The 72089-nt window shown below is 41.9% G+C and overlaps 1 protein-coding gene and 1 long non-coding RNA gene across 2 annotated transcripts in view; both read left to right on the forward strand.

Annotated features, from left to right (window-relative positions):
• The first annotated feature begins 33910 nt into the window (after window positions 1-33910).
• Window positions 33911-57325, forward strand: MAP1S (microtubule associated protein 1S). The gene is made up of 7 exons (XM_075206676.1): window positions 33911-34062; window positions 38855-38956; window positions 46667-46749; window positions 46833-46976; window positions 47063-50186; window positions 51708-51949; window positions 54080-57325. Exons 1-7 carry the CDS (start codon window positions 33948-33950, stop codon window positions 54233-54235), a joined length of 3966 nt encoding a protein of 1321 aa, XP_075062777.1. The 5' UTR covers window positions 33911-33947; the 3' UTR covers window positions 54236-57325.
• A 14612-nt stretch (window positions 57326-71937) lies between these two features.
• The window catches only part of LOC142107331 (uncharacterized), a 6848-nt gene continuing 6696 nt past the window's right edge, over window positions 71938-72089 (forward strand). Inside the window, exon 1 of the long non-coding RNA XR_012679943.1 lies at window positions 71938-72089. This exon is cut by the window's right edge and continues 60 nt beyond it. This is a non-coding gene — a long non-coding RNA (uncharacterized LOC142107331).

Raw genomic sequence — 72089 nt, forward strand, 5'->3', positions numbered from 1 at the left:
TGAAAGTGTGAGTCAGACAACATCTGAGGAACATCAGAATAGAATTGATAACCATCATTTATCTAGACATTTAAAGGAAGCCCACAATTGCAAATATACGGGTGCATCCTTCATTGGAAACAAAAAGATTAACAATAACTGGAGAGGAGGGAACCTAATACAGAAACTGAACAGGAAAGAGACTGAAGCGATATTTAACCTTAAAACATTAACACCACAAGGACTCAATATATGACCTTTCAATTTAATGAATATGTTGGCATCATGTAATATATCCCTTTGAAATACTATTGGTATTATCGGGCAAGAGTGCCCACTTTCCACCTATTGGTTAATATTCCCTTAGGAAGGCACATGTGGGACATGTGACCTACGATCTTACCCCTCTGGCTATGCCCAAACTCGATCAATCTTGGAAGCCAAGCAGGGTGGAGCCAGGTAAGTAACAGGAAAGGAGACTACCTGAGAACACTTGGTACAGTGGGAACATTGTCCCCTCATGCGCACCAGGAAAACCATATGTGGTGGACTGGTGGCAATTGACCCATGAAACATTGGGTAGCCTGTTTCCAATAGACATAGTGTACTCAAAAGTGTGGCATCAAATATACAATCTTTGGGGAATGTTGGTAGTGTCCATCACTTGCACACATACATATGTACTAAATAAGGGGAGGTATGAACCCAACTTGTTTAACCATATGAGCACTACTAGCATCATTAGGTTCAATATAAGAACAGAAGTAACAACTATACTAAAATCTAGGTAAACTATCTGGGTGGAGTAAGAGAAGGCATGATTGTGTGATAATCCATCTACACACCTAAATGGACATCGTGAAGCTCAATATGGCAGCATAAATATTATAAAATTATTTTTCGTATTCAGTAGGATTAGTTAAAAATTTAAAATCTGTTTATCTAAAGTATGTAAGCCTCATTTAAGTTTTTATCAATATGGAAAACTAACTCAATGTTCTAGAATTCCTGGAGGCAATATATAGAATATGGGACATTATTGAATGACAACCTGAACACTATATAACATCATGTGGTTTGTGCAATCAATGTTGATGGATGTATGTATAACGATGCAATCTATTAAAGGGTTTTATTAATTCAAACAGCCAAGTGGTTACACAGGACTACACAATGATTTCTAGCCAATCAGATGGGACGATTAAGTGGGAATATTATATATACCCACACAGGACCCATATGTCCACTTCATCCTTGAAAAAGTCCCTCTGGGATGAAACGCATTGGGAACCCGCCCCTGCTTTTCCATTTGCTGCACCCGAACACCAGAAGTGACGTGTGCATCCCACAATGGAACACAAGCGTCTCCTGACCGATCATCACGCTGATACTTGCCGTGTTGCCGGAAATTAGGGACTGTTGGCCGTATCTGGATTACACTATCTTTTAAGCTTTGGTCTAAGAACAATCACTGTACAACAGTAGAGGGTACAGAGAGGTTATTACTTAAATATAAAGAAAGCACCACCTAGTTCTCCCTCATAGTGATTAATGACAAAACATTAAAAAAATTAAAAACTTTTCTCCCCATAAAATACATTTATTAGGGTGTTATGAATGTCTACTGTACATAAAATAATTTTTTACAGTTGCTCTTGATTGCAAACAGATATTCTAGCATGCATACACAACTGTCATCACTAGTAATCGGCACTTACACCAGCAGACTTGTTTGGAGATCCTATGATTCACCCACATACAGAACAGGATATCCGGAAGTTTGTGGCGAGTGTTAGAGAGGACCTCAGAGTGTCCCTTGAGAACCACTCAACTAATGTACATATGATGTAAATATGTTATAGCCAAACAATTGCTTATAAATAAAATATGCAATTTTAGCTGAGGTGACTAAATCCCAGTGAATTTACAAATGAGTCAACAAAATAAAACCAAATCATCTGTGGCTAAAACAATTAAAATCATAATCTATCCAGTGAGATAATATGTCTGCCATGGGGTTAGAAAGGATTATTTCCCCCTTCTCAGATTAAAACGTTAAACACTAAACATGTATCTACTACTCCTCTGAGCTACTGACAGCTCTGCCTTCACTAACATAATCACAGGAGTGGACAGGACAGCACACACATCTCCTGCAGACTGTGGCTGCACAACAGGAGCTGGATCTAAGATGACCCATATTCCAGTTGGAACAAGCTGGTGCTGCACCAATGAAGTGTAGTCTCCCGTAAAGTCTAGTTTGTTCCACTGGAGGACATTGTAATAAAAACAAATACAAAAATGTAAATAAATAACTATGTAAATAATAAAAATACTCACGTCTAGCCCTATAACTTTTCCTTCACTGGAGAAAACAATATAAGTTAGATTTTAAAATAAATAGGAGAAACAGGGAACACATTTTAAAATATATTTTTTTAATTGCATACGTTGCATGAAAATAATCATGAATAGAATCATGAAACACTGTATTCTTTTTTAACAATTTTTATCTAATTTACACCTGATAATCCTAAAATAGGAATGACTATTTAAAAACGCAACTAACAACAAGTCATGTAGGTCATGAATAAAAGAATCATTTGCCATATCAAAATCTTGAGGACATAAATAAACTAATATTATTTATAATAATGTAAATGGCTAGCAGCTTAATCTATAAATATGTAACTGAGTGCAGCTAACATAATAGAATTTGATAGCCGATAAGAGCTGCTTGGCCTATCTAGTCTGATCAATTTTTAACCTATGGTAACTTCCAACCCTATTTGATCCGTATTTCTCTTTAAGGATATACTTATGTTTATCCCAAGCATGTTTAAATTGATCTACTGTATTCAGGGCCGGTGCAAGGTCTCCAGGCGCCCTAGGCAAGTTTTCAGCCAACCTCCCCCCCCACCCCACTACCACTAATACCCTCCTGCGAGGCTCCGCCGGCCTGCAATAAGAGACAGCCTGGCAGTTGTAAGGGCCACCTATCTTTAGTCCAGGGTCTGCGCAGATGATTCTGGGCTGCAGAGCAGCTCTTGGCCCACCATATAAAAAGAGATCAGTGGTTTTAAAAAAAATAAACAAAAACAAAACCAGACCGATGCACAAACCAAAAAAAACAAAGAACAAAGCCATATCAAGTGGCCCCATTAGACAACAGGCCTATCGGGAAAATTCCCAATGGCCAATTCACCCCAGCCCACAACCAATGAGTGATAAATTTGGTTCAAGGTGTAGTGTAAAATAAAAATAACAACTCTTACCTTCTCCTGGCTGGCAAGGCTGCAGTCCGGACCCACTGATGTCTGATGATGTATGCTCTCAACGCTGTCCAGGTTCCATTTCTGCCCATTGGCAAGTTGCTGCAGTAACAGCAGCACATTATTTAAAATTACTTGCTGATGTAATAATATATATTATAATTTAAGATATGACTTAAATATACAGGTGTAGCCTATACAAATTTCTTTCACTGTAAGGAATAAAAAAAGATATATATATATATATATATATATATATATATATATATATATATATATATATATATATATATATATATATATAAAAGAGCCCTTGCCTACACCTGTATTTTTGTACAACAGTATAAATGAATGAACTATGCGACTACAATAGAAATCATAGCTTATGAATATTAAAATCACCTAATTTTACTTTTTTAGAGACTACATAAATACAAAATAAACAGAGAAATCCAGTACCAACTAATTATTTTACATTTAATTTTTTTGCCACCCAACTACTCTCCTAATTTTATAAAAAAAAGTTTTAATGAATATTTGATTTATTTTACTTACCTATTGTTTTTCTCTTGGCTGGTCAGCGCAGCTGGATCTGCAGGGAACTCAAACTCTGGCTCTCCAAGTGTCAATGTTTACACAAAACCATTCCTCACAGTCACGGATCCTACCTTCTTCTCAAAGGCAGGCTGTATGGGAACTTCACAGAAAAGAGTGATGGGGGGGGGGGGGCGTAGTAGCACTGCAATAACTTTATTTACACTGACAACAGTGTGCAGCAGACAGATCCTCTGGGCGGCACCGCAACAGGCACATGACAAACTGACAGTTGTAGGCGGTGCCGCCGCACATCACAGTGACACTGTCGCTGAAGTACACAGTTGACGCCTGCAAACCCCTTCATTCATCCGGCGCCCGCCATGCACTGTACTCATCCAGCGGCTGCCGACAACTTCAAACAGCCGATGGCCGCGGCCCTCCGCACACCAGCCAGTCAGTGGCGCCCCCCCAGGTCCCGGCGCCCTAGGCATTTGCCCAAGGTTGCCTAATGGAAGGGCCTGACTGTATTAGCCTCTACCACCTCTGATCGGAGGCTATTCCACTTATCCACTACCTTTTCTGTGAAGTAGTTTTTCCTCATATTTCCTCTGAACCTACTTCCCTCCAGTTTCAGTGCATGTCCTTGTGTTCTAATACTTCTCTTCATTTGAAGAATGTTTCCCTCATGTACCTTGTTAAAACCCTTGATATATTTGAAAGTTTCTATCATGACCCCCATTTTCCTTTCTCTGCTCCAACTATAAATATTAACATATTTTAGTCTATCCAGGTGAATTTTGTGATGTGGGCCATTTTAGTTGCCCTTCTTTATACAGTCTCTAATGTATTTATATCCTTCTGAAGATATGATCTCCAGAACTGAACACAGTATTCTAGATGAGGCCGTACCAATGACCTATACAGTGGCATTATTACTTCTTTCTGTCACGGGCACTAGGAGTCTTTACCCAGGGATCACCAGGTGGTAGGCTTACCAGAGCAATGTAGATGGTAATAGGGTACTCTGGTAGCTGGGTGATCACGGACCAGGAAGCAGCAGATGATGAGATGCACAGGAAAGTCTATGACTAGCAGCACTGGTAATATGGAGGTAATAGTACACGAGGAACTGTAGGACAAGGACACGTGAAGGTAGTCAGTGGTCTGCGGTAGCAAGTTGTACCACTGCTATAGTGAGGAGGAATGTCCAACAGAAACGAGGAGGTGATGAGAGTCAGCGGTCTGCGGATAGCAAGTTGTACCGCTGTCTGAGTGAAGGAATGGAATCCAAGTGGAGATACTGGAAACAGGGATCAGTGGTCTGCTACAAGCAAGTTGTACCACTGAATATATATGTGAGGAGGTGCACGGGGAGAGACTGCAACACAGGATATACACAGGCACCTTATATACGATCCACAGTAACATGCACAATATATATATATAAATGACTGAACAGGTCTGCAAATATAGGAAGTCTCTTGAAGTAGTCCAGCACAAGTTAACACAGTCAATGATGGCAATAGACTCAGCGGATAGCAGACTCCAGAGGAGAACCAACACAGTCCAGCAAGATATGCAATACACAGCACAGTCAATGAGAAGTATGCATACCGTGGTTCAGAAGCAGGCAGTCAGATAGGAGTGCAGGGATACCTGAGCGGCAGGAGGCCGGCTGGATGAGAAGTCCCAGGATAGCTGAGGCAGCGGTCAGTAGGTGCAGCGCACAGATAAGTAGACCAACAGGGACACGAATCCACAGGAATCAGTAACACGTGGAACTGGACTCAAGGAGGGCCCAGGAGAGTGGAGATGATCCAGCAGAGGAGTAGTAGATGAGTTATAAATCCAATGCAGACAGGAGGGTAGACCTGCGGGACACGTGAAGGCGTGGAGAGCGGATCAGCAGTAGATGGATGATAGCGCGGTCAGCAGCAGCAGGGCTCTGCGGTACACGGAGGTAACCAGTAGCAACCAATAGTTGTCAGTAGCGATGGAACACGGGATAGCAGAGTAGACCAGGAGCTGTTGATCACGGAGAGTAGCAAATGGCAATGAGAGCAGCAGTCTCGAGGAAACACAGGAGAGCTGAGAAGAGACTGCAGTGCACAGGAGCAGCGGATAGGAATCAGCTAACTTGTCACGATGATGAACACAGGCGAGTTGTAGGCTGGAGGCTGTAGTGCACGGAAGCAGCGGGTAGACATCAGCTAACAATCCCGATGATGAACACAGGCGAGTTGTAGGCTGGAGGCTGTAGTGCACGGAAGCAGCGGATAGACAACAGCTAACAGTCACGATAATGAACACAGGCGAGTTGCAGGCTGAAGGCTTGTAGTGCACGGAGGCAGCGGATAGGAATCAGCTCACGGACTTGATGAGGAACAGGTGAGTGGATGTAAAGTAACGGTTGGAGTGCACAGAGGCAGCGGGTAGGAACCAGCAAACAGTCACAGTGAAATATAATAGCGATGATGTGGATTAGAGGACTGAAGTGCACGGAGGCAGCGGATAGGAATCAGCAAACAGTCACAATGATAAGTAATAGCGTTGAAGTGGTTTGGAAGACTGTAGTGCACGGAGGCAGCGGATAGGAATCAGCTAACAGTCACGATGATACAGTTGATGGTAGAAGTGGTATGGGAACCACAGTAGTAGAAGTGGTTTGGAAACCACAGAGGTAGAAGTGGTTTGGAAACCACAGGAATCAGCAGCGCTGAAAACACGAGGAATACAGGAACACCTTCAGAGACTCATAGGGAATGAGACTCCAAGATCAGGCAACGTGGTGTTGACCACAGGTGCTTAATATAGGGAGTGTTGCCTGATCTGCCAATTGAGTTAAAGAGACATACACTGAAGTATAGTAAAGGGCTGCGCATGCGCAGACCCTCAGGATGGAGGACGGCCACGGTTCCTAAATGTCCGGGAAGAGGCACTCACGGTCCGGTGAGTGACAGTACCCCCCCTTTTAAAGGTGGGCACAGAACGCCTGGAACCGGGCTTGTCCGGATTTTTGGAGTAGAACTTCTTCAAAAGAGCAGGAGCATTAAGATCTTCAGCTTTGATCCAAGAGCGCTCCTCAGGACCAAAGCCCTTCCAATGAACGAGGAAACGGAGGACTCCTCGCGAAATTTTTGCGTCTAGTACCTCAGTAATCTCAAAATCCTCCTCCTGATGAACTTGAACTGGCTGCGGAGCTGAGGGAGGATTTGAGAAACGGTTGATAATAAGAGGTTTGAGTAAAGACACATGGAAGGCATTAGAAATCCGAAGATTCTTAGGAAGAAGAAGTTTCACGCATACTGGATTGATTACTTGAATGATCCTATATGGACCAATAAAACGAGGGGCGAATTTCATAGATGGAACCTTCAAACGAATGTTTTTGGTAGATAACCAGACACGATCTCCAATTTTTAGTGGTGGAATAGCCCGCCTCTTCTTATCTGCGAAAGATTTATATTTGATAGATGTCTTCTTTAAACAGGTTTTGACCTGAGACCAGATATTTTTAAAGGTCTGACAAGCAGTCTCCACCGCAGGAACTTGGGTGGGCGGGAGGGCAGGAAATTCCGGAAAAGACGGATGGTGACCGTAGACCACAAAAAATGGAGTTTTGGATGATGACTCATGGTACATGTTGTTATGGGCGAATTCAGCCCAAGGAAGCAACTCTACCCAGTTGTCTTGATTGGCTGAAGAGAACATCCTTATAAAAGTCTCAAGATCTTGATTGACACGTTCAGTTTGTCCGTTAGATTGCGGATGGTAAGAAGATGAGAGTGCTAATCGTATGCCCAAGGTTTTACAAAGGGCTCGCCAGAATCTGGAAACGAATTGTACTCCTCTATCCGACACAATCTCAGAAGGACATCCATGGATACGAAAGATCTCTTTAATGAAATGTTCAGCCAGAGTAGACGAGGAAGGCAAACCAGATAGAGGAATGAAATGAGCCATCTTCGAAAATCTGTCCACCACCACCCAAATAGTGTTATGATTCTTACTAGGTGGTAAGTCAGTAACGAAATCCATACTAATATGGGTCCACGGTTTGGACGGAATGGGTAGTGGTCGCAGCAACCCAGCTGGAGTTCTGCGGGAGGATTTGAACTGGGAACATAGCTCACAGGAAGCAATGAACTCTTTGACGTCTCTCCTCATTGAGGGCCACCAGTAACTTCGAGAGAGAATCTCAAAGGTCTTGTGTTCACCGGCGTGTCCAGAAAAACGAGAGGCATGGAACCACGAAAGGATTTTCCTCCTTAGAGTAGGAGGCACGAGGGTCTTCCCAAATGGTAGCGTTTTGGTGGATGAAGCAGCCAGTGAGATACATTTGGGGTCTAGAATGGTATGGTTGGAAACCTCTTCTATATCAGAGGACGTCACAAAGGCTCTAGATAAAGCGTCAGCTTTTTTGTTCTTGGCAGCTGGTTTGAAGGTTATTATTAATTCAAAACGGGAAAAGAAAAGAGACCATCTTGCTTGACGAGGGTTCAAGCATTGGGCAGACTGGAGATATGACAAGTTCTTATGATCCGTGAAGATCGTCACCGGATGGCGAGCTCCCTCCAATAAGTATCTCCATTCCTCTAATGCAGCTTTGATAGCTAGTAACTCCTTGTCCCCGATAGTATAATTCTTCTCTGCGGGCAGGAGGCCCCGAGAATAGAAGGCACAAGGATGGAATTTTTGCTGTTCCGAGCGTTGAGAGAGAATAGCTCCTAAGCCCACATTAGAGGCATCTACTTCCAGGAAGAAGGGGAGTGTCACATCAGGCTGTCGAAGGATTGGAGCCGAAGAGAAGGACTCTTTTAGTGTTTGAAAGGCTTGAAGAGCCTCAGGTGACCATTGCTTAGGATTAGCCCCCTTCCTAGTCAGGGCCACAATAGGAGATGCAATGGAAGAAAAATCTTGAATAAAGCGTCTATAGTAATTGGCAAAACCTAAAAAACGCTGGATGGCACGAAGAGTAGTTGGCTGGGGCCAATGTAGTACAGCATTCACCTTGTCTGGATCCATCTTCAGGCCAACTCCGGAAACAATATACCCCAAGAATGGAATCTGGGGTAATTCGAATGAACATTTTTCTAATTTACAAAACAATGAATTTTTCCGTAGCCTGGAAAGGACTTCTGCCACATGTTGGTGGTGAGAAGGCAGGTCCTGTGAAAAGATCAAAATGTCGTCCAGGTAGACGACGACACATACATATAATAAGTCCCGGAAGATCTCATTGATGAAACCTTGAAAAACAGCGGGGGCATTACACAGCCCGAAAGGCATTACCAGATATTCGTAATGCCCGTCTCTGGTGTTAAACGCTGTCTTCCATTCGTCACCGGAACGGATTCTGATTAAATTGTAAGCACCACGAAGATCCAATTTAGTAAAGATACGGGCTCCCTTGATGCGATCGAATAGCTCAGTGATCAGCGGAATGGGATACCGATTCTTAATAGTAATGGCATTGAGTCCACGAAAATCTATACAAGGGCGTAAAGATCCATCCTTCTTTTTAACGAAGAAGAACCCAGCTCCAGCGGGAGAGGTGGAAGGTCGAATAAACCCACGCTGGAGGTTCTCCTGTATATACTCAGATGTAGCTTGAGTTTCAGGTAACGAGAGTGGATAGACCCGGCCCCTGGGGGGAGTCTTGCCAGGTAGAAGGTCGATCGGACAATCCCAAGAACGATGAGGAGGAAGACGTTCAGACTGAGCTTTATCAAAAACATCAGTAAATGAAGCATATTGAGGAGGGAGTCCCGGTGAGGTAGATGAGATGGAAGATTGCTGTACTTTGAGAGGAATGACTTGGGAAAGGCAACGATGGTGACATTCAGACCCCCAAGACGTGACTTGAGGGGTGCGCCAGTCAATCTGGGGAGAGTGACACTGAAGCCATGGAAGGCCTAAGACAATTGGACTTGTCGTAACAGGAAGGATTAAAAACGATATTTCTTCATGATGCAGGGCACCAATCTGAAGGGTTACTGGAGACGTACTCTGAGTGATGAGACCGTTGATGAGACGTGATCCATCTATAGCCGTCACAGTAATGGGTGTTTTTAAGGTAATCACAGGTAGAGACCATTGATTTACTAATGATTTGGAAATAAAATTTCCTGCTGCTCCGGAATCAATCAATGCCTGTGACTCAAAGGTTTTGGTAGCACAGGAAATTGTAACATCAAAGGCGCAGACTTTGGATTTCATGGAAGATGGAGAGGACTCCAGGGACCCTAACTTCACCTCTCCAGAACTAGTTAGGGCCTGGCATTTCCCGATCTCTTAGGGCAAGAGCTGAGCATATGAGTGGAATCAGCACAATAGATACAGAGTCTATTCTTTACTCTTCGTTTCCTCTCCTCTGAAGATAATTTGGAACGTCCTATCTCCATGGGAATCACAGAGGGTGAAACTGGACGAAATTGAGGGTTAGAACGAAGAGGTGCTTTAGCAGAAGTTGTTTTCTCAGCCTCTCTTTCACGAAATCTCATATCAACACGATGGCAAAGAGAGATCAGATCTTCAAGTGACGAAGGAAGCTCCTGGGTAGTCAGTGCATCTTTAATTTTATCGGAGAGCCCCTGCCAGAAGGCGGCAACTAGGGCTTCAGTGTTCCACTGAAGTTCAGAGGCTAAGATCCTAAATTGAATGACGTACTGTCCTACTGTATGAGATCCTTGTCGCAGACGGAGGATGCTGGAAGCAGCGGAGGTCACACGACCTGGTTCATCGAACACACTTCGGAATGTAGCAATGAATTTAGCACTATCTTGCAATATTGGGTCGTTTCTTTCCCACAGAGGGGAGGCCCAAGCCAGGGCTTGTCCAGAAAACAAAGAAATAAGATAGGCCACTCTGGAACGATGGGTAGAAAAATTTTGAGGTTGGAGCTCAAAATGGACTGAACATTGGTTAAGGAAACCCCTACAGGTTTTGGGGTCCCCATCGTACTTTGACGGAGTAGGCAGGTGAAGCGTAGAAGCTGTAGACACCTGGGATGGCACTGGGGAAACGGAGGAAAGCACAGGAGCCTCAGTAGTAGCTGTCACTGTCTGTCCAGATGTTCCTTGGGAGGTTAACGATTGATAACACGGAAGTAACAGCTGTTGGCGGGCATCCTGTTGCTCCACACGGCTGACCAGATGCTGCAGCATCTCTTTGGCTGTAGGTTCCGTATCTGGGTCTGTCATGGCCTGATCTTACTGTCACGGGCACTAGGAGTCTTTACCCAGGGATCACCAGGTGGTAGGCTTACCAGAGCAATGTAGATGGTAATAGGGTACTCTGGTAGCTGGGTGATCACGGACCATGAAGCAGCAGATGATGAGATGCACAGGAAAGTCTATGACTAGCAGCACTGGTAATATGGAGGTAATAGTACACGAGGAACTGTAGGACAAGGACACGTGAAGGTAGTCAGTGGTCTGCGGTAGCAAGTTGTACCACTGCTATAGTGAGGAGGAATGTCCAACAGAAACGAGGAGGTGATGAGAGTCAGCGGTCTGCGGATAGCAAGTTGTACCGCTGTCTGAGTGAAGGAATGGAATCCAAGTGGAGATACTGGAAACAGGGATCAGTGGTCTGCTACAAGCAAGTTGTACCACTGAATATATATGTGAGGAGGTGCACGGGGAGAGACTGCAACACAGGATATACACAGGCACCTTATATACGATCCACAGTAACATGCACAATATATATATATAAATGACTGAACAGGTCTGCAAATATAGGAAGTCTCTTGAAGTAGTCCAGCACAAGTTAACACAGTCAATGATGGCAATAGACTCAGCGGATAGCAGACTCCAGAGGAGAACCAACACAGTCCAGCAAGATATGCAATACACAGCACAGTCAATGAGAAGTATGCATACCGTGGTTCAGAAGCAGGCAGTCAGATAGGAGTGCAGGGATACCTGAGCGGCAGGAGGCCGGCTGGATGAGAAGTCCCAGGATAGCTGAGGCAGCGGTCAGTAGGTGCAGCGCACAGATAAGTAGACCAACAGGGACACGAATCCACAGGAATCAGTAACACGTGGAACTGGACTCAAGGAGGGCCCAGGAGAGTGGAGATGATCCAGCAGAGGAGTAGTAGATGAGATATAAATCCAATGCAGACAGGAGGGTAGACCTGCGGGACACGTGAAGGCGTGGAGAGCGGATCAGCAGTAGATGGATGATAGCGCGGTCAGCAGCAGCAGGGCTCTGCGGTACACGGAGGTAACCAGTAGCAACCAATAGTTGTCAGTAGCGATGGAACACGGGATAGCAGAGTAGACCAGGAGCTGTTGATCACGGAGAGTAGCAAATGGCAATGAGAGCAGCAGTCTCGAGGAAACACAGGAGAGCTGAGAAGAGACTGCAGTGCACAGGAGCAGCGGATAGGAATCAGCTAACTTGTCACGATGATGAACACAGGCGAGTTGTAGGCTGGAGGCTGTAGTGCACGGAAGCAGCGGGTAGACATCAGCTAACAATCCCGATGATGAACACAGGCGAGTTGTAGGCTGGAGGCTGTAGTGCACGGAAGCAGCGGATAGACAACAGCTAACAGTCACGATAATGAACACAGGCGAGTTGCAGGCTGAAGGCTTGTAGTGCACGGAGGCAGCGGATAGGAATCAGCTCACGGACTTGATGAGGAACAGGTGAGTGGATGTAAAGTAACGGTTGGAGTGCACAGAGGCAGCGGGTAGGAACCAGCAAACAGTCACAGTGAAATATAATAGCGATGATGTGGATTAGAGGACTGAAGTGCACGGAGGCAGCGGATAGGAATCAGCAAACAGTCACAATGATAAGTAATAGCGTTGAAGTGGTTTGGAAGACTGTAGTGCACGGAGGCAGCGGATAGGAATCAGCTAACAGTCACGATGATACAGTTGATGGTAGAAGTGGTATGGGAACCACAGTAGTAGAAGTGGTTTGGAAACCACAGAGGTAGAAGTGGTTTGGAAACCACAGGAATCAGCAGCGCTGAAAACACGAGGAATACAGGAACACCTTCAGAGACTCATAGGGAATGAGACTCCAAGATCAGGCAACGTGGTGTTGACCACAGGTGCTTAATATAGGGAGTGTTGCCTGATCTGCCAATTGAGTTAAAGAGACATACACTGAAGTATAGGAAAGGGCTGCGCATGCGCAGACCCTCAGGATGGAGGACGGCCACGGTTCCTAAATGTCCGGGAAGAGGCACTCACGGTCCGGTGAGTGACACTTTCTTTCTGCTACTGATACCTCTCCCTATTCAACCAAGCATCTGACTTGCCTTCCTCATTGCTTTGTTACATTACCTACCTGCCTTTACGCCACCTGAAATAGTGATTCCTAGATCTCTTTCGCCCTCAGTAGTTTCCATTATAGTGCCATTAATACTATGTTTAGTCTTTGGGTTTTTGATACCCAAGTGCATGATTTTGCATTCTTTTTATTTTAAACTGTAATTGCCACTCTCTTGACCATTAGTCTAGTTTACCTATTTCCTTCATTTGTTTTACCCTCCTTGTGTTGTCTACCCTGTTGCATATCTTTGTGTCATCTGCAAAAAGGCATACTTCCCTTCAATACCATTTGCAATGTCACCAATAAATATATTAAAAAGCACTGATCCAAGTACAAATCCCTGGGGTACTCCGCTGGTAACCTTTCCCATCTGTGAATTCACTCCATTTACTAAAACTCTGTTTTCTATCCTGCAACAAAGATCTTATCCATTCAACCACCTTAGAATCCAATCCCAAGTTTTCAAGTTTCAAGCCTTATTAAAATCTAGAAGCTACATCACCCTCCTTGTTCTATTACTTTAGTCACCCAGTCAAAAAAGTTAACAAGATTTGTTTGACATGATCTCCCCACAGTAAATCCATGCTATTTGGGATCCTGTAAATTGCAGAATTTGAGATATTTTACAACTCTTTCTTTCCATCAATTTACCTACTACTGATGTAAGGATCACCGGTTGTAGTAATTGTTTGCTTCTTCCTTGCTTCCACTTTTGCGCAGTGGGACTACATTTTCTCTTTCAGTTTTGAGAGTTCTGTTAGGATCTACTCCTCTGTAAATGTACTTGTATCTACCTCATTTTTTATGAATATACTTAAAACTTAGCTGTGGCCACGTCTCCCTCTTCTTGTAGTGAATACTGAGCGATTTCCATATTTGGTCTATCTTCTGTAAATATAACTGAATTAGTAGATGTAATCATAATTTGACTACCCTCAAACCACCTCCTCTACTATCCTGGCATATTCTCTGAAATTGTGTATTTTCAGTTATATTTTATGGATGGATATTCCTTTCATTTTGTATGATGGAACTTGACACCTCTTGAGCACAAAATTTCCCAGATGCATACAGTAACACACTACTTTGCCTTGCACCAAAATCATTTAAATGTGTACATTTAATGTCATTCCATTTCACCTAGCAACAATAGGTGTGTGTCAGGATCTGCCTGAAGCCCTCTGCATTGCATGCTACTTGCATTGGCAACTCCTGCCTTCTGAACCTTGGACTTGTTTAATTATGTTTATCTGGCAGTACCTCTGTTCACCCCAAGTTGCTGCTATTGTGCCTTTTCCTTTGTTATTACTAAGGGGTTAAACTGTGTCACTAATTATCTCCTGCACCTGGATGTTCCCTTCTTATACCCAGGGCCGGATTAAGGGAATGGAGGCCCCTGGGCTAAGGGCGCCTCCATTCCCCCGTGAGGCCCCCAATGTGAGCCACCCGCCGCCCCCCCCGTACCCCGTGAGGGCCCCCCCCAAGCGCTTACCTGTCACTGTAGTCCTCCGTTCCCGGCGCGCTGTAAGCTCCTTACTGAGATCTCGCAAGAGTTCACTCGCGAGATCTCCTCAGTAAGCAGAGTACTGAGCGCCGGGGACGGAGGACTACAGTGACAGTGCTCAGCAGCATTGATCGGGCTGGGGGCGCCCCCGCCCCCGGACCGATCAATAATGCTGCTGAGGACTTTGAAGGGCCCCCTGGATTCCTGAGGCCACTGGGCTATAGCCCAGTTAGACCTCGGGTTAATCCAGCCCTGCGTATACCTGCCTCGTTCCCTCTCCTGTGCTGGTCATTGTTATTTTGTTGCCCTTCTTATGGTTTTGTTCTCATGCTGCTCCTGTGCCCTCACATTTTGCTGCTACCACCACTTCTCCGGATTTCTCTCCACTTACCTTGCTACCTGTGTCTGCAGTATTCCTTGCAACCAGATTTCAGCCTTATCATAAATCCCTGTGCAGTTTCAACTATATTTGGTTTGAACTATTTACTTGTATTTTCTAAGCATGAAACACCTTATGCTTCATCACATCCCAGACTCCATAGCTGTTATTTACTTTGAAGCGTGACAGTGTGGTGGAATGTTTATTCGATTTGTAGATGGACTTTTTGACCAGCGATATATCAGGTGATATGGCATAATATTGCAGCACGTGGGCCCCCAAACCCACCCAGACGTCTGAAATCATTATCAGACCTTTTGATAAATGCAGTCTGAAGATGACCACTATCAGCCTGTATGTGTAGTTATCTTTCAACTGCACTAAGTGGAACCACAGAGGTCAAAAGTGATATGGCTGCTTTGCCCATGCTTTCAACAAATCGATTTTGTCCAATGTGACTACCTACGTGTTTGGCAAAATTAGACACTGTTGTTTTTGGTCACACTCACAATGATGCAAAATTTTACAGTCCGATATTTTTAGGATTTGTTTCTGGAATTGTCCCTATCTTTTATTATTGACAGAAAGGACTTTATACAGTTCCTTGTTCTCTTCAATTTGAAAGATCTATTCTTATGCACTAAGTGTTAATATTTATTGAGTAGGAGTATTTAAAATGCAAAAAGTATATTGTAATAAAGTTCAGGAAATATGACACAATGAGGCATATAGTGCTCCAAAGTCCTATTTCGCTACTATTTCGCACATGATGTGTCTCTGGAAATTATTTTAAAGTTGTACTACTACCTAGTGAAAGGTGGTAATACAAGATCCCACTCCCAACCTCTGTCTCCTCACACCTCATGATTAATTTAAAATATAACTGAGCTACGCTAAGCAGAATTTATGGAGTAAAACAGAAATATTGAAATAAATGAAAGAGGTAGCCCTAAAGTGGTTGTTGGATGGACTGTGTCTCTGTAATACATTACCTCCATGTGTATTTGCTGCCTGTCCAACAAATTTGCAAAAAGTCATCCACAACCTTTTTTTCGAAAGCAGTTGCAAAACCTACATTTGAGGCATACAGTAGGTTATGTGCGTATTGCAGAGATCGCCAGACTTTTAGATTCAGTGAGCTACTCTAAAGACATAATAACTTTCACAATATAGCATGGTACAGTACATAATATAATATTTATTAGGTCTACTAGGCAATAAAATGTCAACGAACATCAGATTAGACTTGGTGTACTCATGTGACCCTAGGCTGCAAATTAGAACAGCGATAACTTTTACCATTGCTCATCATTTGTTGTGAAACTATGACTCTCAGCAAGTTCTGCCAGCCAAGACAGGACTGGAGATTACCTAACACTACTTAAAATGTACTTAGAAAATTAATTCTTGTTCAAATTCTTATATTCAGTTTCATAAATATTTAGCAAAAACACTTACAACACCTTGCAAAACAGGGGAGAACATGTTCAGTAAGGGCATGTTCACGCATTTCACACAATTAAAATCCTGCATTTATTGTAAGAATGTTTTGAGCTGTACCTTTTACACCTGCCACAGGGCAGGTGTTAATCTCAGATGATAGGGATGACCAACATGACATAGTCTTTGACTAACAAAATTACACGTATGCATCTAAGTAGCTATGAAAGAACAACTGTTTATTTTCAAAACGCATTGTATGCTCTGTATGCATTGAAGAGTTAATTATTTAGTTATTTTAAATAAATAAATATATATATATATATATATATATATATATATATATATATATAATGTATTTGGATTTTATTTGTAATTATTACATTGTTAGCAGTTGTTTCTTTAATTTATGATAAATAAGAGTTACATGTATTCTGATATGTAATCATTGTAAATACGCATGTATGTATACTTCAGTTGTTTATACAATGTATTTTTTGATGTGAATATGGACGGAACTACGCGGTTGCTTTTTTTCTTACTCTTTTTAAATATGTAAATGATAGTCAATCTGCATCCGCACTTGAATCAGGATGTCACACGTCGGATCCGCGGACCTCACCTGCTCGCTCTTATTGTTCTCCCTACCGGCTCCATAGCATGGCAGCTTCCCCTGACACCTGCTATTCTGCATGCGCAGACACGGCTTTTATCAGCTCCTCCTCCCAAACATTGGGAGGCTAATTGACCCCACGGGATATTTAAGCACCTGTCCCACAGGTAAGGTGTCTGTTCTTTGAGTCAGCTCTGGTCCAGCGGTCAGACATGACTCCCTCTGCTCTCCTGGGTCCGCAGACTATTGCTCCTTGTGCCTGGCTACTCTGCCGCCATTCACAGTGGTCTCTTTTCTGCAGCAATCCACCGTGGTCTCTAGACTTGCCACAGACTATCGCTCCATGTATCCAGCTACTCTACAGCTATCCACCGTGGTCACTACACTTGCACAGGCTATCGCTCCTTGAGTCCAACAACTCTACAGCTATCCACAGTGGTTTCTATACCAACCGCAGACTATCGCTCTTTGTCTCCAGCCACTCTGCAGCTATCTAGAAGTGGTCACTACTCGTGCCACAGATCATCGCTTATAGTATCCAGCAACTATGCAGCTGTCCATACTGATTACCATTCGAGCTGTAGACTATCGCTCTGTATCCTGCTGCTCTGCAGCCACTTACAGTGGTACTCCTCCAGCCTTTTTGAACCTGCGGGCTCCCTCCAGTCTCTGCTGGATCACCTACATTCCCAGCCTCTGGGTTCTCTCTACTGGTCTTGCTTAGCATTCACTCAGAGGGCCGCGACCTGGGGGGCAGAGGCCGAAATGTCCATACCTCCTTGCGAGTGTCCCTCGCGAAAACCATCTGCCTCTTTAGACTCTGCATCCCTATGCTGGGAAGTGCTTAGCAAGGCAGACCTCGAGGGTCTGACCATCATAGAGATTGAGACACAGGCCCATGGTTGGTTGAAGTTAAATAATAAAACATATACAATAATGAAAGTAACTGTCACCAGCTTGGTTGCTTAGTATAGGGCTGGCCCTAAGATATAATGCCCATGCCAGCACCCATGTTTTGGTGAACAATGTGATCCGGCCGCCTCTTTGGTGTTTCACTGTCTCCTAGAGATGAGCACAGTTTAAATCTTGTACCTGTTGGATGATGTAGGAGCTTGCACCACGCAACTTCCCAGCTGTCAGTGCTAGTGTAAGTGTATCGGCGGCATGTCCGTCCCCACTCCAGACGTGCTGCACCTTACCTCTCAGGGAGAAGCCACTTCTCACGATTTGACCTCCGCTACTGTTCTTATGTCTTTGGCTGTCTGGCTCAGACTCTCTGACAAAATGTCTCTCTTCAGCATCCTGAGTTGCCTAGCAACCTTTTCCGACGGTCCTGTGCATGTGCAATCTTTCTAATTCAATTCCTGAGCTCCTGCTGATGTTATCAAAATGCACTTGACAGGTACTATGTAAGGGAACCATCTGCATGCAAACATTGTTAGGTAATTGTGTTACCTTTATCCAGCTGCTGTATATTTTGCTATTCTTCTGTGTACTGACTTGGATTTCTAGTCCTGCTGCGGTTTAAGTCTTTGGAACTTTGCTCACTTAATATCGTGATACTGTTGTCCAATGGCCACACAGAAAGAGTTAATCAGTGCTCAGAACAATACCTTTGAATTTTCACAAGTTTTCAACAAGACAATTGGACTGAGCTTCTTCCCATGGCAGAATTCACTTATAATAACGCAACTCATGAAAGCCCTTTCTTTGCTAACTATGGATATCATCCTCAACTGATACCGACGGTTGACTCTAGAGATGACATCCCCATGCTTAAAGATTTCCACAAAAAAATTACACTATGTAAAAGATTAACCATCTCCCAAACTAGCTGACCATTATGTTGGGCCTTTTACTAAACTAGCGAGACCCTCTCTCTCTATTGTCAACCTACAATTACCTATTGTAATGCATAGAGTTTATCCAGTCTTTCATATCTCGCAAAGTAAACCTGCAAAATCATCTGTCTCAAATGTCTGCTCCCACCGCCTGTGAAAGTTGTTGGACACAATGAATATATTGTAGAGAAATTATTGGATTCCAGCATTCTTCGTGGTCATTTACAGCTCCTTATCAAATGGAAAGGTTATAGCTTGGGAAAACGTACCTGGGAAACAGCTGAAAACATACACGTTTGCAAATTAGTACAAACTTTTTTTCTTCATCATCCCACCAAGCCTGGAGTTCCGGGAAGTCGCTTATGGTGGAGGAGAATACTGTCAGGGACAGCGGGGACTGCAGCAGCGGCATGTCTGTCTCCGCTCTGGACTTGCTGCACTTTACTTCTCAGTGCAAGCCACTTCTTAAGACTTGCCCTCCACTACTATTCTTCTGTCTTTGCCTGTCTGGCTCAGGCTCTCTGACGGAAGTCTCGCTTCAACATCCTACATTGCCTAGCAACCTGTTCCGACATTTCTGCGCATGTGTAGACTTTCCAATTCAATTCCTGAGCTCCTGTTGATGTCTTAAAGATGCACCTGACAGGTGCTATAAAAGGGACCAAACATTACTAGGTAATTCTGTTAGCTTTATCCAGCCACTGTATAGTTTGCTATTCTTCTGTGTACTGACTTGGCTGCTGAATTTCTGGACTTGCAGTGGTTTAACCCTTTGGAACTTTGCTTACTTACTATTGTAACACTGTGTGCCAACTTGGCTCTGGACTATTGGACTTGCTACTGTTTAACCCCTTGGAACTTGCTTATTTAATAATTGCCACACCGTGTGCTGACCTGGCCGGATCTCTGGACTGAGCTGTTGTGAACTGTGAAGCTTAATTCTATTTCTTGTCTTACTGTCTGCATTATCCAGCTTTATCAGAAACTTCACTTCTGGACGTCTTCCTCTCAGCACCTCTCTAGACCCACCTTCCTACCACATTTCAGGCTGACATCTGGCCCTCCTGCTGCACCACCTATCTACACCACAGATCTGCCTTGCTACCAGCCATTGGAGTCCAACCACTGGAAACAGGTAACTTTTCTTATTGTTACCGCGACATCTGCACCCTCAGCAATCAACAAAACAGCTGGCAGCAATCAATTGGTAAATTAACTGTTTGGCCATATCTGGTGTATTCTAATGAAATGTATTTTGCACCAAAATAATTTATGTTTAGTAAATAACCTTCATTGTTTTTTTATAGTAATTAAAACTGTATAAACTCTCCCCGATCATTGTAAAATGTAGATGTGCATAGAAAGTAGGCGTGGCCAAAATGAAAATAGGCAGTGTTAGCACACATTTAGTACTAGCAACATCATTTGTAGGCGAGGCCAATGCAACATGCAATAGTATGCAGAGTCGCAGCAATGACAGGTAGAATTTGTCACAATAGGCAGAGCTAACACACAAGTAGCCAAAGCATTGTACTAATAGGTGGAACAAACACAAGTAGACAGAGTCAGCACACCAGTGAGTGGAGTACACGCATCAGTTACGTGAATGGTAAGCTTAATCAAGAAGCAGGGAGTTCCCAAGTTTAGCATTAATGTCAAAGTAGTTGGGTCTGGAAAGTTCTTGCTATTGCATGAAGTCCTGCCACCATGAGATAGCTCATGATAACTGGGGTCTCATCATTAATAAGCCCTGAGGAAGTTGGTTGCGAACTTATATACACACAGCACAAAATTATCCTATTTAAACATCAGCTTGATGATGATCCTTACAATTATAGCATTCATGTAAAGAGCTTTAAATGTCATTATAAATGTAAAGTACTTTAGGATAATACTATCCGTATAAAGACTTTTTGTATCCACTTAGTGAGGAATATGGCAAATCATTAGTTTTTTTTTTTTTAGAAGGTAGCTGTCCAAGTTGATATGTGGAGAATTGTTCACACTAATTATTTGTGCACTGCCCAAATAAAATTACAATCTAAGAGGTGTGAGGAACACATAATATGTAAGGTAGAGGAATAACAATTGTATTTGCTATTGGAGACGGTGTGTGTGAATATTGTTAGGCTAGGTATACACTACAGTGTTTTCAGCTGATTATCGAGCCAATCAAACAATAAACAACTTTTTGGCCCGATATCGCATTAGTGTGTATGCTCTAACGATGGATCATATCATTTCATTTGATTTATAAACCGTACTAAAAATCTCATTCAATGATGGAACAATGTTGTTCCCATTCTGCAGTGTGTATGCACTGCAGTGTCCAAAGATTTCTATGGTGAGCAGAGTCACGATCTTTTCAGCCGATGGTTATAACAGATAAAGAGCACAGATCTGAAGGTAAATTGTGTAAAATGTATTTAGTGTGTACACATAAATCAGCATGCTGATTGGGACTTTTTTCTTAATCGTTGGTAAAGTCGTTAAGGATAGAAATTTTGCATAGTGTGTACCCAGCCTTAGGTAGCAGCCTTATCAGCCTTCACTAATAAAGCAGTCACTGGCGACTGGCATTTCTGAGCAGCTAGTAATTTAGTATGGTTGGAACAATGGAAGACAGCAGAAAGCACAACATTTTACAGACTGTCCTGCTCTCTCCTACCTGTTCTTGTCACTTTCACCACCTGTGGCTGCAGGTTTCTTTAGTTGTGGCTTGTCTGGATCCTGGAATGTTGGGGGCCCTATCTGGAAAAAAAATGGGTAAGTTTAGAAAATTCCAACCAGCCCCGGCGTTAAATCAATAGCACTCACGATTAATAATTAGACCTTCCTCCAGCCCCAACATTAAAATAATAGTATTCCCATTTAATAAATAAACCTATTTCCCTCACTCCAAACAGCCCCAGCAATAAATGAATAGTATTTACATTTCATAAATATACCTATTTTCCGCAACCATCACTGCCATTAAATAATTCATAGGCACATTTAATAAAGAGACCTCATTCTCCCCAAACTCACCCCTACATTCAATAGCCCCAAAACCACCCAAACTTAAATTAATAGTCCCCAATATTAAATTGCCCCATCACCCCACAAACAAAATTGCACCCATTAATTAGCCACCTACCTCACACTACATTGCCACAAGCCCCCTGTGCCATCACACACACATTACTGCAGGGTCGGATTGAGGGGGGGCACGTGCCCCGGGCCCCCCTCTCTCTGAGGGCCCCCCGCCCCGGCCGCACGCTGATCGGATCACCTGTCAGTTGGTCATCCGATTCTTCTGCTTGTGCGGCTGTGGGGCCCCCCTGACGCAGGCGCACTCCCCTCACAAAATTTTAAAGCTGGCCTGATGTACAGCAGCACCGTGGCAGCTGTACATTCTAAGATGCCGAAATGGAGCTACTGCGCATGTGCAGCCGCAGCAGCTCCTATTTGTACTGACACAGAGATTGGAAAACTTTTTCACTAACACCCATTAGGACCTTTGACGAAGGGGTGCGCAAGCGCACCAGTCCGAAAGCAGCAGTGAGTGAAGGAGCGTGCAGAGCCGACTGGTGCCTCTCCACTGAAGTTACACCAGTAGGGAATTGGAACCACTTCTGGACCGCTAACTTTCCGGACATATTATACATTTGAGGTACCCATTTCTCTTTACCTTTTTTCAGATAAGGCAAATCTGGGATTGTTGGCTGATAGAATAAGTATATGGAAGAGCCGGTATACAACTAAAAGGATTCTGATATTTAACTTTTAGAATATACATATTCTAACATTGCAATTGTTCCACCCATTTTGAATTTGTTTTTATAGTTTTTTCTGGACTGTGTTTTCATAATTTTTACATTTTTCCAATGTTATTATACATTTGTCTGCAGACATTTTTTATATTTTTTATCATGGGGTATGTGTTTATTGTTTATTTATGTATTACATTAGTATTTAGTCCTCTGTGGTAATGTTTTGTTTGTTTTGTTTTCATTTACAATAAGGTTTCAAACCTGTTAACCTTTATCCCTCTTCACTTAGTATCTTTTCTTTTGAGCGCCGGGGAGTGTATTTTGTTATAATATAATATATAATTACTTTAATAATGATTAATAAAATAGAGGTTCCTATAACATATAACTTATAGGTTCCTCTATTTAATTATTCATTATTAGATATATATATATATATATATATATATATATATATATATATATATATATATATATATATATATATGTGTGTGTGTAATCTAATTAAACCTTTAACAGAAGAGGCAGACTTCAATAATCACTTTAATAATAATTAATAAAATAGAGGACCCATAACATATTTGTTGTGTGTGTATATGTATACACACATACATATATAGCAATGATACTGCACATTAAAGAAAAGAAACATTAATAGCATGACACCAATTTTTATCTATCTATCTATCTATCTATCTATCTATATATATATATATATATATATATATATATATATATATATAGTAGTCAAAGCTGATGTCATTTTATCAGTGTTTCTTTTTTCTTTAATGTGCGGTATCAATTCTAGTTTCAGGGACGGGCTGGGACAGGGAGCTGGAGGGCATATGCCCGCTTGGCCGGACAGAAAAAAAAAGACTATTTTGGTCCAGTCCCTGCACTGGCCCAAGTCTCTATTGGTGGCTGGCCCCTCCTCCGAGACCAGCCACCTTCTATCATTGGCCACGGATCCTTTCAATCCGTCTCCCCCATCCCCTGTGTGGTCTGCTATTGGTGTCACATGGGACGTGCAACACGTGACAGGTGCCGTCCCATGTGTGAAGAGAAACAAGGTCATACAGCACGCAGATAGAACAAAGTTAGTGGGGATAGTATGTTAATATAATGTGTGAGTGGGGTAGTATGTTAATAAAAAGTGTGAGGGAAGGGGGGTTCATAATATAATGTGGGAGGCAGGTTATTAATTTTATGGTGGATTGCAGGTGGGTGCTAATTATTTAATGGGTGCTATTTTATTGTGGGGTGATGGTGGGGCAATTTAATTTAATAGTGGGGTCTATCAATTTAAGATGGGGTGATTGGACCTTCACATTTAATGCTGGGGTGGTTTGGAAGCTAATAAATGAATGTGGGGCTGTTTGGGGAAAATTAGGTCTTTTTTATTAAATGTGAATATGAATTATTTAATGCTGTAGATGGTTGTGGGAAATGGTTATAATTTTTAAATGTAAATGCCATTTAATTTATTGATAGGGCTGTTTGGCAAAGGGAAATATGTTTATATATTAAATGGAAATACTATTGTTTTAATGCTGGGGCTGGTTGGAATTTTCTAAATTTCATGTACCCATTTATTTCCCAATTAGGGCCTCCAGCATTCCATGATCCAGACAAGCAGCAACTGAGCTAAAGACACCAGCAGCCACAGGTGGAGAAAGTGACAAGAACAGGTAGGAGAGAGCAGGACAGTCTGCCAACTGTCCTGAATCTAGTAGGGCAGTCCTAAATTTGGGTGACTGTCTCGCGTAGTCAGGATTTGGTCCGACTACAAGGACAGTTGGGAGGTATGTCCCGCTTCACTGTGTACTGCTCCTGAAGTCAGAGCTGTGTGTATCTAACTGTAGTGCACACAGTATTGCCTGTGTATTTGTCTAAAATGATAACCATGTTACATCTTAGGGGCCCCCCTGTCTAAAGTGCTCCAGGCCCCCCAGAGCCTTAATCCAGCCCTGCATTACTGTGTCCCTTCATCATCACTACGCTGTGCCCCTTATGATCACACTGCGCCCTTCATGCTGCTTTTCCCCACTTCAACTGGCCCCCCTTCATCACACTGTGCCATGTTGCTCCCCCCTTCATCACTCTATTCCATGCTGACCCCCCTTCATCACTCTGTGCCATGCTGCCCCCCCTCACCTTCATCACACTGTGCTATGTTGCTCCCCCCTTCATTGCACTGTGCCATGCTGCTCCCCCCTTTCATCACACTGTACCATCCTGTACCCCCTCTCCTTCATCACTGTGCCATACTGCTCCCCCCTCTCCTTCATCACTGTGCCATCCTGCCTCCCCCTCCTTCATCACTATGCCATCCTGCCTCCCCCTCCTCTCCATCACTGTACCATACTGCTCCCCCCCTCTCCTTCATCACTGTGCCATCATGCCCTCACCCCCCCTCTCCTTCATCACTGGGTGCCTTTGTTTTCCTCCCCTTGCCTCCGTTCCTTTACTTACCTTTGTATTGGCTTCTTTCATTTCATTTCATCTCATCTCTTCTCTCTTCTTGCTTGCTCCTCTCTGCGCAGCTCCTTACTGAATATTGGGCGTGACTTCATGATGTCATGTCCGACATTCACTGCAAAAGGAGCAGAGTTGAAGGAGGAGAGGTGCCCGCGCTGTGATCACGCGAGTATTTATTTTTTTCAGTACCCTGCTCCCCCACCAACAAAGAGGGCAGAGCAACCACCCTCTTCCCCCCCCCTTTGACGCGCAGGGAAAAAAAAGAGAACAAAAAAAAAAGTTACAAAACAAACAAAGAAAAAAAACAATAGTCAGCAGTGAGGGCCAGGGGCGGGCCCCCTGGCATGCCCAAGCTCGAGTAATTAATACCCGCCTGACCCTCTCTGCGGCCCTGGCAGTTGTCACCAGAGAGGCAGTGGAGATCACCAAATAGAAAAATAGATGGCAGCAGCAATTAAAGTTGGTAGCAATGATAGTAAAACTCACCCAGCAGCTGAAATGTTGGTGGTATCCAGTAGATCTTATAAATAAATGTTTAGATGTTTTATATTTGTGGGGAGAAATTGATATGGGAGGTTAATACTAGAGATGGTCACTGACCCCCGTGTTTTGGTTTTGGATTCGGTTTTGGATCTGGATTACCGTCGTGTTTTGGTTTTGGTTTTGCAAAACCGCCATTGAGTGTTTTGGTTTTGGTTTTGTTTTGCTATTTTTTGGGAAAATCCATGTTTTTGGGCCTAAATTAACCCAATTTAGTGCTCCAACTGTTTTAGAGACAAGTAATCTAATTGTTGAGGTAATAAATCATCCAAAAAAACAGTTTAATTCTTCGTTGGTAGGCCTATTCTACACACAAAACAGATTGTCTTCCTCTCCATCTATGCATATTGGCAATGCAGCCATCGTCTTTGAATGTATATTACACCCTACACTTATAGTTAAATATGTAAAGAAATGGAAAAAGCCAGTTTGGTTTCTGTCTCTCAAGGCCCCCCTCCACTTGTATAAAATACCAAAAAATTCAGCCATTATAGACTGTACAATATTAATTGACATGGAGAAAGCCAGTTTGGTTTCTGTCTCTCTAGGCCCCCCTCCACTTGTATAAAATACTAAAAAATTCAGCCATTATAGACTGTACAATATTAATTGACATGGAGAAAGACAGTTTGGGGGTCACTCTGTCTCTCTAGGCCCCCCTCCACTTGTATAAAATACTAAAAAATTCAGCCATTATAGACTGTACAATATTAATTGACATGGAGAAAGCCAGTTTGGTTTCTGTCTCTCTAGGCCCCCCTCCACTTGTATAAAATACTAAAAAATTCAGCCATTATAGACTGTACAATATTAATTGACATGGAGAAAGACAGTTTGGGGTCACTCTGTCTCTCTAGGCCCCCTCCACTTGTATAAAATACCAAAAAATTCAGCCATTATAGACTGTACAATATTAATTGACATGGAAAAAGCCAGTTTGGTTTCTGTCTCTCTAGGCCCCCCTCCACTTGTATAAAATACCCAAAAATTCAGCCATTATAGACTGTACAATATTATGAAAAATGGACAAAGCCAGTTTAGGGTCACTCTGTCTATGACACCCTACCCTTAAGGATAAATTGCCCTAACAGCAGCCTTTCAAGATGGTATGTGATATGGAAATGCCACAAGTCCCTTTCCTCTTTGGGGGTAGATTGCACCCTACACTTACATAGAAAGTTTTAAAAAGATGTTATCGGCATCATCTTCAGCTTAATCCTCACCCTCATCAGTGTGTACGTCATCATCACAGACTATCAATTCATCGCCGCTTGAATCCGCCATTAGAGAACAGTCAGTGCTTGGATGTCTTGGATGGTGAAGGCCTTCCTCGTGGAAGATGTAGTTCATTTTTATAAACATCATTTTCTCCACATTTTTGGGAAGTAACCTTCTACGGCGATCACTGACTAAGTTCCCTGCTGTGCTGAACACTCGTTCAGAGTACACACTGGAGGGTGGGCAGCTTAGGTATTGCAAAGCAAGTTTGTACATGGGTTTCCAAATGGCCTGCTTTTCTTCCCAGTAAGGAAAGGGACTGTCTGACATTTCCATATCAACTACCTCTTGAAAGTAATCCTCCACCATCCTTTGCATGTTTATACTCATATTGGATGGAGTTATGGGCAAAGTGACACATTTTTTTGAAAAATCCTTCAAACCAGCCCAGATATTAAATTGTTCTGGTCTGCCCCCTGTGTCTTCCCTGCTTCTTTTTTGGAAATTTAATTTTTTACGAGCAACAGCTTGAGAAAGTGAAGGAGGACACGTCGTCAAGCCGAGGCCCAGTTCAGCGGCCAACTTGCTGAGCAATAGCTCCTTGCAAAAGTTCACATCTCGCTCATTTACAAGTAAAGACTCAATGTAGGTTTTAAACCTTGGATCAAGCACAGTGGCCAAAACGTACTGATCCGAGTTCAAGATCTTAATAACTCGAGGATCATTGTGAAGCGAATTAAGTACTTGATCGACAAGGCCAACATACTTTGCTGAATTGCTTGCTTTCAGCTCCTCCTTCATTTTCTCAAGCTGCTTTTCCAATAGTCTAATTAAAGGAATGACTTGGCTCAAACTAGCAGAGTCTGCACTGACCTCACATGTCACAACTTCAAATGGTTTCAGCACCTTGCACAGCACTGAAAGGATTCCCCCCTGTGCAAGAGTGAAATACATCCCCCCTCCTTTCCCAATGTCATGACTTGTGCAATATGCTTGGATGGCTTTGCGCTGTTCCTCCATCCTCTGAAGCATGTACAGGGTGGAATTCCACCGAGTTACCACCTCTTGCTTAAGTTGGTGGCAGGGCAAGGTAAACTGCTCTTGGAGCTGCTGTAATCTCCTACATGCTGTGGCTGAATGCCTGAAATGGCCTGAAATTTTACGGGCCACCGAAAGCATCTCCTGCACCTCACGGTTATTTCGTAGGAAGCTTTGCACCACCAAGTTGATGGTGTGAGCAAAACAGGGAATATGTTGGAAATCACCCAGCTGTAATGCTCGCACTATATTGTTGGCGTTATCTGAAATGACATACCCTGGGGAGAGTCCGAGTGGTATAAGCCATGCATCAATCACATCTCTCAGTTTGCGTAACAAATTGTCAGCCGTATGCCTGTTAGTGAAGCCAGTGATACAAAGAGTGGCCTGCCTGTGACAAATGTTACGTAGTGGTGTACATGCTGCTGCTGTTCCTGCTGGTGAAGGTGAATGACCAACCCAGTGGGCTGTCACAGTCATATAGTCTTTGGTTTGGCCACTTCCACTTGTCCACATATCTGTGGTTAAGTGAACAGTGGGCAGAATGGCATTTTTCAGCGCAATCTCTACATTTTTACACACTTTTTGGTATAGTTGTGGAATAGCTTTACGGGAGAAATGGTGTCGCGATGGAATTCTGTAACGCGGACACAAAACCTCAATTAACTGTGAAAAACCAGCTGCGTTTATTGTGGAGATTGGACGCAGATCTAACACTAACATTGCAGCCATGGCGTCTGTGATTCGCTTGGCGACTGGGTGACTGCTGTCATATTTGCTTCCCCTCGCAAATGATTGTTTCACAGTTAATTGCTGAAATGTAGGACTGCTCATTTTATTAACCTGCCTCTGGGATGACGATTCACCCCCAGCAGCAGCAACAGCAGCAGCAGGACTAACGCTTTCTTCAGAGGAATCAATAATAGTGCTGGAGTCATCCAGCCTTAAGTGGGATGCCGGGCTAACTCCGAGCGCTACTGAGGATATTGATGAGGATGGTGTGGTGGGTGTATTTTGTAGCCGTCGGTATGTCGGTGAGCGGAGGGTCTTAGCTGATGAGGGAGTGCTTGTATTCTTTTGGGAAGAACTTTCAGCTTTTCCCAACACTTTGCCATGAACTCTCGTTAAATGGCGTAACATAGACGAGGTTCCAAGATGGTTAAGGTCCCTCCCTCGACTGATTGTGGCTTCACATACACTACAAATGGCTATACAATTGTTGTCTGGATTTGGGTAGAAATAATTCCACACATAAGAAGTGGATTTTTTTGTTTTATGCCCAGGCATGACAATGGCCTTTTTCTTGTCACGTGCCAGAACTGCTGCCACTGGTGCAGGACTTACACAAACAACCTCATCCTCATCAACATCCTCATTAGCGCCCTCGTCGCCTACACAAATCTCCCCCTCATCCTCTTCTAATTCCAAAGTGGCATCCTCAATTTGGGTATCACCGGCTACACTCGGGCTATTAAGGCACACATCAGCAGAATGCTCACGATTAGACATCCCACTGTTGGATGGACTCTCCACAGGGATTGTTGTCATTTGTGAATCAGAGCAAATATTCTCCTTAATGCCTCACTGTTATCTTGCAGCTCGGCTTTGACGCGTAACAGTAGTTGTGCACCAATTGTAGGCTGGGTAACTTTTTGGGATCTGCCACTAATAGCCAAAGGTGAAGGCCTCATTCTCTCTTTGCCACTGCGTGTGTAGAATGGCATGCTTGCAATTTTTTTTTTATCGTCACTTAACTTTTGCTCAGTTACACTTCTTTTTCGCTTCAATACAGTAAATTTTTTTTGGGTTTTTGTTTTTTGCACTAATTTGAAAACACTCTGTTGTTTGACATCACCTTGGCCAGATGACGTACTGGGAACACTAACATCAGGACTGGTGACAGAACCTGGTTGCTCATTCAGATCATATGTGGAGTGCTTTGAATCCATTCTGAGCGCAAACCACTGGGGAGTGCTAAAAATTATTTAGTAGATACTGCTGACAGTTATGACTTTTGACAACCAGAAATATTAATGCACAATTAGGGAGGACACCCCAAAAGCACTGAGGAGTGCTAAAAATTATTTAGTAGATACTGCTGACAGATATGACTTTTGACAGCCAGAAATATTAATGCACAATTAGGGAGGACACCCCAAAAGCACTGAGGAGTGCTAAAAATTATTTAGTAGATACTGCTGACAGATATGACTTTTGACAGCCAGAAATATTAATGCACAATTAGGGAGGACACCCCAAAAGCACTGAGGAGTGCTAAAAATTATTTAGTAGATACTGCTGACAGATATGACTTTTGACAGCCAGAAATATTAATGCACAATTAGGGAGGACACCCCAAAAGCACTGAGGAGTGCTAAAAATTATTTAGTAGATACTGCTGACAGATATGACTTTTGACAGCCAGAAATATTAATGCACAATTAGGGAGGACACCCCAAAAGCACTGTGTGCTAAAAATTATTTAGTAGATACTGCTGAGAGAAATGACTTTTGACAGCCAGAAATATTAATGCACAATTAGGGAGGACACCCCAAAAGCACTGAGGAGTGCTAAAAATTATTTAGTAGATACTGCTGACAGATATGACTTTTGACAGCCAGAAATATTAATGCACAATTAGGGAGGACACCCCAAAAGCACTGAGGAGTGCTAAAAATTATTTAGTAGATACTGCTGACAGATATGACTTTTGACAGCCAGAAATATTAATGCACAATTAGGGAGGACACCCCAAAAGCACTGAGGAGTGCTAAAAATTATTTAGTAGATACTGCTGACAGATATGACTTTTGACAGCCAGAAATATTTATGCACAATTATGGGGGACACCCCAAAAGCGCTGGGGAGTGCCAAATATGAAGAAAAAATAATAAACCTCTATCCTCCTCTCTGCACTAGCGATTTTGGTTAGAGCAATTGCAAGAACAATATTGTATTCTCTGTCCCTGCTCTAATTAGCCTATGACTACACCCTGCTCTCTCCCTCTGTCAAATGGCGATGGATTGCTGTGGAGGCGTGTATTTATAAAGTTGAAGTATCGCGAGAACCGAGCCCCGAGATCCGACGACGTCACAATGACGTTCGGCCTCGATTTGGATTCGGAATGGGCGGGAGAGTACCGAGCTGCTCAGCTCGGTACTCGGATACCCAAAGTTCGGGTGGGTTTGGTTCTCGGAGAACCGGACCCGCCCATCTCTAGTTAATACACACGGTGATATATGCATATGACACAATGGGGCATATTCAATTGTTTGAATATCCCGCCGCGTTAAAACTATTACCGTTATTACGGTAATAGTAAGCTGGATTTCAGCTCACGGCTCAGGGAGCTGCGAGTTGAAATCCAGTGAGAAAACTACTGTAATAACGGTAATAGTGCGCGAGATTTTCGGCGTTTCCGCCAACAATTGAATATGCCCCGAAGAGTTAAGTCAGAGTAGAAAAAAGTAACCATATTTCTCTGGAAACTGCTTTGTGAGAGGTCAATATATATATATATATATATATATATATATATATATTATCTTACCTGTTGATCTGTGCTGAATTAAACATATGTTCTGTAAACATATGTAATGTAAGGATTGTGCTGTTTATATAACATTTAAGTTATCTGATAGTTATTTCATGATAACTGAGAGAAAGGATGATTAAATAGTTTGTCTTTACTTATAATACATTGGTTGCCATATTATTCTATCTGACGGAAAATGTGTATTTAATACTAATTGGTCATAAGGGATTTCCAGATTGTTCCTCACCCACTTGTGACATACTTGCGCCTGTATTTGCATTGCGGTACTTTTCTTGGGTGGCTATTTTAGTGCATTCAAAGCGTGTCACCGCTCTTGAAAAACTCTATTTATATTGCAGCGCATTGTGTACGTACCCTTTAGGGTTAACATGAGTGGTCTAGCCAAAGTTATGCTGTATTTTACCAATGTCATGTCAATGGCTCATTCATTTCCATGTGTTATGTCGAAACTTCACTAAAATGAATGGGTCATAAAAATGAGTGAGCCATTGACATGAATGACGTTGTACAGCACTGGCAATTGTTTTTTCCCCAGTATTTTTTAATTAACCTATATTAATGTGTGAGAAAATCAAGTACTCCCTGGAACTCCGCCTCACTGCCAGCCAGTCACATTGTGGCTAGAGTGGGAAAAAGCTTTTGATTGACTGAGTGGCAACCATGCTCCGAGTGGAAAAGTTTTATGTGTCTTTTATTATCCAGTGAATTACAAACAATAGATTTTCCTCTTGATTAAAAGAAGATTTACAGTCCTATTAACTGCAAGATGATTTTTCAGTACCACACAAGAATAATGGTTTCTGAGGATTAATCTGTAGATTAGGAAAACATCTTTCTCTTTTGATTGCAAATATGGAACTTCCCTATGGATTACAAATATAATACATTCCCCTATGAATTATAAGAAGAAAATCTTCAATTTAGATTACAAATATATTGCATTTTCCTTTGGATTACAAGAAGATTTTTCCTTTTGCAAATATGGGATGTTTTCCCTTGGAATACTATTGGCGAACAAGTGTTTTTTTATTTCAGTAAAAGTTTATTTACCAATTGAATCTATGCTTTATTTACATTGTATTACTTTTCTAGTATAACGGAATGGGGTCTATTGAACCCCTTACCATCTGTGGTCGAAGTAGGGGTGTATATGGTGGTATGCCATACCGCCACTTCTACTGCCTTCATCGTAAAACTATCAAATACCAATTACATTTTTCAGACTGCCACTTCTAAATGTCTATACCACCACTTCTAAATTTCCACTTCGACCACTACTTACCATTATAGGTTAATGCTTTTGGGTGGCAAATTTGCCAGTCGAGGGTTCCCAATATTCCTCATTACACTTGTACCCACAGCCTAGGGATGTTGTTTTGCAAGTTACTAATGCTTCATGACTGTGCTTACTAAATTCGGGTTGGTTCCACTATGACAAGGGAACACATGTTGCTGGTCTCCCTGTTAATATTCAGAAGTAGCCCAGGCTGTCTATCCTTTGCGCTGCTCTTCACTCTCTTGCCTTTCGCGTTTTACACACATTTGCAAATGAATGCAAACGTTTCCAGTGTATAGCAACCGGCAGGGGAGTGCTGACAAATTTTAGCCGAGGGCCAAGACTTGACTCAGCAGTAACATTTTAAAGGAAAAAAAGGCAGGTGGCCCAGCCCAAGGTAGCCCATTATGGTACCGGCCTGGGGGGCAGATGTCCCCCTGCACCTGACATACATCATATCAAACACTGGACATCGGACCATTGTCCGGCTACGTACACTGCCGGCCAATATGGACAGAATTTCCATTGATTTTCTCCTCTCTTCCTTATTGGACGCAGGAAAAATTAGCAGCAATTTGAGTGACAAGGGGGAATTCAATTGGCCGCACCTGCTCATTATTACGGTAATAATGCGCTTAATTACTGTTATTACGGTAGCTTCAACGCCGGCTTTTTGCTTGCAGCTAACTGGGTGAAAATTACCGTTAAAACGGTAACAGCTTTAACGCCGCGTTAATTCGGGGGGAATTGAATTCACCTATAGAAACACATCACGGCACCTTGAGCCAAACTGAATTCACCCAGTGTATATATGTATTTAACAATGCGATTTGCACCCATATTTGTACGCAAACGCAATGCAAATGGGTAACCTGCCTAATCCACTGGCATATTCATTTTGGATTATGCTGTGCACTCATTTTTGCGCTAACAGCATATTTAACTGATTGGTGCTGATTGAATCCATGAATTTTGAAGCATGGATGCTCAAACAGAATTTTCTGGACACGCATCTCAGTGTAAAAACAAAGCTGACAGTTCTGACCATGACGTGCAGCCAATGGATGGACTACTACATATTCATGTCGCACACTCAGTATTGGGCTAGACAACGCCGCTGAGGGGCTTAGTAGGCGTAACTGTGGCCTCCGTGGGCGTGTTCCGGTTCCTGACCGCCGCTGACTTCATTCTCCGTGCAGCTGTGCGTGTTGATGTCACATGCAAGATGGCGGCGACTCGGGTGGGTCCCGGGCATCCTTGCTGCTCCGGGCTGGTGGTGTGTGGCGAGATCTGCCGGGGACCCGGGCTGGTGAAGCGGGCGGTGAGCGAGCTAAAGAGAGGTGAGATGCTGGGTGTGCCCGGCGGGCTGCACAGTGCTGACTGTGGTTATATATGTGCTTGTCTGCACTTTGCATGGACCTGTCTCTAATGCCCATACACCGGGCTGCTCTGAACTGGTCATGCACATGCGATTAGTAATTGCTTGAGCTGTGTGTCCCTGGTGTGCTGGGTGAAGCTATGTACGGGTTAATGCGGGCTGGGCTGAGCTGAGCTGAAAACATGCCCTACAGACAATGTATGTGAAATCACGTTCTCCTCATCTGCTGTTATTTCAGATGCAGCAGCACAAAGCATACATTCTATTTTGTTTTGCATAATCACTGTGACTTTGTCAGTTAATAGTAATTTGCACAATGTAGTCATTAGTTCTTGCTGTCAGAGAAGTTGTTGGCTGAGAAAGTAACTTTGAGGTCAAATTATGTCAACATCGCTTCTGGTTATGTCTTCTCTGCATGACTGTGTAGGTTGCATTTGACATGTAGTAAGGATGTAAATTATGTGTAGCCTGGTTATATATACACAGTATATTAGGTGTGAAATGTATAAATAGTGCATGTTGAACTGACTTAGTTTGATTTCAGTTAGTTCATTGGAACATGTGAGTAGTGGCCCCAAGAACTGCTACTTATTACATTTCTCAACTCCCAACTAATACCAGACTTGTGGCTGATTCAGACTTGCAGCATCACTTAGTGTTTACTCCATTTTCTTTATTTTTCTTCCTTTTTTTGCAAAGTATGAATATACATAAATAATTAGAATTGTAATATAAGCAATAATGCATCAAAATTAGTTTTCTCATTATATTGACCCAACAGTTCCAATAAAAGTTTCTGTTAAGCTTAAACATAGAATATGATTGCAGAAAAGAACCTACAGATTCGGATCCTTTTTTTTATTTTTTTTGTGCACTTTATATTAAAGGGGGTACACACTATATGTTTTTAGCCTGTTATCTGGTCAATCAGATGATAAACGACTGTTTGGCCTGGTGTCATATTAGTGTGTACCCTGCAACAATGAACGATTATCGTTCCAAAGCCCATCCTGTCGTTAAACAAGATTTTTTAAACTGAACTAAAAATCTTGTTCAACAATGGAACAATGTTCCAATTCTGCAGTGTGTTTGCACTCACGACTGCACACCCCATAGAGATCTATGAACACTGCGGAGTCAGGATCTTTCCAGCCAATGGATATGACAGATGAAGAGCACAGATCTAAATCGTGTAGAACTTCAATAGTGTATACACAGGCTGATCGGGGTTTCTTCTTTCTTTTTTTTTTCAGTTGCTGGTTAATTTGCTAACAATATCGCATTGTTAGAATGTTCTTATAGTGTATACCCAGCCTAAATAATAGCCATAAGTGTATTGCATGCAGTTTTAAATTCTTTATTGTATAAGTGCCTACCACAAATGCTGCAAGACTATTTCATGATATCACCCTTTTATTCTATTTTTTTTTCCTTATGTTGCCCTTTAGTCTTCCTCTCCTCAATTTAAGTATGTAATTTCTTTAAAATTATACCTGTTATGAAGCTATTGTGGCTTTTCTTGGTGAGCGGAACCATCGTTAGGACTCGTTAGCCATCCAGCACTCACATCATCAAATCTTGCTGATTACTATTGGTTCATAAACACATAATGATCCAGCCATTATGCATGGCAGCTGGATGATGCAGCATCTGAGCAACAGTCTTTATAATGTAGACATCCAAATTACCGATCATGTAGATTGATGGCTGTAATAAAAATTGTCCACATGTGGTTTGTGAAATTGTTCTGATTGTGTTTTCGGATCTGGCAGAAATGGATTACAATGCTATTTTGCATTGGGGTTGCCCTTCTCTTTTTTTTGAACAGTGTCCCCACAAATGTAGAGGAGGGGATATCTATCGGGGTTCTGCCTTACCAATCCTAACCCATTGTGAATGTTTTTGGAACTCCAACTTTGTACAAGCATTGGTCAAATTGAACGACCAAAATCCCTTTGTATTAGCAGTTTACCAGTAAGAGGCTTTGTCCCATGCTGCTATGAGAGGTACTGGATTGCAGATTAACAACTAGTGGGACAGATAACTGGGATGCTGGTACTGATAAAAGGGGACCTGGGATGCGAGGACAGAAATAATATAGTCCTGGGCTTCTCTTTTGGATATTTGCTTCAGGGAAGGCATGAGAGTAAGAAATAGGTTACTGGAGAGAGGCATGCTCAAGTCTTCTACTTGGGGTATCTACATCTCATGTCCATGATCCTTACGATAGTGTATACACGTCTTTCTCCATGGGCAGTTTTTAACAACGATGAGGGGGTAAGGCATAACTGTGAAAAGATTCTAATCTCAAATTTTTCTTTTGTATTGTGTGAAGGTAGGTAAATATGAAAATATTGTCTGCTTTTTTTTTTTGTACTATGTTTTCATGAATATATTTCTGTGGCAGATAGCGAGTTTGTTCACATACAGGTGGCCGCCATGAGTGGGCCTTGGTAGCCCCTTCTGTTTTTGCCCTTTTCTGATCAAAAAGAAAACTATTAAAATCAGCAATATGGCAAATGAGCTTGCCATATAGAAGTGGGGGTAGGAATTGTGTTAGCACTAGCATATAGGAGTAAGTATTTCTTGGAAAGAGTATAACAATGATTCTTCAGTTGCGTTCTAACTGCTATTTGTAGTGGATATTATCAAATAATGTACAGAAAGCCTTTCTGTATAACTGGTTATATAGATTTGTTTCTTTAATCCCATAAAAACCACACCGATGTAGTTATCGTGCATTTAATTTACATACTGCCAAAAGCTCCTCTTTGATGAATTTTCTTTAAAGTCATTTATGCAAGTGCACTATAGCTGTAATTTTTCCTGGAAAGTTTGTTTACTGACTGTTTCAGGCTGTTATGTTTATTCACATTTTACAATGTCCTACTTGGTCTGGCTTTTGTTTTGCTTTCATAATTTCCTATCTCTGTCAACAATGCCATAGTGATGGATCCAAGCAGCTGAAGGGTTAACTCGCACATCTGTAGACTGTGAGCTCCTGTGAGCGGGGCATTTTCCCTTCTGTCTCACATCTGCACCTTCCTCACCATCCTTACGCTTGTTCTGTTTTTATCTATGATTTGTTATTTTGACTGTCTACCACTGTGGACTGTTTCTGGTGCCTTACAAATAAATGATGATTCTAATGTGTGGTGCAGAAGAGTAAACTTCTGAGGTGCCCACAATCTGTTTCATAGCCAGACAAAACAAATACATGTTAATGATGTTGAAACTAAATGCCTATTCTTACTTTTTCCCAATTTTTTTTTTTTAATGTAAATTAAAAAAATAAAACATTCAAGACACGATATATATTTATTTTATGCTAAATGCCTAAAATATAGCTGTGTGCTTAAATATAGAGGCAATTGGAAATTCTCTGTGCCCTAGATAGGAGACTAGAATTCTGCAAGTGCTTCAAAATAAGTGTAAGGCATTGAGCTTTTAACAATCTATCAACTCTTTGTTAACTTTATATCTCATAGCTATTATGTTAATGATGGATTATTCAAATTTTCCATAGTCTGTTTGTCAAATACTTGATTTGCAGTTATTATTTTGAATACGGAGCTTTAACCAAGGCACCGTTTCCATAGAGAGCTGTTTTTTTTGTTCTTTTGTTCATTTTACCTCTTATTGAAACCAAAGAAAATTCTAAACTTTGAATAAGTTCTTGCAACTGATTTTCGCAATGTCTCCCAAAAGTAAGCATTTAGTAACCTTTATGAATTAAGGAAAATCTAAGTTGTAGCCTGTTGTTTTTTTGTTTCAATAGTACCCATGTGTTAATCTTTTTGTGAAGTGTGCCAGTTTAAGGGAGATATTTTTTTTGATAATTCAAGTCACATTGTTATGTTTGAGAGTCTCTTTGGTAATCTGATCCACGGATGAATGATTATTGCAAATATTAAAATGTCTTTGGCAGGCTTTTTGACACCTCTCCAAAGCTGTGAAATTCCAGAAAGCGGAAAGGTGTTGGTGTAATGCCAGGATATCATTCTGTCATCTTTAAATTCAAATCTATGTTTCCACTTTCTCTATACAGTATAATAGGTTTAGAGGCTGTCCTATAATGGAGCATGAGTGGGGTTCAAATAGGCTGAGGTCTGTCATTCAGTAATATCTTTAGAATTAGTTGCAAAATGTCCCCTAAGGGGTGTATCGAATTCAAAATATATTAGCCTATCGCTACATTTATCTGATCTGCAAGTATAACGCCACATGTCCCTTAGATCTCCCCCATCGTTCCACCCTGATGGCAGCTTTGTGTTACACCAACAAAACTTACTTCTAGACAGGCGGTTGTAAGAATGCAGTGGACATTGTATAATTAGAGAAGGCACTATAACAAAAGATTACATTTTAGGAGAATTTTCAGTTTGTTCAGGTGCACCTTTCTGAGAGCAGATGATTAGCATAAAATAACTGGTCTTTTTTAAATGTATGTTTAAGTGTTTTCTAACCTATAAATATAACTTGGCATTACATTACTTTTTATTTTTGTAAATTGATTCAGTATTTTTTGTTTGGAATATCTGAAAGTAGAGTTTCTTTCTCTTTGTCTATGCATTGCATTTAAAATAAAGATATGTATTCAACATTTCTGTTTGCATAAATAGTTTTCTCTCCACATGCCCCCTTGATGTAATGACCAACTTAATTTCTGAATATCCTAAATCTTGGCTAATTATTTTTTGAACAGTGTGATTTTTATGCAGTAATCCTGTTTTACTATTTGATTTTCTTCACAGGTTTTTGTTCCTGGGACATTGATCCCTCCATCTGTAATTTGGATGATCAACTGAAACTATTTGTATCTCGCCATTCGGCCACATTCTCCCCAGAGTTTAAAGGTATTGTAATCTCCCAGTCTGATTTCCTTCCTGGGTTACCTCCTCTCTACAGGCTATGATGAAATTTGGGGCAGTTGTTTATTATGCCTTTTATTTGCAGCTTTGTAAAATTGTTTTGCTTATTTTGACCTGGCCACATCATACCATTCCCTATCTCTTGGCACATCACATATGTTATTGTGATGTCATAACCACACACCTTTAAGATTGACCAGGTTTTTGTGAAGAGGTGCATTTATGAGTGCTTTGTCTTTGCAACAAGAAAAAATATGGCATTCAAAAGTTATTGCAACATAATTTAGTGACCTATAGCTTTCAGTGGGAAACTGTTTCCTTGCTTCACATGAGTGCTGCAGCCGTGAACACGCTGGATGTTCACAGCCAGAGCTGTAACTTAGAATTCTAGCGCCTGGGGCGAGAAAGACAAATGCCGCCCCCCTAGCTCTCGATTTTAACCAAATGAACCTAAAATATTGCTAAAATGCGCCCCTCTTCAGCGCTGCGCCCTGGGCGGTCGTCCCTGTCGTACAGCCCTAGTTACGGCCCTGTTCACAGCTAAAGTCATTTGATCAGGATACCAATGTGACGGCACCAAAGCACCTGCTAACAGTACCTGTGGTTGGTAATATCTTTACAGTACAAAGATATAATCCTGAAACAGCAGTATTCTGTTTAATTACATATAAATTGAAATAAGACCCAAGAAGCATGCTCAGCAGAAGCTGGGCACACATATGCAGGTCCTGGTTATTGGCCTAAGAACTTGGCACACTTAATCATTTCCAATAGCCACATATGAGTGGCTGTGAAGAGTCCACTGTGCGTTGTTGCGTAATTCTGGTGTTTCCAGATTACATTATTTGTATAACTGAGCGGAAAGTGAGATGTCTATATGCAGATTTCCACGCATCTGTGGCCATAGCCACCGCACGGTGGCTCTGGAGTTTGTATGTTTTGCGTGGGTTTCCTTAGTCTCTCTCTGTGTATGGTAGGGAATTTAGACTGTAAGTTCCAATGGGGCAGGGACTAATGTGAGTTCTCTGTACAGTGGTGCAGAATTAGTGGTGCTATATAAATAGCTGATGATGATATTTGTTTTACTTAGAAAATATAAAATTGACATTTTCAAAATTAAAGGCACAAATATTTAAATAACCTATTTGTGTGAGGCCCCTTTAATTTTTTTGATCTAGCTTGCCACAAAGTTTAAAAATGGGTGTCTCCTTCAGATATAGAAACAGAGTGAACTGAACTTGGCAAAATTAGATGAAATACATGTGAGTTGTAAATCAATAACTGAGTAACCCAGAATGATCGCTATTGTGTTATATACACTACCAAATATAGAGTTTAATAAACAGATAATCCCTGGGCTAGACTAAAAGCTGGGCTGTTGAATGGCTGGATATGCTTGAACATATCACCTAAAAACAAATGGTGAACATAGCAACAAAATGTTTGAAACAAACACTGTATAGAAAGCACAATAATACATAATATAGTTAGACAACATGGCATTAAGAGAAACCAAAACATCCATGATTTTAAAAAAATATATAAATTAAAAAATATTTGTATTTCTTTGCACACGCCTTGGCAGCCTTTACAGTCGGTTAACACCCTAGTCAGCTGATTAAGACCGGAAAAGAAACACACCCAGGTAAATGTATCAAATAGCAATTTTTGCAAATCGCTTGCATTCAGTGACTGCATGGTAAACTTATAGGCAAAACTTGCCTTCGAAGCTATTGCCGCTTTAAATTTACCATGCAAAGTCGCCAGATATCAGCGATTTGCAAAAATCGTTATTTGATACATTTACCTCCCTGGTGGGTATATGTAAGTTGACACCTCCTCAACTCTGGTATCTTTTTTTTTTTTTTTTTTTTTCTCTCAGTCTCCGTAGACTCAGAATTCTGCACAAATGGAACAAAAGCCTGCCCCCAAAAAAACTAAAGGACATTATTTTTTTTATTTTTTTAGGGTTTTTTTCCCCCTGCAAAAATATTGTAGTCTTTATTCTAATTAGGTACTGTTAAAAAAGAAAAAAGAAAATACACTTTGTGGAGCCCTGTGCAATCCCTTGCACAGGGCTCCACAAAGTGTATTTTCTGCAATCTATAAATCCTGCAATCTAATAGTCGTGTGTGTGTGTGTGTGTGTAACACGTGATAATACCTTATCAAATGACTGTATAGGAGTTTTAAACATGGTATGTGCTCGTCGGAAGAAAGGGAAAATTCCTGAACAGTAACGCTCCCCCCCCCCCCCCCCCCCAAGATAAACATGGGACAAAACGGGAAATAGTAAAGATAGAGTTGTAGGTATATGCATCTCTTATTGGCTTTATCTATCCTTGAATTGTTGTTAAATGTCAGCTTAGGCCTTGTAAGGGAATGTAATGGCAAACAATGCTCATTGAAAACCAAACTAAGCAGAGGTTACTACACTAATTAAATGTTTTTTTATTTTGTAGTTCTACTTTTTTAGGTTTTTTTTAAGTTTCCCTACTGTCTTTCTAAAAAAACTGAGGCCCTAAACTATGATAAAGCTAAACTAAGAAAATGTAATGCTACTGCATGTGTGAATTCTAGTGAACCTCTGTAAATTAGTAACTCCACCAATTTGTGAGTGACAGGAATCTGCAACTAACCACAGCATGTGTTTGCATACCATGTCTTTATTATTAGTATTATAAGTAGCACAGATGAGTGTGACTAATGTTATGGGGACTCACAGAGTGCAGCAAAATGCACGACAGGACACACAAGGGAGTCAGACAGTGGACAGACAACGGACAGTAGGTACAGAGGACCCTTCCTGGTGGAGCTTGCATTTTAGAGGGAGGACTGGTGAGACCGTAGGACCAGCTGGGAAAAATGGAGATGTCAGGTGAATGAAGAAGTGAAGGAAAAGTTTGTCAGGAACTGGTAGGATAGGCGAGCTTGAAAAGGTGAATTTTGAGCCAGCGTTTGAAGAACTGAAGGTTCAAGGAGTGAGCCGGGGTAATGAGTTCCAAAGGATGGGTGCAGCATGGCAAAAGTCTTGGAGGTGAGCATGGGAGGAGGTAATGAGAGGTAAATTGAGGAAGCGGAGGTCAAAGGCTGAGTGGAGTGGTTGGGTATGTCAGTACCACAAGGTCAGAGATGTAAGGGGCAGCAGTGTTGGCAAGGGCTTTGTAAGTAAGGGTAAGGAGCTTGAACTGAATTCTGAAACTGATAGGGAGCCAGTGAATGTATTTATGCAGAGGAGTAGCAGAAGAGGTGTGACGGAAGAGAGGAAAACGAGCATAAACGCATCATTTAGTATGGATTGAAGGTCCGAAAAGTAAGTCAGGAAGGCCAGTGAGAAAGTTGCGATAGTCAAGACGAGAAATGAGTGAATGGACAAGGATTTTGGTTGTTTCCTGAGAGTTGAAGGGACAGATTTTTGTGATGTTACGGAGGAGGAAGTCGCAGGATTTGGTGAGGGACTGGATATGAGGGGTAAAGCTGAGGGTAGAGTCAAGGGTGATTCCAAGGCAGCGGGCTTGGATGACAGGAGAGAGATTTACATTGTCGATCAAGAGGGTGGTATTGAGAAGGACAGCAACATTGGCAGGAGGAAAGATGATGAGCTTGGATTTGGAGATGTTGAGTTTTAGGAAGTGCTGTCACATCCAGGTACAGCTAAGAGACAGCTAGATATTTGGGTTAGGAAGGCGGGGGATAGGTCAGGGGAGGAAAAATAGATTTGCATGTCATCAGCCTAGAGGTGGTAATGGAGGCCAAATGATTGAATAATTTCACTGAGAGGTGGTTTAGAGAAAGAACAGAGGGCAAATGACAGAGCCTTGGGACTCCAAGAGGAAAAGTGTGTGTGTGTGTGTGTGTGTGTGTGTGTGGTGAAGCAGAGACGCTAGAATAGCGGTCAGAGTGGTAAGAGGCAAACCAGAGCTGTTTCGTAAAGACCTAGGGAGTGAAGTGTGGCAAGTAGAAGAGAATAATCGACTTTGTCAAAAGCAGCAGTGTTGTCGTGGAGTACGAGAAGGAAGAAGTGATCTTTGGACTTGGCTGAGAGTAAGTAGTTTGTTACTTTACTTAGGTCAGTTCAGTTGAGTGAAGGAACTTAAGCTAGACTAGAGAGTCAAGAAGAGAGTGGAAAGAGAGAAAGTGGATCAGATAATTGAAGACAAGTCGTTCGAGAATTTTAGAAGCAAAGGGAAGCAGAGATACTGAGCGATAGTGGAGAAAGAGGGGATGGGTAAAGGAAGGGTTTCTTTAGAATAGGATAGATGAGAGCATGCTTGAAGGCCAAGGGAAAGATACCAGTGGGAGGGGATAGGTAAAAGAGGTGAGCAAGGTGAGGACAGGCATTAGGAGAGAGGGAGTGGAGGAACCTTGACTGGGTGAAGAGAACAGGTTGTAGAAGAGGAGGAGAGATGATTGAGGCTCTCTGACACGGTTACAGGAGGGTGTTATAGTGAGCGACAGAGAGGACGGGAGTGGGGGGTGAATCTGGTGAGAACTGATATCATTGTTGATAGTCAGTAGGTGGTAAAGTTAAGAGCAGTGATGGATGAGGAAGTGGGGAAGGACAAAGTACAGAATTAATGGTAGTGAAGAGGCTTTGGTCTTTACTGGACAGGGAGGAGATGAGGGATATAAAATAGGTTTGTTTGGCAAGAGAGAGGGCAGAATAGCAGGAGGAAAGGATGAATTTAAATTTGAAGTCAGCGATGGAGCGGGATTTACTCTTGGCGTTCAAAGGAGCAGGAACACTTTTGGAGGAGATGAGTAAGAGGGGAGTGCCAGGGTTTGGGTTTAGATTGGCGGAGACGGAGTGTCTAGGGCTGCAGTCTCAACAGCAACAGAGTGATGAGTTGTAAAGAGTAGCAGTGGCATTGGGGCAAGATAGGGAAGAAATGGGAGTGAGGAGGGGTTCGAGGGAGTACACAAAGATGATGGGGTTACTTCTGTTGATGAGATGCTGTGTGTGAATGAGTTTGGGTGATGGAGGGGAGAGAACTAGTAAAGGGAAGGTAAATGAAAGGCAATTGTGGGGAAGACAGAAATGGAGACGTTGCAGATGTTTAAGAGATGGGAGAACACTAGTGTAGGGAGTGACAATCACGGCTGGTGGCAGAAGTTATCCATTGGGAGAGGCCATAGGAATAACTGAGAGTTAGGAGTTTAGAGGCAGCTGTAGTAATAGGAGAATGTTAACATCGCCGATAATAATCGTGGGAAAATCAGAAGAGGAGATGGGAAAGCCAGGCGGCGAAGCTATCAAGATATTGTGAACAAGGGCCATACATAACAACACAAAGGTGGAGAGGGGAGAAGAGATGGATAAAGTAAACTTCAAGGGAGGAGAAGGAGAGGAAGGGTTCAGGGGTGATGACACTGAAGGTGTAGCCAGAAGACAGTAGGTCACCTACACAACCTCCCTGGCAGTCCACAGGCCGGTGAGTGTGAGGAGACCCCTCATGGGAGAGCGCAGTGGGGGAAGCAGAAACACCTACAACAAATGCTTTCCAGATTTATTTGGGCAGGATGTAGACCTAGGGCAGGCTTGGCTAACCTGTGGCACTCAAGGTGTTGTGAAACTACAAGCACCAGCATGCTTTGCCAATATATAGCAGCTTATTGTTGGAAGAGTATGCTGGGATTTGTAGTTTCACAACACCTTGAGTGCCACAGGTTAGCCAAGCCTGCCCTAGGTCTACATCCCGCCCAAATAAATCTGGAAAGCTTTTGTTGTAGGTGTTTAAGTATATGTGTGTGATCTTGGATTGGAAGTGTTTGCCACAAGTAAAGCAGTCTGGGCAAGATATTCATATTAAGAGGCCATGCGGCCAGTCCAGAAGATGAGAATTTTATTCCATTGTGCTAAATCAGATTTTATTGTATTAATGAGTCTGGGAAAGTTGGTCGTATACAGCTGTGAATAATTCTTTGTTAGATAAATCCCGAGATACTTGATATTTTTATGTTGCCAATGAAAATTATAATTAGCTTTGAGAGATTGGACAGTCTGTTGGGGGATATTGAGGTCTAGTATTTCAGATTTATCTGCATTTATTTTATAGTTTGATAGAGAACTATATTCAGATATTTCTTTAAAGAGGTTAGGTAGAGAGATGTGAGGTTTAGATATTGTTAATATAACATGATTGGCATATAGAGTGATCTTCAGATCTCTTGAGTTTGTGGGGATGCCTGTGATGTCAGGGTTGTTTCTAATTTTCGTTGCTAGGGGTTCCATAATGAGAGCGAAAAGTAACGTGGATAAGGGGCATCCCTGGCGGGTTCTGTTGTTTATGTTAAGGGGGGGGGGGATGTGTGTCCATTAGCTAATACTGAGGCTGTAGGATTATGATAGATGGCTGATATCCATCTACAAAATGCCCCCTGGATCCTCATGCTCATCAGGGTATGCTACATGAAAGGCCAAGCAACTCTATCAAAGGCCTTTTTGACATCTAATGCAAACACTAGAGCAGGAAGAGATGTACTGTTAGCTTACATGGGTTAAGTTGCATTCCAAAATTTTTAATGATCCTACTCTATGAATGACTGACTGAGTTCCAGTTGTCTCTCCTGGACCAGAAGAATAGTGTCCAATGTGAAGGACCCCACTGTACAGGGTTAGGCCCTGCATTTTGAATGGTTATGCATAATCACTGAAAAGATTATATATATATATATTCCATATTAATATAAACTCAGTTTATTTACCTACTGTGATTTGGTGTATGTCACTCTGTAAAACTTAGTCAAGTGAACTGATATAAAGTGCTAAGGAATTTGCTGGCGCTATATAAATAAATGTTGATGTGACTGTGCATTTAGCACAGATGGGGAGATGGGGTTAGTTTCTACTCTACTGTCAAAGCTGCATTTTGTTTCTGGTTGTTTAAACTGCTCCTCAGCCGATGCTAGTCCTGAGAATTTGTCACGTTCTCTCCTCCCTTCCCAGTTCACTGGTGAGCAGTATGAAAAAAATATATGGTAATAATGTGTTGTCTGGGGGTGTATCTGAGCTTTCTCAATTACAGTAAGCGGAAACTGTATCCTTCATATGACTGGCACTGACTTGTGCTAATGTTTTTAGATTTGTTTTTTGCCTGTAATACAAAGGCACACCTATTCTATTCATTGTTTTGAGCCCAGTGCTAGAATTGAATGTATTAGGCATTAGGTAGAGGATGAATCCATGTAAACTGTATAACAGGTAACCAAATTTGCTTAAAGCTGTTTGCCGCTCTCCACCACCAGATGGCAATATATCTGCTGTCAGCTGCTTTTCGTTTTCTGTGGAATTAAGAGTACATTGTATTTCAACAGGTTCATTTTCTATAATGTGTCGGAGGTATATGTTAGATTGTCTAGCAGATACATCTTAAGCTACTATTTGGGTTTTTCTGATCCAAGTTTTAAATAGTATGATTTATAAAGTTACAGACAAAATTGTTTAATGGTTGGGGAGCAAGGGCTTATTTCCCGTGTAGCAGCAATTGTCTGTAGAAAGAAAACCTATCTAATTTCCAGCTTTACACCTTTTTTGGGTTAGGGATGTTTCCATGAAGGCAATTTGAGCTCTGTAGTGATAGAAACAGGTGGCAGACATTTACCTTTTATTTTTTCTGATTTAAAATAATTAACATTCATTATTATGTGCTATTATCTGTTTTCCCACTAACACGGCCAGTCTTGTTTTTGTTTATAGGGCAAAGAACTCTCCGTCATGCAGGGGACACCTTGGAGACATTAGTTCTGATTAACCCTGCTAAGAAATCATTATGTGATGAGGTATGATGTTTTACATGTCCAAGCAATATTATGCAGCTAATTGATATGTTAATCCTTATTTAATGTCTCTTTACTGTTTTTAGATTCGCAGCCTAATCTGCCACTCATCCCATCACAAGCTGTTGATATTTACTGGCCCTTTTCTTGAAGAAACTGGTGAGATGCTTTTGCAAGGTGGGGGTGGTTTCGCCATTGAAGACTTCATTCATATTTTTACAGACCCAAAGGTAATGTTTCTTACTATGTCACCACTCAAGTTTTCATATGGTTAATAAGTGGCAACCACTAAACTTTAGTCTCTCTATCTCTTCAGATTGGGGAGGCGTTGAGCTCTTCTGACCCCACGGCCCGTGTCAGTTTGACAGTTTGCTGTCCTGAGGATTGGGATTTATCACAGCTGGAGAAGTGCAGCCTACAAGATTTTATTGAGTTACGTTTCAACAAAGGCCCTATGCTGCCTGAGACTGAGGGTCTGCAAGAGCTGGCAGAGTACCTCTCGGAGTCTCTTGAACCCACATCTCCTTTTGAACTGCTGGAATCTCCCACAACTGTGGGCTTTCTGAAGTTATTCAAACCATGCTGCTATGTCTTCCCTGGGGGCAGGGGTGACTCTGCCTTCTTTGCTGTCAATGGCTTTAACATGTTGGTGAATGGAGGTTCTGATACTAGATCTCCATTCTGGAAATTAATACGCCATTTGGATAGAGTAGACTCCATCCTTATCACACACATGGGCATAGACAATCTTCCTGGTATCAATAGCTTATTACAAAGAAAAATAGCAGAGGCAGAAGAGGATACTTCTCAAGGGCCACAGCCCAGTGATGAGTGGTTAAAAAACTTGATATCTCCAGAGCTAGGAGTTGTGTTTCTGAACACTGCTGAGAAGTTGATTTCTAAAGATGATCCCAGGAATGTTAGGGTTAGAGAGGAAGCCACACTCACACTACGGTGTTTGGAGAAATTGGGTATCCAGCCAGAGCCATTGTATAGAAACAGTGGAGCAACTGTGGAGCCAACTATTCTCTTCCAAAAGATGGGGGTTGGCAGACTAGAAATGTACATGCTGAACCCAGTGAAGGGTAGCAAAGACCTGGAAGCTTTCACAAAGCAGTGGTCTGGGAATACAAAACCAAAGGGTTCTGAATTGCCTCTGACCTCTCTGACCTCTGGATGTGCCCTACTTGTATGGCATCCATCTGCACCTTCTGAGAGGATTGTAAGAGTATTGTTCCCAGGCTGCACCCCTCAGAACAAAATTCTTGAAGGTTTGGAAAAACTGAAACATCTAGAGTTTTTGAAGGATCCAGTTATAACACAGAAAGATTTGGAGATAATAGGAAACAGTCGCACAGAGAGGATTGGTGCAAAACCAAGCCGGACTGAGAGCAAAGAGAGCCTGGGATCTGGTTCAGGGAGACTAAGTAGTGAGCTTAAATTTGGACTAGTAAAAGATAAATCCTTGAAGATCCAAAGGAAGGATTTGAGACCAGATCTGAAAGAAAAAAGCAAAATTCTTGTAGAATCCACCAGGGTATTGGGAGCAGATGGAGACAAACTAAAAGAGGGCAAGGGTAAAATGGAAAGTGCAGCTGAGAAACTGAGGCCGGATTCAAAATTGAAGGCTACAAAAGAAAAGACTGTGGTAAAGCGGGAGCAGCCAAAGGAGGAGAAGAAGCCTTCTGTAAAAAGGGAGGAAATTCAAAGTGATAAAAAGAGTGAGTCGGTAAAACCAGAAACCAAAAAGGATTTGCGGCCCCCTGTCAATGTCAGAGTGGAGACACCAAGAAGGGATATAAAGGAGAGCAAGGTAGAGGAAGCAAAAACCACAAAAATAGTAGGAAAAGACATGAAGAAAGTAACCAGCACACCTTCTGATCCCAGAAGACCTATTTCCAAAGTAGGCTCCCTCAAAAAAGATTTGGGAAGCCTAAAAAAAGAAGTGTCTGCAGGTAGAGTGGTAAGCAAGGGTAAGCCTCCAAAGAAGGAGCAAGTAAGGGAAATTATCAGTCAGCCAGCAGTAAAGGGTTTAGCCAAAGAGGGTAGCGATCCAGTTTCTGTTGACACCATGAGTAGCACACAAGATTCTGGTAAAAGTATTGAACCTGCTGCTTGTGCTGCAGTTGGCAACGATGGCCATCATAAGAATGAACATGATGTTATGTGCGCAGAGAATGGACTATGCTCAGTGGAGCCAGAAAGCCCAAATGGATTTCGTTATATGGAGACAAGTCCCCTCAAAGGACTTGCACCTGTATCTCCATTAGCTAAAACACCCAGAAGTGAAATTAGTGTGAATTTTGACCTGACGCCCACAAACTTGGAGATCCAAAATAAAAGCAAAACTGGGCACAATGGTCAGGATTGTCTGGATGATCCCTGTGGAAGCTCAAAAGAAAGGACTGTGGAAATGATGTCACCTGTCAGTTCAGAGCATCATTCACCAGCAGTGGCACAACAGAAAAATCTAAACTCCTCCTCTTCCTCCTGGAGAGCTCCACCCAAATCTTCCCAAGAAAACTCAAATTCTTCACAGGGAAAGCAGACCAGTTGTTTATCCTTGAGTCCATTTCGTGAAGATTTACCTGATGTCTCTCCTACAATCACCACTCCCTCTTTGCCAGCTGAAGTAGGTTCCCCCCATTCTACAGAGGTGGATGAATCTCTCTCTATCTCTTCTTTTGAACAGACACTCCCTCCAGTCAGTGAGTCACCTATAGATGTCTCCCTAGAGACACATAATGCAAATAGAGTGGGTCTGAGCTTACCTGTACGCCCATCACACTCTAGTGAACCTGATGGACAGTATGAAAGGTCAGCATCTCCGCATGATGTTGACTTGTGCTTGGTTTCCCCTTGCGAGTTTGAGCATCCTAAATCTGATGCTGTAATAAGCCCACGTGATAGTGACAGTGATCCTTCCCAGGAACTACCTAAGCCACCAAGTTCTTCTGCAAAAAACTTTCCTAATGGCTCTGAGACACCACCTACTTCAGTAAGTGAGTCTTTGCCTACAATCTCTGACTCTGGGCCTGAGGAGTGTCCTTCCATAGCTGTTGATGGTGCTTCAGATTCTGAAGGGGACAACACTCCAAGACTTCTGGATCCCATTCCTCCACCTCTGATGGACCCTGATCCTTTGCCCCCTCATCCAGGAACCTGTATGGTGGACCCTGAAGCCATACCTGCAGACCATGGGGACAAAAAAACTGTAAACCACTCATCACCCTCTAATCTTCGTAGTAACGCCAGCAAAATATCAGGAGTGGCTGGCAAAGCCAAGAGTACTGGTGAAAGAGCTGGTAAGGTTGCCTCGGGCAAGGCTGAAATGCCTGAGAGACCTCGTTCTGGATCAGATGCTAAACCATCTGTTGCCAGACGCAGTGTGGGAAATGCAATCAAAGCTACACCAACAGGAGGTCGTTTATATTCGGCAGGTGGGTGATGTCTTATTTGTTTGCCCAGACAAAAAAAATGCTTACTGTTTTTAGTTTTTTTCTAAACAGAATTGACCACTTAAGCTGCTGTCAAGTTAAATATTAGGTGAATCTGTTTCCCAATGGGCTTGCCTTCAGGTATGGATAGATGTTTGGAGCCAGCCATTTTCTCTCGTGAAAATTTTTACACACAGCTCATTATATTAGGGATGGGGCTATGCACAATAGATCAATTACACACAGCATATTAACAAAGCATATTATAAGTAACAGTAGCTGCATTTGGAAACGGTTATATACTCTGCAGCCCATATGGACAACATAATATGCCAGCCTATCCCCCTTCCATGCACTGTAAACCAGCATCTGGTGGGTTTTATATTCATTTAATTTTTATTTTTGTTGCCATTAGATATGAATCACATCTTGATTGGGAAAGTTTTTTTTTTTTTTACTTTTTAGTTATTTTGTTGTCTTTCAGTGGTCTCATTGACAGGATATATTTTATAATTGTTGTTGTTTGTAGTTCTTTTCTAGAAGACTTTCTAGTTCTTTTCTAGTGTTTTAGGGTTACTGAACCTTTTACGTGTGGGAGCTATCATCATTTGGGTGGTGTGTGTGTATACAATCCTAGATCCTCCCCTATTCCTTAGTCATATCTGTTTTTAAAAAGTACAATCCCTGTTTAGAAGGGAGCTGGCACTACATTTCCCTTATTAGCTTTGAGGTCTGAATTCTGCCAACCGGTCTATTTCACTTCATTATCCCTTCAATCTCCCCTTCATAACATCACCCTAGCCTCAACCCTGAGACATTGCATTCTGAAAACCTATCACATACAATTCTCCATTCAGTGTTACTCGCTGAATGACTTATAAAACTGCAATGATGAGCGCTTTACGTAAAGAATATTTATTCCATATATTTACCAGACTCTTCAGTAAACCGTAATGTATGAATCTGTTGTCTTGACCCCTTTTTTGGAAATGCTATAGTAATGAAATTATGTTCTAGGTTATATTTTACTCTGTGCTTGACCATTGAAATTAATGAAGTGATTATAATGTACAGGTTTTTTTTCCGAGCGCAGACCTACAGTCATTACAAAATCATACAATGTTCACAAATGCCAATATCTTAGTGGCTGCATGGGTCACTTAAAAAAAAAAAAAAAAAAAAAAAAGGGTAATATCTTTCTTGCAGTATCAAATATTACAAAGGTTGGGTTTTAGATACTCCACTTGATATTTAGTCTCTAGAAGGAAGTGTTTATCTCTGTTCCCCTTCTAACAAGGGAGAACATAATGGCACATTTATTAATCAGACATTTTGGCTTTGTCTACTGCCTTCATTAGAGTTTGAATATAAGTTGTGTCAATCCCATTTTTCTAAAGTGTATTTATATATTTTTTTCTAGAACTCATAAGTCTGGTGTCTTACAACTGTGATTCTTCTCTTGCTATGAACACTAAGCTTACTTACTGTTGCATCTAAACAATGTACCCTTTGTCCATGTTCTAGCTTCGGTTCCCAGCAAAAACTCCCAGTCCATTTCCCCTTCACCTCCTGGTCTGCCTATATACGTGGACCTTGCGTACCTGCCTGGTGGACCTGCTGCCCACACTGTAGAGGAAGAGTTTTTTAGGCGGGTGCGTTCCTCTTGTTATGTTGTTAGTGGGGATGATCCTGTGAAGGAAAAATGTACCCGCAAGATTCTGGACTCGCTGCTGGCTGGAAAAAGTCATTGGGCCCATGAGTTGCAGGTAATTCCATTACACATATGCTATCTGCTATTCAGTCAAGCAGTTAAAACATACAGTAATAGTATATATTTTCATTAGCCATGTTTACCTTCCATTTCATATAATTGTATCTAACTTATTTGTATCATAATCCCCTTAATGTACAGGGCTGCGTAAAATGTTTGCACTTTCTAAATGTTTAAATTTGAGCAGTGTTATGCAACACAGATGGAGCAAATCAGTTTAAACAAACCGCATGCCTTCAACGTATTTGTGCTAGTGTGACCGGAACTTGGCAGTATGGAGCAGGTAACTGCAGAGTTTCTGAGAGTGCTGGTTACTACCATAACTAATATTGGACTTCTAGTGCCATTCCTCCTCTGCTTGGCTATGCAGCTTTTCATATGGTCATGAGACCACTGTGTGTACACTGGTCAGTCATCTGAGTTTTAAGCGTTTGTGTCTGCAAATGAACATATTACACAGATCAGACGGTTGTACAGCTTATCCACTTCCCACAACACACCTCAACAGGCAGCATACAATAATGCCAGACCTATTAAATGTTTTTTTTTTAACACCTACCATCTCCAATGCAGGTATGTCGGTTGTCATTTTTAGGTTCTAGATATATATTGTACCTATTTGGCCAATATCAAATATGTGTGTCAGTGGCGGTACCTTCAATAGAAGAAAAGAAAATGTGCATTGCAATCTTTTTGAAGGTTTTGAAGCCTCTTCATTGTGCAATTTTAAAAATGGAAGTGCTTGATAATGATAGTTTTGTTACAATGTAAATTGTTTCCACTGCCTATTACTGGAATCCTTTTTTATATCTGCAAAACCCAAGTATCATAATGGAGAGCACATAATCCGCAGCCCTATATTGAGTAATAATGATGTAACTATGAATAATAATTTGCACATCTAGTTAAATAACTACTTTTATTATGATGATTCCCAAACAAAAAGTTACATAGGGTACTATTGCCCTGGCAACACCAGACATGAGCCATGCCTGTTGTTGCCAGGAATACAATATGTACAAAGACTCTCTGCCACCTTCAAAAGTTAGAAACCTTCATAAAAAGGCAATAAAATGCTTGGGGGTCCCGAATGCTGATCATAACTATATCTCTGATCATTCAACCTGATTGCAAACTGTGGGATTTTTTGGTAATATTGTAAATTGTGCTGATTTTTTTTTTTTTTTTATTGGGTCCATCTAGCTAAAGTGTAAAAATCAAAGCAAGTAGTGGGGAAAAATAGTTTTGCATGTAATGCAGTGTGTCCCCTAAGTAATATTACTGCCAAAGTGTGATTTGGTAGTAGTGTTAAGGGATATGCAAGTATCAGAAATCCTAGTCACCAATAGCGGTTTTAGTATTAGTGGCTCATAATGCTTCTGTCTTTCGGTAGCTACACCAATCTTCTTACCATTAACTATAATTATTTTGCTACCTTATGTATCAAGTGTTCATCACAACTCTCGGATTGTAAGCTCATTTGGGCAGGCCCATCTTTATCTTCTGTTTCATGTTATTGACCAATTTATTTGTCTCATGATTCTCTGTATATAGTGCTGTGTAATATGTTGGTGCTTTTTTAAATAAAGGAAGATGATACTATCAGTAGCAATCTTGGTAAATTTTTATTTTCACACATAATCAGCTGCTATCAAAATGAAAAGCTTCACATAGCAACAGTTGTGCGGGTCAGTGCTTGACTGAGCAGGTTTGAATGCCCACCCTCTTCTGGTTTGTATACTGTGGGGGGTATCTGCAATCGCTGCATGGATCCGTAATAATGTTCTACAGCAATATGATGAGTGTTAGGCGCACTGCTGTCATTGTATGCTACAGAAATTCAGCAGAGGATTCCTGCTGCTTTGTAGTTCTGTTCCATGAGCCCGCTTCTTTGAAATAAATGAAAAATGGAAGAGGGGCTTACAGCCCACCCTGCCCACCCAGTGATGGGCAGTGTTAACCCAGCAGAACTTCTCACTCAAGTACTGCACAATAAGGGGTTTTTTGGTGGGTGTTAAATAGGCTATATCCACTTCTGTATATTCTGACATATTTAAACTATATATAAATTATACACTTAAGTTCTGTTTATAAAACATTGTTGTTTTTTTTCCCCTCTATACAGGCTACCCTGATTCCAACGTTTGACTCGATGGCAGTCCATGGTTGGTATGAGGAAACGCATGCCCTTCAACAGACGCTGGGTATTACTGTGTTGGGCAGCACCAGTAGCGTGTCAATGCAGGGTGAAACGTTCCCTGCCTGCAAAGTGGAGTTCTAATCCTCTTTTCATACCCTGCTATCTATATGCACATTGTGTATTGTTTTAGAACATTTTGATACAGGGATGCTTTCTAGATTTTGGACACTTTTTTTGTTTTGTTTTTCTCTCTCTCCATTGCACATGCTTGATTATTGGCAGATGCTGCAGTGCTTAAATCTTCAGAGGTGGGGCATGCACATTCCTACCAAGCTGTCACAAGAGGACTTTACTTTCTCCTTTACCAGGCAACCATAATACCACTTTGTCGGGGAGTGGGGGGATTGTGCACAATTGAAGAGGATCATTCTTGCACATTCACGCCAATGCTCACCTCCCTCACTCATTATCATGGTATTCTGCAGCTGCCGATCATTGACTTTGCCTCCACCTAACCAGAAGACAGTGTTAACACTTCACCTTCAGTTGTTTACAGTTGAATTCTTTTGAACATGAAGGGTTGGTAAATAATGTTAGCTGTGATCAGTGGTTGAGCTTTCATACACCACTGGCAGCAACTGTCATGTGACTTTCACTTTAATGGCTTACCCATTTCATTGTATCATTAGGATGATTTTCTCAGAGGTTTGTTTGGGATGTTTAAGTATAAATGTGCTGTTAATATCTCATACCAAAACTCTAGTGACATTTTTACTCCCTGTAAATGTGATAGATGACGTGTGTGTTTGGAGGTTAAACATACCCCAAATCATCTGGGGTTAGGTCTTGCACATAGATTAGTGGTAGTTGACAAGTAGTGCTTTGGCTGTGAAATTCACCTACAGCTCTCTATTTATCAACAATATTCTCAATAATGTTGAGAAGGCTACTATTGCTGCCCTAGTCGGTTAAGCAGGGTTCTGATTTCTATATTGTTTGAGGATCACAATAGCATTTTCTTGTATTTGTTAAATGATTTTTTTTATTTTTTATTCCTTACACTCCAACAGTACTTTACAATTCAATTTAATGTTAAAAAATCAATGTATGCAGCAGATATTTTTTAATGTCTGTTTCTGTCTTATATACTGTAGTCTCCTCAGTTTTATAGACTGTTTGCTAGACCGTTATGAAATTGGTACAAGGATATAGAAAAAGCACATTTAGAGCATGATCCTCACTATCCAACGTGCGGATAGTGTTTTTTTTACAATACATACTCGTTCACATGAGCAGTATTTAAAATATTACTAAATCTACAAACCTAAGAAGAACAACAAAGTAACTGAGAGGCTTGCTTATTTCTTAAACAAGAATTGTCTTTGGCATGGAAAATCTCCCCCAGCATGTAGTAGATATACAATATGGTTCCTTTCACTATAGTTCCAGTGAGAGGATTTTTTTTTTTTCCTGTCTTTCTAAAGCACCGTTTTATTTAAAGTTTCAAGCAAATAATTGTGCACCATTACTCTACAGCAGGCCTGTCCAACCTGTGGCCCTCCAGGTGTTGTGAAACTGCAAGTCCCAGCATGCCCTTCCAGCTATCGGCTGGTTGTCTACCGGTAAAGCATGCTGGGGCTTGTAGTTTCACAACACCTGGAGGGCCACAGGTTGGACAGGCCTGTTCTACAGGATAACGGCAAATTATGTATGCAAAATGGGTTTCCTGCTGCAGAGGAGTATGTGGTTATTACCTCTACATCATGAGGACTCCACAACGCTAGTCTTTTGCAGGTAGGAATCAATTCTGTTCTACACATTCCAACTAAGACTTTGCCATGATACTCTAAAGGGGAAGTCCACTCCTGGACAATTCGCCTGTACCGTCAAAAAAGGCGAGCGGAACTTCCCTTGAAGCTCTCGGTTGCTTTGTAGCTTCATAATACTGTTCTAATGCTAGATGTATTCAGCTTGATGTGTACAATGGTTTTGGGGCCAGTGTCACTGGACTATAGACCCAAAATGAAACTCGGTCTAGTTGCAATATCTGATGTTGTAATTTGTGTTTCCATCTGTTCTGTAAAATATGCTATGTCTAAACACTAAACATTGTCCTCCTGTGAAATAAGGTTATACTAGTTAGTTTTGTTTTTTTAAATGTATTATTGTAACGGTAAATGAAGGATCGTTACCTCCTACCCTCTCTCCACACAGAAAATTTGTGGAGGGAATGGTTTCATGCCGAACAGTCCATGTTAAAAGTGCCAGTTAACCACAAGAAGGAGCTAAAAGTAGTATTTAAATCTCCCTGTCTTGTTTTCTATGACTAAGATTAGCATCTGGCCCGACAGGGAATGAGTAGAGTGTATAGATTATGAACCATCACAATGTTAGGGGGAATTTGTATTGTGAATTCACATACCTTCCAGTAGATGAGCAAATTAAAATCTGATTTAATCAAGTATCTGGCTTTTTGTGTTCATGTTCCAACTCCTGCTGTACTATAAATTGTGAGATGCCAAAAGCACTGGTGTCATATGCCTGCTCTTTTATATCCTGGTTGTCACATGACGACAGTTATGTTCTGTAACCATTTCAAGCAGTGTCTTTAAAGCATAACCGCTATTGTATGTCAGTGGTGGAGAGTTCTTTTAACTGCACCCTGTTACCATGGCAACAACAAAGCTCTAATGAACTCTGCTTTTGCTAGCATTCAAGAGTCTGACACACCCTTTATGGTTGCAACTGAAGTTCCCAACTAATATTTTGTTCCCCTTTTGTTTCACTATATGCACCCCTATTTCAAACTAGCGGGCTCCTGAGGGAGTGTCTCTATCATCCGTGCATCTCCAAATAATCATGTTTGCATTTCTGTTTCCACATCTGGTCCTTTGGCAATAGAGCACTACAACCTCATCACATGGGCCCCTGTTTAGTGCAGTTTGATGATAAACCCGCAAGCATGGTCATCAGCAGATTTATGTGCTTGTGGAGTTTTTGTGGGGGGTAACTGTTTTAGGCCTCCATACACTGGGTTTTAGCTACTAGTTTAAAACAATAAAAATGGCAATTAAATTAAAGATGTATTGTGGTGGTTCAGAAGTTTACTGCACATTTATTATGAAAAGTTTTTGTTTGGTTTTTTTTAATCAACGAAAATAAACATTACCAGAACAGACTGCTGCATGGATTGTGTTCACACCTTTATTAAAACTAATTTTAAACAATGCATTAACAAGCTTCTTTGTTTTTGTGTTTTAAAGTTTCTTACCACCTGGGTCTATCACGAATTAAAACCTTTGTTGTATTTCTCTTGTCCTGTTACTAAAATGTGTCGCCCACTGTTTGAAAAAATCGCAATATTTGAAACACTATTTTATTTTTTTAAAAATTTGCACAGGGTAATATGCATGTCTGTATATCAAGAGTTTAGTGGTTAATTCCACCTTTATAAATATATTTAGAAGTTAGCACCTTCCACATTACATGGATTATGGACGTCACTGCCCTAGCGCCCTGTTCTTCTGGGGTATATATTTCTTTCCTGCTCCCACAATGGAGGGCCCAGAGCATTAGTAGGCCTCAAGCTGAGCCCTGATGTCATTGTGCTGCTTTTGGCTGGTGATGTTTAAGGTCCCAGTACAATACTACCTCCAAGAGAACAGGAGAAGTGGCTGATATTTGGCTTGAGAATAGTTTTCAAAATAAAGGTGGAATTAGCATGTTTTTTTTGGGGGGAGGGGGGGGGGTTAGCCATTTTTGTAGAAGTGAAGTGTTTGCTCTTATTAAACTAGAAAAAAGATCAATTATGGAGTTTAACTTTTTTGAGTTTAACAGAGCAGCAGCAATAACAGTAATACTTAAATATAGTTATGTTAGTGTGGCAAAAAAAGGCATACATAGCCTAAAAAGTTCAAATACTTTGCCATGTCATTTGTAGGGTAGCACACCAAGCAAAAGGTCCCTTTAGTGGTTTTCCTGTTCCTCTGGATCTGTATGACTTTTTCTTATCTAATGCTGCTTGCAGAGTGTTTTTGCCAAAGACATGGACATTTAGATGCTTCGTCCAAAGCTCTTGTGTTATGTATTTGTAGGAATTGCTTTTTGCTCACAACACATTAGAGATTCTGATAAAAAGAGGATTTTTTTTTTTATTATTTCTTTTCAGAGCAAGAGAAGCAATTCAGGAATAACATTTTCTTTCAGGGCTCATAGTCCAGCAGTTCAAGAAAAAGTGGCAGATTTATCACTTGCCCAAGTTCTAAATTTCAACTAAATGTATAACAAAAATGCAGTTCAAACAGCTACCCCAGCTCTGTCCGACTAACTGGAGCAGGCGGGTTGGGAATGTCACTTATAGATGTTTATCAGGAGAGATAATTGGTTTAGTATTTCTAGTCAAGAAGTCCATTGACATATTTTGGATTGATTGTTACTACTTTTTATATTTGTTTGACATTTTAAAGTACAGACCATTCAAAATTAATGCTTTTAAAAATAAACTCAAGTCTACAGTGACCAAGAACAAAAGGTTTTAAGCAATGCCTTTCACCATATCCCAGTACATCCAGAGGTTCATGTGTTTAGCAGTTCCTGTGACCATTATCAATTTACAACAATGCCCTTTTGGGCTCTCTTCTGAACAAATGACTTTTAGCAAAGTAATGGGTGTAGTTATGGTCCTGTTGAGAAAAAGAATCTGATTGTTCCCTGCCTGAAAGATAGTGGCAGATTTGGAGACTCCTGCTACAGTACTTGGGACATTTTAACAACATATGAAGAATGTGAACTTAGAGTGGTTAGTCAATTGAGAAGGCTGATCTTATCCTTACTAGCAATAAGGGGGTATTTTTTTCACTCTGAATCAGATAACTTTTGTTCTGGATTTTTTATTTTTTATTTTGGGTTATATAGTGTATTCTCATTCCAATCAATGAATTACTGTACTATAAGTATGAATGGTACAATGTTGCTTTTGGGTCTGATGATCGCTACCAATCCAGCTGTCCTTTGGGTATAGCACCATGTCAAACATTTCTTCTTGATCACACAAGAAGTTCAAGATCCACTTAAACGCAAATTCCTCTTTGAACTAGTTGAAAATCTGAATGTAATTGAGTACCAGGATCTCTACAGGAAATTAGGGTTATTACTGCAGGTGCCCACTTTTGGGGTTGGGAAGGCCAAGTCAAGGTATTCTTAGCCTGGAACTTTGGGGGGGAAAAAAAACATAACTTACTAGACTGAGAGTCGCTCAAAATCCTGAAATATTCATTCCAGGGCAAAAATGTACATGTCCACAAAGTGACAATGACTTCATAAGTAAACAGACAAGGTAGACCCAGGTGCAAGAGAATGCAAAACTTTAAAGAAAAGATAATCATTTAAGCCAAGACAAATACTTCATTAGTCATAGAGATCCACTCTGAAGACCATCTGAAGGAATGCTGTAGACTACCTGAGTCCGTCCGCTGGATCATTAGAACAAGATTGATCTTGTTAAATATCCAGGATTTTCCAAATGGGGTGAGTGAATTTGTACAGACCTGGTAGTTTTCTCTTTCAAGCTTTTTATCATTTATTTTGATTCCCTAAATGAAGATTGTGCAGAAGAAATTCAAGTGTGAATTTCAACTTGTGGGCCTGGCAATTTTGTTGATGTTGGAAGAAGATCCATACCCCTTCCCCTACAGAATCTTTTTCAATCTCCTCACCTTCACAAGCAAAGCAATCGCCCACTCCACTGCTCCATACATCTCCAATCTCTCTATATACACTCCCGTTGATTGCGATCAGGCAATGACGTTGCCTCCCCTCTGACCGCCTCGCAAAGCCAAGGTTTTTCCCAGGCTGCTCCACTGGAGTGATCTCCCTTATTCTAATCGACTGTCCCCTAGTCTGAGCAGCTTCAAATGGGCATTGGAAACTCGCCTATTAAAAGCCTACCAGCTGTCCACTTAACCACCTCTCTATGCTTGGTTACCTCACCCTTCATTGTCTCCCCCCATGTCTGCTGTCTGTTTGCCCTTCTTTTAGGTTGTAAGGTCTTACAAGCAGAGCCCTCTTTCCTCCTGTCTCACTACCTATTACTTCTGCTCCTGCTACATTGCACACCTCCTCTATGGGCTTTCTGCCCTTGACCCAACTCCTGCATATCTTTGCTCCTCCTTTGGGTAGCATCTAACCTATTAGTTGTGCCCACACTTTCCGGCACAGGTTCTCTGTTCTGCTCCCCACTTCCCATTCCAGTCTTCTGTAACTGGATTATACTAGCTGTGCTTGGAGTTGTAGAGTGTGCGTGCGTGTGTGTGTGTGTGTGTGCGTGCGTGTACGCGTGTGTGTACGCGTGTGTGTGTGTGCGCGCGTGTGTGCGTGCGCGTGTGTGCGTGTACCTTACCTGGAAAGGAGATTACCCTCCATGGGCTTCAACTCATTCGTGCAGACCAGAATATATCCAAAATAAGGTTTTATTATGACAGCACAACACCATTGACGTTCACAAAGGTACAGGGTAAATGGTAGTGTGTACCCTCCAGCAGCCTTTTGCAGTCATTCCCCACAAAGTAACAATCTCGTCCTTCAGAGTCTTATTCTCCCGCAGTATTACCACTACTGGTTTTCTAGACTGTCCTGTATCCCCCAGCCTGGGCTACTGGCTCAAACAGACTTTGTCCTGGTAAGGTTTCCTCCAGCAGCATTGCAGTACCTGACCCAGGATCCTCCAATATAGAATGAGTCTATTGCTATATTCTACTCTTCTTATATTCCTAGGGAGCAGGGTCAAGATGTCCCACTTCTCCCCTTTATTCCCAATGGAAAATAACAGGTTTGGGTTACAGTGGATTAATAACATGTGACACTAAGGCTGTCAAATAAGTTTATTATTTACTTTTTTTTAGTATATTCTTCACAAAAAATAAATATAATACAAAGAATTAGTATAATTCAAGGAGTAAATAAAAGTGTTGCTTATCTGCTGCCACCTGATTGCTCCAGTAAATATTTAGTCACCGATTATCCTAGGGCTCCTTCTTTTATCAAAAAATTGAAAGCTAGGATAAACAAACTGGAAATAAGTGTGAATATACCGGGTTTCTGGCCCAATTCTACCCACTTCACTTTGACTGGCCACCCATGGGTGCCTTCCTAAGCCTTGGAAGCCTACCAAGTACCTTCTAAGGTTCTTATTAGTCACTCACTAGAAAATGCAGTTAGAAAAGTACAACAAATTATTATGATGCCTTCCCTTTCATGTCCATCAACTAATCCTTACTACAGGATACTGACACCCCCTCCTCCCCCCTAGCTTAGATAAACCACTTGATAGCTACTAATTAAACCCCTACCTCGCTTTTCCCTCCCTCTTAGATACGCCCCCCTTAATTTGTCTCCCCACAACTTTACTCAGAGGTATCATATAACATTGAATATTTTGTCTACATCAGGGTTTCCCAAACCCAGTCCTCAGGGCTCCCCAACAGTGCAGGTTTTCCATAGCTCCTTGCTGGAGCACAGGTGTAATCATTACTGACTGACACATTGTAACAGATCCACAGGTGGTCCTAATTATGTCACATGTGATCCAGAAAACCTGCACTGTTGGGGAGCCCTGAGGACTGGGTTTAGGAAACCCTGGTCTACATGTTTTGATATTTACCTATATAATTATTGGTTTATTTATATTGTATTTTTGCCTTTGAAAATCCAATAAAATATTCTGCTGAGATCATATGTTTAGCAAGTTTGTTTCTCTTCTGTCACAATTGGGTAGATCTGTACATCATTTGCACTGGAGAGCACACATGCCGTATCCTGCATTACTTCATTAGACAAAACTTTTTCAGACATAACAGGGGAGGATAACTGGCCTTTTCTGCAATTCTGTTCTAATTCACACAGTCTCAGGTGCCAATAACAATGCAAATTATCAGAAGATGCTTCTACATGGTACTTACTTGGTAGCTATTTTCCAACTAAGTCACCAAATGGGAGGATTTCTCCTAATCCTTTCTGAGTAGTCAGAGGTACAACATCTTCACTAAGCAATTTTTCTCTAGCCTCCCCCAAGATAGTAGCTTGGGCAGCTGTGTATAATGTGTATAATTCACGGGGATGGACCTCCCCCTGTTTAACAGACTGAGCAGTCCTTTTTTTTTTTTTTTTTAGAATGTGACAAAACATATTGTAATTGACATTTTTCAGTATTCATTCGATAAAACTGATCCTCCCAAATTTCAGTGTCAGTAAATCCTTGTCGCCATACCTCGTCCTCTGCTGCATCAATATTCTGTTGCAGACATTGCATTTGTTCCCAGAGAGGTATGTCGGGACCTAAAGTGAGCATCCTATAGACGCTAAAGTCATTGATGGGATTCTCCTGATCTTTTAAAAGACGTTTGACTATATATCCCTGTGCGTGCAGTGCCGGTACGGTACACGCTGGATCTGGCATTCCACTATCACCACCTCCATACTCATTGTCTCTAGTGGATATGTGGAATCTGCTAATGGGACAGATGTTATTATTACATTTGCAGGGGATTCATCAGACATGTACCTGTGCTGTAACAGTCCATTTTCATCTTGTTTGTATTGCTGATTATTATTGTAACTGGATTTTCCCTTGGCTAGATTATTCATAATACAAATAAATTAATTTGTAAAATCATCCCATTCTGGTTCATCCCTCAAATTCCAAGCACTTGCTTCCTCTTCAACATTAGGAACACATCCAACAAGTTCTCCAATTTTTCCTGTAGACTGGCTCCTTTCTACTTAATAATCTTTGGGCACTCCTCATCCCAATAATCCAAAATGTACTGCATTGTGATGGGGTGGTGAAACACATCCATATGCTCATCCTGCAGACACTGCCACAATCATTCATCCCAGAAAACCTTTCTCCTGGTTGCACTGGACTGTTTCATCCCTTCCTTTGGGACCTTTTTCAACACTGGGCTTTGATCTGCTCTCTCTTTCCCAGAGCTCAGACCCATTTTACTTCCACCTCACTGTGATTTCACCTCCTTGACACACGGTTCCATCTTCCGTTCTCCATTGGTGTGGTGCGCTTCCCCTTATCAAAACGGCACTTAGGCGGCATCTTCCCTCGCCTAAAGCCCACAACGCTTACTCCTAAAGGGTTTAAGGTAGAAAGTTCAGGATAATGTGGTAACTGGTTTCTAGTGCATTGCAGAGCCCTGGAATGCATTGCAGAGCCCTGGAATGTATCACAATACAGTTCCCCGGCACCTCTACTCAGAGAGGACCTGGGACTAAGTGACCCCACTGCTTGCCACCAAAAATGTGAAGACACCGGGTTTATCTGGCCCAATACTACCTACCTCATGCTGGCTGGCACCCACGGATGCCTTACTATGCCAAGGAAATCTACCCAGTGCCTTCTAGGGTTCTCAGGCAAATGCAGTTAGTTAAAAAGTAAAGCAATATATTTATTGTAATAAAAACAATCACTAGACTATTATGTACACACAGTAAATAAATGCCAGGCGGGTTTACCACATTATCTGTCCCTTAGCTCTAAGAGTTAGTCACCTGGCTGTCCGGACATGACGATCCGTGGATCTGCCGCTGTATTTCACTGGTAGAGAACAGCAACTCTAAAAACAGCCACCCTGCAGCTTCCAGTCCCAGAATGAATATCTCCTCCCCCTCTGAAGTGGCTCCTTAAGGAAGGTAGACTGCAATACACAGTACCTCAATCTCCCTCCAGAGTAAATCCATATTGTCATATTTATAATGCTGTCATAACACCTTCTTTCCCAGGATCAAGCAACATAAGCTACATTTTCAGCAGTTGATAAATGATAGGATTTATACTTACGATAAATCTCTTTCTCTGATTCCATCTGGGGGACACTGCTTACCATGGGGGGTTGAGTAGGGAAGGCAGGAGTCTGGCACCTAAACAGTTAACTTTTTTGTGCTGACAGCATATCCCCCCCACCAATTCCCCACATACCTCAGTTTAATTACCAAAGCCCTAAGACGATAGGCCAATCAACCAAGATATACCACTAAAAAGAGGGGGAGAGAAAAGAAAAACAACGAGAAGGGGGGGACCGCAGTGTCCCACCAGATGGAATCAGAGAAAGAGATTCATTGTAAGTATAAATCCTATTTTCTCTTTCATCCATCTGGGGGACACTACTTACCATGAGGACTTACTAAAGCAAGCCCTCTGAAGGGTGGGACCACTCTGATCTCCTCGCACGTAGAACACTACGGCCGAAGGAGGCGTCCCCAGACGCAAATACATTAAATTGGTAGAATTTCGTAAAGGTATGGACCGAGGACCAGGTGGCTGCTCTGCATAGCTGGTCCGTCGTGGCTCCATTCCGTGCCGCCCAAGAAGCCCCAACCAAACGGGTAGAATGGGCAACAATACGCTTCGGCACAGGAAGATTAATACGAACATAAGCCTCCCTAATATTCAGGGTAAGCCATCTAGCAATAGTTTGCTTAGATGCTGGCCATCCCCGCCTAGAAAAGTCAAATAATATAAATAGAGAATATGTCTTGCGTATCTTTGCAGATCTCTTAACATATATACGTAATGCCCTCACTACGTCCAAACATTTATTTGTCTTCGTTCCTGGAGTCTGAGGCTCCTCTCTAAATACCGGAACCACTATTTCCTGATTGACATGGAAACCTGAGACCACCTTAGGGAGAAAGGACGGAATAGTCCTTAAAACTGCCCTGTCCTCATGAAAGACCAGATAAGGTTCTTTGCAAGATAGAGCTCCCAGCTCGGAGACCCTTCTAGCCGAGGCAATAGCAAGCAGGAAGACTGTCTTCCAGGTCAAGAACCGCCACTCTGCTGAGAGTAGAGGTTCAAAGGGAGGCTCCTGCAACATGCTAAGGACCAGATTAAGATCCGAAGGTTCTGCAGGATGTACGTAGGGCAGCTGGATGTGAAGCACTCCCTGTAGGAAAGTCTTAACATCCGGAATCTCCGCCAGCCGTCTGTGGAAATACACTGACAGTGCTGATACTTGAACCTTTAAGGTTCTCAGTTTAAGACCCGCCTCTAAACCACACTGTAAGAAGGCGAGAAATCTAGCCAGACCAAAGGATTTTGAGTTGTAAGATTTCTTCTTACACCACTTTATATATCCCAGCCAGATGCGGTGGTAAATCCTGGCCGAAACTGGCTTCCTGGCATTCAGGAGAGTGCCTATTACACCCCCCGAGAACCCTCTCGCTCTCCACAGACTGGATTCAAAAGCCATGCCATTAAATTCAGCCTGTTCAGATTTTGATGCAAGAACGGCCCCTGGGTCAGCAGATCTCTTCGTAGGGACAACCGAACCCCTTGACCTACTGCCACCAGAAGAATCTCCGGAAACCATGTTCTTCGTGGCCAAGCTGGAGCCACCAGAATGACTGGTCGATCCCCCTGCCTGACCCTCCAAAGGACCCTGGGAATCATTGCTATGGGAGGAAGCAGGTAACCTAACCTGAAGTCCCAAGGCATTGTTAGGACGTCCACTGCCACTGCCAGTGGGTCTCTTGTTCTTGCGCAGAACTCTGGGACTTTCCTGTTGGCTCTTGACGCCATCAGGTCTCGATCCGGGAGTCCCCACTTGTCTACTAACAACTGGAACACCTCCGGATGCAAGGCCCAATCCCCTGGCAGAACCCTGTGCCGACTTAGATAGTCTGCCTGTATGTTCTGTTCCCCTGGGATGAACACTGCTGACAGTGCCGGGACGTTTCTTTCTGCCCAGGCAAAAATCTGAAACGTGACCTTCATCGCTCCTGCACTCCTGGTGCCTCCTTGCTTGTTTATGTATGACACTGCCGTGGCATTGTCGGAATGGATGCGGATCGGCCTTTCCTGAAGAACACTCTGAGCTTTCTGTAGTGCCTTCAAGATGGCCAAGAGCTCCAGCACATTTATGGAAAGACCCCACTGTCTTTCTGACCACAGGCCCTGTATCCTTAGGTGAAGGACCACTGCCCCCCAACCACTCAGACTGGCGTCTGTGGATACCAGGACCCAAGCCCACGGGGCAAAGGATCTGCCTTTTGTTAGGTTGTTCTCCAACAACCACCAGCTGAGGGACCTTCTCGCTTCTAGCGATAACCTCATCCACTGGCTATCCAATTAGAGAAAGGACCCTGACCACTTCCTCAGAATGTCCCACTGAAGACATCTGGAGTGGATCCTTCCGTATGGCAGTGTCTCGAAAGATGCCACTATCTTTCCTAGCAGCTTCATACACATGAGTACTGACAGCTTCTTGCTTGACAGGACCTTGCCTATCCATTCCCTCAAGGACCTTATCTTGTCCTGTGGAAGAAACACTCTGCTGCGTGCTGTGTCCATTATTAGTCCCCAAAAAATAATTCTTTGACAAGGGACCATCTGTGACTTTGTTATATTCAAGAGCCAGCCGTGCTGTTCCAGCACCCTCACCATCAGGTGAAGATGTTGTTCCAACAACTGTGCTGTTGAAGCCTTGATTAACAGATCCTCCAGATAAGGCACTAACTACACCCCCATGGAGTGAAGAAGTGCCGCCATAACTGCCATAATCTTTGTAAACACCCTTGGGGCTGTGGCCAGCCCGAACGGAAGAGCTCTGAACTGATAGTGAGCTGTGCCTATCATAAACCTGAGAAAAGGCTGATGCCCCTCCCAGATCGGAACGTGGAGATAGGCATCCCTGATGTCTATAGATGCCATGAATTGGCCTGTCTCCAGGCCATTTATGACCGATCTCAGGGATTCCATCCGAAAAGAGTCTACCCTCAGATGCAGATTTAACTGCTTGAGGTTCAGCACTGGTCTGAATGAACCATCTGGTTTCTGTACCAAGAATAGGTTTGAATAAAATCCTTTCCCTCTCTGGTATCCTGGAACCTGTATAATAACCTTCTTTAAAAGAAGCAAATCGACAGCCAAGAGCATTGCCTGTCTTTTCTGAGGACAACGGGGTAACCTGGTTAGAAAAAACCTGTGAGGAGCTGGCCCCATGAATTCTATCATGTAACCCCGTCTCATGATACCCTGGACCCACCAGTCCGCTGAGGACTTTGTCCACTACTATCTAATATAATAACATTTATTTGTACAACAATTGATACATATATAAATATATAGAATAATAAATAAATATTTAAGACCAAAATTAGTCCGGATTAATAAGGTATAAACATGATTTTCGGACTTTCTATTAGTATTCTACTGATAAGAAGTTTGCAAATAAGCAGTAGGCAAAGAGACACCACCCTAGTAAAATATGCAAAGATGTCTCTGGTTTGACCTTGATTATATAAGCATTGCGGAAATCAATGGTTATATAAGTATTGCAAAATCACTTGGTAAATAATAAACACATGAAAGGACCAAACAACAAAATGGGGTTTCAGCAGTCATTTTATTAGGCCCGCCACACCCTTTCAGCAGCGGTCTGTCAGTGGACACTTTAACATAGGCTAGGTGCACACTGAAGAATTTTCCGACCGTCGTGTTGTCTACTAAGACTTTCCCTTCGACCGAAGGTCCGATTGCTACTACGATTAAGGCCTACACATTTGTCACGTTTGAGAAGATTAACAAAAGAGCGACCATCCGGGAAACGACTTTTCCCACCATATTGCCGTGAGTAAAGATTAGAAATTTGTACACCCTAATAATATCTCCAAGAAATTTAAATAAGGGGCAGAGCATGTTCATTAGTAACCACCCCAAACCTCATAAAAAAGCGAAGGCAACAAGTCTTCATATATTTGCTAGCACGTGTACATTGAACGTTCGTTCTGAACCGCAAAAATTTTAATATTTTTAGTAATATGGATACTTTTGAAGAACGATAAGCTACTGCTCTTTTTCTGCTCACTGTGGCAAGAAAACTGCAAATACAGACATGAAGGGAAAGAAGAAGGAATAGATCTTGTTGAACCAAAGAGTGGTTCAAGAGAAGAGACTAATTCTCTCATATGTCCCTGCTGCAGGAGATACAGGACAACAACCCGGATGGCATCTGGAATTTCCTGAGAATGAATGAGCCCACATTCCATAAACTACTTCACCTAGTCGCCCCCATCATCCAGAAGAAGGACACCCGTTTTCTGCTGAGCAGAGACTGGTTGCTACACTAAGATTTCAGGAACAGGAAGGACACTGGCTGATCTGAAATACAGCACAGCAATTTCACCGCAAGCTCTGGGTTTTATAATACCTGAGACCTGTGATGCTATCATTGAAGTTCTCCATGATCAGTATATGAAGGTTGGTAAACATAAACAGTTCGTTTTTTTTGCATACATTAAATTTACAATATATATTAAATTTATAAAGTGCAAACCAATAAAAGCAGGCACATTTACTGTTTATAGTTGTTCATATTGCAACACTTCGCTATTATCCATTTGCGATGACCTTCCACTGACGTATTGCATGTGTGAACTGGGTATAGGGGTCGAAGACAGGAATGGTTTTGGCATTAAATATTGCCCCCCCCCCCCCATACTGCCATGCTGCATCTGTGTATGCCAAAATGTGTACGAAGGTGTCTGGCTGTGGTTTGCTGGCATTAGAATTGTATCCGGGTACAAATCTTCCTTGGTAGCCCTGCACAAGAGGTCGCACACCAAACGCTCCAATTTCACTTGTATCGGTCTACTAGCACTTTTCATTTTGCTTGCTAGCATGGATCCACTGCTAGCTGTGAGTCTTTTTATTATAATTATAAAGGATTTTTCAGCATCATTCTAATGGCCATAGTGGATGTGAATTATGAATTCTTATGTGTGGACATTGAAAAAAATGGTAAAGTGTCTGATGGTAGTTCATTGGAGCAGACTCCCTTTCATGCAAAATGAAAAAACAATGAACTTAATACTTCACCTGGAAGCAATACAAAATATGGACTTAATTTTGTGTTTGTGGCGGATGAGGCATTTGCATTGCACTACAATGTATTGAAACCTTACCCGCAACGCAATCTGTCTATAGAAAGGCGGATATTTAATTATAAACTGTCACTTGGAATTCTCAGTAACAGATTCAGAGTTTTCCATTCTGCTATTAATCTGCGTTTGGACAAGATAGACAAAGTGGTGATAGCCTGTTGTGTACTGCATAACTTTCTAAGACAAAAAACCTCCTGTGTATGCAGTACCCATACTTATGATGACAACAATGTTGACGAAACGAAGGTAGTTGTCTTGAGACCTCTAGAGTTGTGCCACCTTAGAAATGCAAGTGCCAGTGCAAAATTAAGCATGGCAGCATACTTTCAATATTTTAACGGGAGGGTGCTGTGCCATGCCATGGTAGAATGAGTGAATGTAACAATTGTGCATAAGCATGTTATGTTTGCAAACTTTATTGTTATGTATTTCTACTGTAATAAACCTGTTATACAGCAACAGCGTAATATACTTTACTTACAGTTCCACTAGGAGATATGTCATCTGCTTGGACCACATCAGTAGAACTACTGTCCATATCCAGGCTGCAGGTGGACTGTTCTGTAATTTCATTTTCACGATTGAAGTTCAGAAGGTCAAAGTACCACAGCTTTGGCACATAAACATCTCTGCACCTGCCCCTGATTTTTTGGAGGCCTCAACCTTATTTAGTTCTTTTGTTTACAGTCCGAAGGTTCTGTACTTTGCTCTTTGCCCATTCCAAATTTGCTCCAGGGTAATGTGACAGACATGCTTTCACGAATTCTTGCATAGCCACATTACATAACATGCTGTTACAATATTCCTTTGATTTGATTTTCCACAACAGGGGTGCGCCCTATACGTCTCAATGAAATCCCTCATGAGCTCCACATTGCGGTCATATGACATTTTCAGGTTCTGTTTAAAAATAAAAAGAAAGAGTTATGATTAGAGATGGGCGGGCTCGGTTCCCCAAGAACCGAACCCACCTGAACTTTGCCTATCCGAGTACCGAGCCGAGCAGGCTCGGTAATCTCCCGCCCGCTCGGAATCCAAATCGAGGCCGAACGTCATTGTGACGTTGTCGGATCTCAGGGCTCGGTTCTCGCGATACTTGAAAATGATAAATACCTGCCTCCACAGCAATCCATCGCCATTTGACAGAGGGAGAGAGCAGGGTGTAGTCACAGGCTGATTAGAGCAGGGACAGACAATACAATTCTGATTCCAATTCTGATAACAATCGATAGAGAAGAGAGGAGGATAGAGGAGTTTTTTGTTTTTTTTTCAATATTTGGCACTACAAGTGCTTTGGGGTGTCCCCCATTCTTTTGCATTAATATTTCTGGCTGTCAAAAGTACTATCTGTCAGCAGATTTTAAAAATAATTTTTAGCACTCCCAAGTCCTTTTGGGGTGTCCCACATTCTTTTGCATTAATATTTCTGGCAGCAGTATCTGAAACAATTTGTAGCACTACAAGTGCTTTGGGCTCAGAATGGATTCAAAGCAGTCCACATATGAGCAGAATGAGCAACCAGGTTCTCTCACCAGTCCTGATGGTAGTGTTCCCAGTACGTCATCTGGGAAAGGCGATGTCAAACTACAGTGTTTTGAAATCGGTCAAAAAAACACACCCCAAAAAAAAAAGTACTGTGTTGAAGCGAAAAAGAAGTGTAACTGAGGAAAAGTTAAGTGCCGATAAAAAAAAAATTGCCAACATGCCATTCTACACACGCAGTGGCAAAGAGAGAATAAGGCCTTCACCTTTCTCTATTAGTGGCAGATCCAAAAATGTTACCGAGCCTACAATTGGTGCACAACTACTGTTACGCGTCAAAGCCATTGGAGGATAATGTTTGCTCTGAATCCCAATTGACACCAAATGACACCAAATTGCCTTTCTCAATTTCTATTTATATTCTATATTATATAACGGCTGAATAGTTTTCTATTCTACTCCTAGTGGAGAGGGGATCTGATACAGGCAGATACCAAACTGCCTTTGTCCATTTCTTTGTATATTCAAATTTCTAGTTCTACAGTCTATGCAGGCTTCTTTTGTTCTATTTTACTACAAGTGGATGGGGGGGGGGGGGGGTGCTGCAGACAGAAACCAAACTGCCTTTGTCCATTTCTTTAGATCTTTAACTAGAAGTGTAGGGTGTAATATACACCCAAAGACGATGGCTGCATTGCCAATAGGCTAAGATGGAGAGGAAGACAATCAGGTTTGTGTGCAGAATTAAGGATGGCCTACCAGGGATTAAACTGTTTTCTTCCTAATTTATTATCTTTAGAATTACCTTACTTATCCAAGAAACAGGTGGAGCACTAAATTTGGTTACTTTATGCCGCAAAAAAGTGATTTTCCAACAAAATAGCAAAACAAAACCAACCAAAACCAAAACATGCAATGGCGGTTTTGCAAAACCAAAACCAAAACACGAAGGTAATCCAGATCCAAAACCAAAACCAAAACACGGGGGTCAGTGAGCATCTCTAGTTATGATCATCTTTTGTTCGCAATATAAAAATCATTATAATGCACTATAGTTATACTAGTACTAGTGTATCATAAATAATACTAATAAGTATAACCAAATTATTTTGCATATACACATATTAACATTCACAAAATATATATTTATGCATTTGTTATGGTAAGCACACTAGTACAAGAAAAATTGAATAATCACAACTTACCTTGTATGGCAATGGATGTAAGGTGTAAAACGCTTGTATTATCAGTTCGTATTTCTCGGACCACTAGGGGTTAAATATATTGACATTTTTGCCAAACACAAAATTATTATACACGAATGGCCTTGACCCACAATGCTCCATTCTGTACAGGTACCACAACTGATTGGTCCACAACTGAAATAAACGCCCATGTCAAGATCGGGTAGGCTTGCCTCCTTCTTGTGGCGGCTGTCAGTCGGCTCACCCCATCGAGTACAGACCCGCGGAGGGGGCCTACTTCCGGTCTCGATCCTCGGCCTTGTGTGCAGGTGGTGGAGCCAGTCAAGACACTTCCGGTGGGGGCGTGGCCTATCAGTGGGTGT

The sequence above is a fragment of the Mixophyes fleayi genome, chromosome 1, assembly GCF_038048845.1.
Source record: "Mixophyes fleayi isolate aMixFle1 chromosome 1, aMixFle1.hap1, whole genome shotgun sequence".
Classification (NCBI taxonomy): Eukaryota; Metazoa; Chordata; class Amphibia; order Anura; family Limnodynastidae; genus Mixophyes; species Mixophyes fleayi.

Excerpts from the sequence above, each read along its gene's own strand:
- MAP1S (XM_075206676.1), top strand. The coding sequence starts at position 33,948 with ATGGCGGCGACTCGGGTGGGTCCCGGGCATCCTTGCTGCTCCGGGCTG. Across the intron at positions 34,063-38,854 it reads GGTGAGCGAGCTAAAGAGAG|GTTTTTGTTCCTGGGACATT; the intron begins GTGAGATGCTGG and ends TTTTCTTCACAG. Across the intron at positions 46,977-47,062 it reads ATATTTTTACAGACCCAAAG|ATTGGGGAGGCGTTGAGCTC; the intron begins GTAATGTTTCTT and ends CTATCTCTTCAG.